General features: G+C 46.8%; 1 protein-coding gene across 2 annotated transcripts; it reads right to left on the reverse strand.

Moving 5' to 3' along the window:
- Positions 1-17,288: 17,288 nt before the first annotated feature.
- Positions 17,289-49,430, reverse strand: LOC119373968 (uncharacterized). Of its 2 annotated transcripts, none has more exons than XM_037644027.1 (6): positions 49,034-49,430; positions 43,602-43,738; positions 43,450-43,541; positions 36,633-36,722; positions 25,856-26,002; positions 17,289-17,364 (listed from the first exon to the last, which is right to left on the reverse strand). In XM_037644027.1, the coding sequence occupies exons 1-6, from the start codon at positions 49,172-49,174 to the stop codon at positions 17,354-17,356; spliced, it is 618 nt and encodes a 205-aa protein (XP_037499955.1). In that variant the 5' UTR covers positions 49,175-49,430; the 3' UTR covers positions 17,289-17,353. The 2 variants fall into 2 exon arrangements, with proteins under 2 accessions (XP_037499955.1, XP_037499957.1); XM_037644029.1 differs by having other exon boundaries at positions 17,318-17,364; positions 25,840-26,002.
- Positions 49,431-72,089: the final 22,659 nt, after the last annotated feature.

Raw genomic sequence — 72,089 nt, forward strand, 5'->3', positions numbered from 1 at the left:
TTCTGGCTATCACACCTCGTTCTCTGATTACGATTTCACCGTTAACTACTACAGCTACCACAAGGCACTGTGTAATCATTTAACATGGGCGTTGGTCGTCGGGATGGAGATGTACCACCAAGCATAAAAGTGGGTGTATCCACGTTAAACGGTGCCATAGCTGCCAAACATCAATATACATTGTGCAAACTCTCCTATATCAATGTATAGTAAAAATTTAGTTACTTCTGTAAGGGCACGCTTTACTTTCGTGTTATTCCGATTCCTATGACGGAGGGATCAACCATCTTTTTTGTTTGTCTGCATGCTTTTGCAGCTTGTCGCCGTACATGAGAATAAAATAAGATCAGCTGGTAGTGTGGCGGCACCTATCGGAGCAGATATCAACCACTCCGCGAGCTTTGTCTTTGTTGCCAGACGGCGTGCTGCCGGGCACACTGGGCCTCCGAGATTGCGCGCAACCTCTCGGCGCGCAATATCGGAGTCTATGACCGTCGAATGCTCTCATGAGCCTCATGAGAGCGCTGCGATCACCGGCGATGCCAGCGTGTCTGTGAGTAGAGGGGGTAAGGCAGGGTGAGGAGGACGGTATAGATATAATTTTCCGCAGTGGCCTGGGTACACGGTGCGTTGCGTAATTTCTGGTGCGAATGATTTAGGGATGCTCTTGCCTAAACGCTGACAAAACTTCAAAAACCCGTTCAGGGTCCCTTTAATATCTCCCGACACTACGGCCCATCCACCCTGCGTTATTTCTCACACAGTTGTATCTCACGTACACCAAGTGTGCATGACTGACTGGTGGCGCTAGCATACGTCTGCATGTGCATATAGCTTTATTGCAATAGCATTTATATGGGCACTCGAGGCGCAGTTTTGCGTCGCCGTTATGTTCCGTATAATGTCCGAAAAGACCCGCACGTCGTATACTTCATGTGCGAGCGAAAGCTTGCGAATGCTGCCAACGGGCGTGCCTCAAGGAAAGATGAAATGCGGTGGCCCGCTCCTGTCGGGCGAAGAAGCATGAAGGGGTGCCGGTAGGGAAGAAGAATCTGCGTCGCTCCAGCAGCTACTGCAAATGTAAACTTCAATCAAAACGCTGCGGTCGTGCGCGCTGGCGCGCGCGTAGTCTCGACTAAGATCAGTAGACGGCTCCTAACCGTGTGAATGCTGAGCACTCACCGCTTATTTCACGTTGAAGCGACAAACAGCATGTAAAGCGCATTCCCCTGAGCCAGCGTTTTGTGGGGTTAGCCGAAATCGGATCCTAAAAAGGTCAGCTTGTAGCCTTACTTCAATAACATTCCACTCCGTTGCTATCCCATTCATTTCTTTGCCCTTGTGGCGAAACTGTGGCTTATTTTGCGTCTTGTTTTCCGCCACAGTGCGCCCTTGCAGTTTATAGTCGGCATTTGCACTGCCTTGCTTTCTTTTCTTGTGCCCGTGTTTGCAGGCATCTATGACGTCACAGATCGCACTGGATGTAGAAGTCCTCTAAATACGAAACGCAATGGTCAGGTTATTAACGTCGTTTAGGTCAACTGCAGTCACTTGAACTAAAACAATACCTTCTGATTTAGAGGGGCGAACATGGACGCGCGTTCTAGCTGGCACTGCTTTTCCTTGAGTACAGGTTCAGTATTCAGCATGCTCCATGCAATAAACTGTACGCTGATGCCACAACTCTCGATAACACTTTGCACTCTCTTACAGCTACCTCCAACCGACAGAAGTTTAACTGAGTTATCTGTTTTTAAAAAAAAAAAACGTATGCCAGCTCCACAACCGCGAAACGTGAGGAAGTGCGGCGCCCGGGAACCCAGTGATTCCCATTCGTAGAGTTCCCGCTGCTCCGTTTATCAGAGCGTCAGTGACGCCAATGTTTGAGGTAAGCATGTGGGGTTTCCCGGGCACGAATAGAATCTTGCTAGGCAGATTCACATACTCGGTGTGCGACGTGTCAGCTACTATTTGCTGCAATTTATCGACTTCCTGCTTGTTACGGCTGTTGCGACACGCGTCGTATGCAGAGAGTTCCGCCATATTTACTTAATGTAGTCGCGTAGCGACTCAGCACCGCGCCAGCACAGCGCCGACGCAGAGGCGGCGCAGGGGAAGGGGCATTCGCTCGCTCGGCGATGCTGTGGCGCCCTCTCTCGCGACCCGCTAAAGTCTACCCTATGTTTGCGAAACGTTTTAGCTATTTAAGCTTAATTAATGCGATTGCTTCATGGCTATTTCGGTTAAATATATTATTTTAGAACCGGGTTTGAGGACTTCTGTGCTGGTTATGACCTGTAGTGAGCGTTTTACTGTGAGCGTGATCACGCTACATGAGATGCATGGATGGACGACAAGCCGGTCCCCTAATTTCTAAAGTGCTCCGCACTTAAAACGCAAACACCAAATCGGGCCTGGTGGCCCGCACTCTGTGACGCTCTGCATGCTTACCTGTTGTGCACAAGTACCAAGGAGGGCACGTTCTTCAGCACGTATTTGGCAGTCTCCAGGAGTGGCCTCAAAGATGAGAACGCTCTGCACCCGGCGAACAGGGCACCCGAATACCGCAGGTTGCCCAAGAGTGCTCGATGAGTTATGAAGGCCCGTTGACCCATGCTCAAACGTCTCGCATCGCCGCTGAGCTTAATGTCATCGGGTAGAGTCCACTTATTTGTAAATGCCGGCTCCAGTTTAAGAATGATAAGGTCTTCACTGTTGGCAAGTTTGTCAGGATCCCCGAGCTCCTCGATCGCTTTCCTCATTAATTCTTGAGGGCTCATGGTATTCAGGGAAGCCGAGAATGTGTTCGTCGTAGTTGATCCTCGCCTGCAATGCATAGAGAACACCGCGGCATAACAAGTAAAAGGCCACACGGTTCCATATGCATTTTCCTAAGACGACTCTAAGGCGAAAACCATCTCTTTCTGAATGCGAAGCATTTCTTAGCGAACCCAAGGCACTTTGAGCGTTTCTATCTATCTATCTATCTATCTATCTATCTATCTATCTATCTATCTATCTATCTATCTATCTATCTATCTATCTATCTAGCCGCCTACGTCTGGGTGCTCTCGTGATCGCCTCCTTAACTTGGTGTAGACCAAAATTGGTATAGGAGGGTAAGATGGTTTGGCGAATATGACTGTCTGGTCACGACATGAAAAAAATTGGCCGCGTATCTGCGTGCTTCGCTGCAAATGTCGTCTGAAGACGATAGAAGATGCGCTGCATGAGACATGGACGCCATCTGGCAATACGTCGGGAAACATGAGTGCTGTGTTGCGGGCTGGTAGTCCCGGCGCAGCAGCAGGCTAAGACCGGCGGTGACCAACGCGACCGGCGGGGGCGCCAGGCAGCCCGAACACGCGGTTTGGCGCGAAGCGCTGAAGCAGAGGAAACGTCCTTACTCAACGAGTACTCTCCACACACTCTTATATTTAAACGTCGCCTGAGTAAAACAGGAATGCCAGAGCGGCGCCCCATGGCATTCGTGCAGTGCAATACAGAACCGAAACCGAAACACAAAAATGAGCTCGTGCAGAGGGCACGGAGGAAGGCAGGATTCAGCGCAGTCGCATTTTCAGCGCAGCTTAAGAAACTAGGGTCTTTAGAATTACGTATGTATGCATTTTCTATTAAAGGAACACACCACGTAATACTTACCTAGTGATGTTGCGCCTCAGATATGCGTAATGTTTGCTTTTTGATCGACAATGTACACAAGTATGAACCTAGTCGGCCGTTCAAGATGACTGGCCCTTGGGCAAGTGGTTCAACTTTGGCCGAGTGGCTGAATCGAGGGACGTGCCGACAAACAGAAAGACAGACAGACAGAAAGACAGACCAAAATTTCTCCGTTTAAGTGTCCCAAGAAAGACTATCGTCTTTAATAACGTGAAAATCACGTCGTGTACCTCGTCCAACCCTGTCCCCTAGACATGTTTGGCACATACCCGTATACCACGGGCCGTGGTATGCGGGTATTCGACACAGGCCTACAGGTGAAGGACAATTGATATCTAAACAGGAACAGCGAGAACGGACATTGGTAATTTAAATGCGAGAGCGTTACGAAATACCGACACCGGCAGCGTAGACCCGACGAATGCAAAGAATAAAAGTTAGGACCCCAGCAGATATCGAACCCAAGCATTCTGCGTCTCAGTCAGTTATTCTACCACGGAGCCACGCCTGGTCCAGAAACTGCCTTGAAAAAGACCGTACGCAGGCGTAACGTCGGCTGAAGTCATTTGTAGTTGTAGTGCTGGCTATCTAATTCTATAACAAAGCAATAAACACTGCATATGTACAGCCGCGATCATAAATTTGGAGACCACGCGATCGCGTGCCGGTGTGCGTGCGCGCGCCGTCTAAAGGCTCGTTGCCTGCTGTCAAGCGCCTCGGAATGCGCATGCGCGACTATTCTATCTCGCTGGCCTGCTTGCTCGCTTGGTGCACGCCCGCACGCTGGCCGATTTTCGAAATTCGTTGCTGCCGCCACCAGTAGTGATTTATCACGAAGCAGCGGCGCAGCAGCCTGGGACTCCTTGGTCCGATCTTGGCGCTGTTTCCGAACTACATAATCTTGAAACGCTTCCGGCGCAGATCGCTATCGCTGGCAGAAAATCACGTTCGAAAATATTCGGCAGGTTCCACGTACCGTGGAAGTCGATGTTATGCGAAGCATGTGGCGAGAAGGTGACCGAGGCGTATTTTTTTTTTACTGAACGAAACGTTACGAAATGATGCTAAAGATCTGTATAAACATTACACGCACACATATATGCTGAAGAGCCGCATATGTGTTATAAACCAGCTGTTTACAGATGGGTAACGCTTCCAACGGCAACGTGGGTATAACCAACGCCAGAAGCGGTAAGCTGATATGTAGTGCCTATGTAGTCCATTATCGAGGAGTAAGTACGCACGTTTCACGAACCAGTGTTCATGTGTGGAAGAGGTTCCTAACAGTTCTTGACCAAGGTCATCATCACCGTGATCAGTGAGCACTAGACGCTGGTCATGACTTATCGGATCCGGTCGCGATCGCGGTGGCGAGGTGTCCATGTGTTGTGAAGTATGAGTTATAGTACAGCTCTTAGAAATCGCGGATGCCTTGGTCATTTCGTCGACAAATTGTCTGTATATAGAGCCGGCGACATGTCGGAATCTGAAGTCACCCATCGCGTTGTGGAGGTTTAGGCCGTTGAGGCTGGTAGGCCTGGATAGGGCTACGTAGACCAACATCAGTGGATGGCGCTTGTCGTATTCGTAGACTTCCTGGGCGCGCGTGGTCTACGTAGCCTAGTCTACAAAGCGGCTGTCAGTCAATCTGTCATCATCCTCGGTCAGCATGAGGCCATCACCCAGCCTCGTAAGAAATGAAGATGACACTGCATCGTTCTGGCGGACTAACTGCACTTTACGCTGCGATGAAGTGAATACCATACGTAACTTTCATTATTGTATTCCTCCGGGGTCGAGCAGTGCTTCAATATAGCTTGCTGAATCATAGGAATACAAATGTAATGCTTATTAGACTGCTATAAAAGCGGAGTCAACACTGGAATCACGGACGTTAATTTGATATGACGCCTGTATTGTAGGACTACCTATGTAGTGTTTATTGCTTTCTTGTAAAATTAAATACCCAGCGCCACAACCACAACTGACGTTGCACCGCCATTACGCCTGCATAGGCTGTTTTTACAAACAGTTTATAGACCTGTGCCCGTATTCTCAAACGATCGCAAAAGGCGATAGTATCGCGTTTGGTGACGTAGAATTTGATGCGTTCAATAATAAAAAAAAACACTTGCCTGTGACGTCATTGTTGCAACTGGCCGTTGGTAATACGAATGTCTCACAACACAGGAGTGAGCGCACCGTGTGAGAGCAGAACAACCCGAGTGCGGCGTTTTCGAGCGTGTGCTGCTGCTTCTACGCAGTGGCCAGGCTTGGCCGGCTTGGCTGTGGCTACTTGAAGTATAAGACGTGTTGAAAGTGCTTTCAACGTTTTTTTTGTTCGATTATTTAATGCACAGTATAATATTTAAACAATGCAACTTTGCGTGAAACGTATTTTCGTTGAGAGTTTAACACGGCGTACTCGGAGAGTTCAGCTGTAGCGTGCCGCCGCAGCGACATCGTCTCAAGTTCTCAACATGTTGCCGGCTCGCGATAAGCCACGCGAGCAACGCACGGTTCATGTTCCTGGGGCGTTCAAACCACGAAAAAACACGCGCAGGCAAAGAACGAGTGCTGATAACACCCCAAGGTAATGCTCGATGAAAGCTTCAGCGTAAAAAATGCTGCGTATATCCACCGAGGATCGAATAGTAGAAGCTACCGCCTACGCCACTGAAATGCTAGACTTCACCACGAACCGACGGTTAACGGTGCCTTCGTTTATTGCAAGTATGTCGAGAATACCGTCGAGCACCATGACGCAAAATTGACGTCGGCGGAATTACCAGATGGCGCCCTAACTTTTCCGGTTTGCTCAATAGCCAATCAGCGCGCACCAAAGGCGATACATTTGCGATTGTCGCCTTTTGAGAATACGGGCCCTGGCGTGGCTTTGGGGTAGAATATCTGATTGCCACGCAGAATGCTTGAGTTCGATTCCTGCTTGCATCATGATTTTTATTCTTTCCATTCGTCGGGTCAGCGCTGCCTATGTCGGTTTTTCTTAACGCTCTCGCATTTAAATTACCAATGTCTGTTCTCGCCGCTCCTGGATAGATATAAACTGTCGATCACCTGTGGCGCATATCCGAACACCGCGGCCGGTGGTAAACGGGTATGTGCCACACGTGTCTGGAGGAAAGGGTTTGACGACGCACGCGACAAGATTTTCACGTTATTCATGTCATGACCACACAGTCATATTCGTCAAGTCCTCTTACCCTCCCATGCTAATTTTGGTTTACACCAAGTTAAGGAGGCGATCACGAGAGCCCCCAGACGTAGGCGGCTAGATAGATAGATAGATAGATAGATAGATAGATAGATAGATAGATACGCAGATAGAAACGCTCAAAGTGCCAGAGGTGCGCTAAGAAATGCTTCGCATTTAAAAGCGTTAGCCGTTCAGTCGAACATGTTCATGTATTTTTACTGTGTCATCACGTGTCCCTTGTGGCGAACAAACACGCTCTTTCTAAAGTCTTACTCAGCGAAAGGTAAATAATAAGTTTGGCGTATTGCCGGTTCGCCTTCCACAAGCGTGCCGCCACGAGTGCTGTTCGAGGAAAGGAAGCGAATAGCAGAGTTTTTGAGGGCCTACCACAGCGCCATATCTGCAATCTGTTCAACGAATCTCGGTCAGCAACAAACAGATCTCAGGGAGCGCTTGTAGCAACAAATATAACGCACTCCCTTTAACACAAGCACGGCGAAATATTGCCTGCTGGGCAGACACCTCAACCCCCATTGCTAGGAGACACTTCCATTCAACGCGAAAGGGCCGTGGCTGCTGTGCCGTCAGCATTACTGGCGGCTGCGATCGCGAATTCCGTTAACCGGCCCGCGAGCCGGCGTGCAGCAAGCGAGTAAGTAGGCAAGCGTGACAGAATGGCTGCGCATGCGCAATCCGACGCTCTCGACAGCAGGCAACGAGCCGTTAGTCGGCGCGCGCATGCGCCCCGCCAGGCGATCACGTGGTCTCCAAAATTATGAGCGTGACTGTACAATTGAGGCAGTAGAGACGTCACAGGAAAGCGGTACTAGCGCGGATGAGAAGGGGGATCGGTGTGTCGGCGGCAACAAAAACTTTTGCAGGGGAAAGTGGCGAGTCGACTGCAGCAGTGATGGTCAGAGTCACATGACGACGAGAACCCGCCTTCGGCAAGGGCACAGTCGATGGCAGCATGGTGAGTGCAGAGAAACTCCCAGCCCCGTATAATGTGTAGCATCGACATTAGACGGCGAAAAACAAGGTCATGTAGAGTTCGAAAGCTGCGCAGCTCTTGCCTCCGGAACTGCGGCTTCTAGTTTTCTTCAGGGACAGGGCGAGGGCGTCGTAGCAAAGGGGAAAGGAAACGGTGCCGAGGTGAAGGCCACCGGCTTCTGTTGAAGCTGGCGAGTAGAAAATGTGTCCCATGGATACATGTGCGCGCGCGCGCGCGCGCGCGCGCGTGTGTGTGTGTGTGTGTGTGTGTGTGTGTGTGTGTGTGTGTGTGTGTGTGTGTGTGTGTGTGTGTGTGTGTGTGTGTGTGTGTGTGTGTGTGTGGCGCGCGTGCGTGCGCGCAACGTCAAGCGGCATAATTTTATCGGGCACAGTGTACAAATCTGCTATCTAGGAGAGAAGAGAGGTCGAGGAGTAGAAATGGCGTCTCTTCTTCTCAGTCACTCTTCCTCTAAAATAGCTCTAAAATTGGTCATAACACTTGTACCACAATGTCCACTAATATTTAAAGTAACACCCTGCAGCGTTTTGCGTCCACATGAAAATAGAAGCACGTGAGCACCGCAGCGGAAGAGTCGACACACCAGGACTTTCTGGATTTGGTGAATGCGACGCAGCTGCAGCGTGCCAAATAGGATTACAGAAACGCGTTCCTGCCGCCGCGCTCGAGCTCCGTAGACGCACAGCAGTGTTTCAAGAAGCAGGCAGTAGGCATAGACAAGTCGCGGCATGGAGGAAAGAAAAAAAAATTACAGCATATCCACGGGTGAATGATGAAGAGCTTGGGCGAAGCTCCTGAAGCAATCATGTTTACACCGTGAAATGTTCAGTGATTTCGCCCAGCAGTAATCAAAGCGATACGCCGCTTTGATTACTGCTGCGCTTGCTTGGCGGCAGCCTCTCGAGCTCGCACCTCGGGATCCTGCCGACGAGCACGAGACGAAGCGGCCATCCGCACCCGGCGCTCTTCGTCGTCTATGGTCCGCCAAGCAGCACCATCCGGCAAGCGCACTCCTCCACGTACGGCGGCGATCAAGGAGAATGAGAGATAACGGGCGCAGCAGCCAATCTGAGAGCAGCGGCACCTATAACGCCATCTAGCGTGCAGGGTGCCGCTGCTTTTTTTTTTGCACACATATTGCACACATCTCTATGGGACAGCGCCATCTAGTATATCGTCACCCAACTGCAGTTTGCATGCATCTCTATGGGACAGCGCCATCTATTGAATGATACGGGAGACGCGACGGCGGGGTAACGCCGGACGGAGCGACGACCGACCAGATGATGCTATAAGGAGCTTCGCCCCTAAAAAAATAGGAGGGAGCACGCCTAGCGTTCACAAGCCAAGCTCCTCTGAATCCGCTTGCTCCTCACGTTCGTGGCTCATTTCCCATGATGCACCTGTTTCATTTCCTTTCTTGACGGGCTCATGAACAAAAAAATCACAGCATATCCACGGAGTGAATGATGATGAGTGGGCGAAGCTGCGGAGGTTCATCGGTAAACCGTGAATCTTCCGTGAATTCTGCCCAGTACATCATCACCGACGTGAGATCGGGCGAGTTTATACTAAATGTTCGATGAGTTATGACTACTTGCAGCTCACTTTAATTTAACATGTACGCTGTGAATTTTCATTGTTTTGAAAACCGTTGCTTTAGAAAACATCTGGCATCTTTTGTTAAGCAGCTGGCGTCTTTTCGTTTTGCTTTAGAAACATCTGGCATTCTTTCGTTTTGCTTTTAGAAAACATCTGGCGTCTTTCGTTGGTTTATTTCATCAATCAACGGCGTTTTGAGCAAAATATTTATTGTTTAATCACGCACAGGAGAAATCTCACCAGGCACTACCTCGGAGGTAAACAATGGCTGCTAATGGGAATGAGAGACAGAAGTCGGCTTTTAGCTAACACTTACACTTCTACTTCTACTAACGTTTCCTACTGGAACATGCCAATGACTGCTAATGGGGAATGAGAGACAGAAGAATTCGGCTTTTAGTTAACGCGCACGCTGCGAATTTTTTATTGTTCAACAACGCACAGGAAAAATCTCCCACCGGCACCACCTTGGAGGTCAAGATCTGGTACTAGCGTTACGACTGGTTACCACTACTACGACTACGAGGGACGAACGGGTGCCGCCTTAAGGAGCTTCGCCCCTAAAAAATTACACAATCTCCCGCTAAAGGGGACCATGAGGCGATGCGAAGCCGGAGCACTTCCACGATCGCGTTCCGTTGGCGTTCGTTGGGCATGCTACCGACCTCGCGTCGTGGAACGCGAAGAGGGACGCTACGCACGTCGTATCTTCCATCTAGCCTGGCCGTTAATTGTCACAGGGCGAGCGGGGAACGCGGTCGACAGGCGGGCGAGAGGGGGGCAGCGTAGGAGAGGAAAGAGAAGGGGAGGGGACGCTCATGCGCTCGAGCTCATCGCGGCGTTGCGCAGGAGAGGATTTCGGCATGCCTAGCCCGTGTTTCAGAGGAAGAGTGGAAAGGGAAGTGGAGAGGGGAAGAGGAGAGGGGTAGAGGACAAGGGGAATGGTGAGGGGGAATGGAGAGAAGGTGTGTGGAGAGGGTATGCGCATGAGCAGTAAGGGTGGTCACGCCGCATACCACCACCGGATTGAGCTCCGCCTTAAGATACTTCGCGTCTAACAAAATTTGACTCGCGCGCGCCTAGCGTCGACAAGCCAACCCCCTCGTACGCCGCTCCCCCATCGTAATCCAAAACTCACCGCTTGCCTATCACGTGAGGGTGCTCATTTCCCAGCATGCCCCTGTTTCATTTTTTTTGCTGTGCTTCAAAAATGTCACCTGACGCTCCCTCCTAGTTTTTTTTTAATTCCTGCATGAGTCGCGGTAGCAGTGCCAGTAGTAAGAAGCACGACTTGTGTTCCGAAAAGTGACCTTAGTAGTCAGCTTCACAGTTCATATGCGAAAGTCTGTCAAACGGTTCGCCTAATACCATTAGCCTTTCGGGGCAATAATGATGTACGTACTACGATGCACAAGAATCTCATAAAAGTATGTTCCAAAATGAGAACACGCCTCACAACATTGCCTCGCAAAGGCAATGTTGACGGAATCGTCCTCTTCTTCCAAGAGGTGAGGCCCACTTTATCGCTCACTTCAATATCGTGTGGAGCATTTGCACCACTGCTTTTATTATTGCGCGACAGTCTGGATATTTTGCAGACGGTGCTCGCTGGGCCCTGCCACTCTGAGGTACAGGAATTATACAACGGCCAATAAAGAAACGGCGTAGAACCAGAAGCGGTGCACGCGCCGGAGTACCGTGAAACAAAAATAACACAGCTCATGTTAGCAAACCATTCAAACTGCAGATGGTTGTCTGAAGTTGCTTGCTCACCAAGTGAGCTTACGCACGAGGCTTGCGTCTTACGAACGCAAGCTGTTACAAGCAGTCGATACTTACCTGCTAATCAACGCTGGAAGAGCAAGCCGCGGCAAAGGCGTCCCGCTGAAAACAAAGGTGTGGCCTGCCGAACGCGTCTCTGCGTCGGCGATCACGATAGCCATTGCTCCCTCCGGCACGTAAGCGATAGTGGCGCTGCACGTCTCTGAAAAACCCGTTGATCTTGGTGGCTCGAAGGTCAACGCTCGGTTTCTAAGGGAACCGTCATGAAATTCATCCATCGATTCATCCAACTGGCTCGCATGGTCCTCTAGCCAGCCTGTGCATTCGATTTAGCCAAGGAGGATTTAAAAAAATTGTCACTTAGCTCGGCTATGACAGGATATACTTAGCGTGAGCTAAGGTTCAGTTGATTATTCTTAGCCCTCCTGGTTGTCTAGAATTACCTTGATTATCATGCTTACTGCTACTTCAATGACAAACACATGGTGCACACCTTATATGACACATCTATAGGCACCCTGCAATGCAGTTTCCGAGATACGATGATAGCGCCAAAAAACACAGCCTAGCGAGTGGACGCAGCAAAATCGAGTGTCTATCCTCCGCATCCTCTATGTTCAGAAACGCTCCTTGACTTGAACGTGACTTGCCATCGCCTCAATGCAGTGAGTTTGAAACGCGTTTGTAGCGTTTCTGCTGCCTTGGCACAGCCTGAAAAGAGCGCGTTCTAAACGCGTTTGTGCTGCATTGAAGGCGGTGGCAACATCCCTGAGATGATTACGAACGCACGTAGGAAGCGTTCGTTGAAAGAGGCGCCCAGAAGGGAGACACTTGAGCGCGTCGATGTGTCCAGCGAGCGTTTCATTTTCTTGGTATCCCTGGCGGCTGGTGCCCTCAACACTCAGGCGTTCGATAAGAGCTCCATCGCGCCCTCTGGTCAGTGACGTTTGCTCAACGCCATTTCGCTATTGCCACAAATGTCAGTGTAGTAACACGCTGCCGTCTCTATGGCCCCAACGCCCGGCGCAGCGTCGGCGTTAGGGGCACAGAGACGGCAGCGTCTCGTGCGCGATCAACACGTCACAGACCTTGCTCGACGGAGAGGGACGCTATCGCCCGTGGAGCAGTTTGCGCGTTCATGCAGTGGCAGCAGTGGACGCACGCGGCCAGTCGACGCTGCACACGCGACAGGGACGCGATTAGCCCGCCCGCAACCACAGGCTCATAGCGTTAGTGTTCCAGCGTTCCGGTGCGCCAGCTGTGTGACATCACTGCTCCTGGCGCATGCGCAGCACGGCTCTTCTACATGCGCGCGAAACCGCTCCGGCTCGACCAGTGTAGCTAACGCTACAAAAATGTTCGAGTGGAAGCTGTCGCAACCCACGGTTTGCTACCTGGTTTGTCTCAGAATCATGCTCTTTTCGTGTGGTGCCCGCTCAGAAAAAAAGTGGTTTTCCTCTGTCAATGTAAACGCTAGGCTAATTATGATATAAGAGATCGTTGTTCCCGACAAAGGTAATCCATCGAGATAACTATTGATGGCTTGATCTCCAACGAAGTTTGCCCTGACTGCCGGGCTTCTTAAAGAAACATGTAACCCAAAGGCACACGTCGAGCACTATGCGTCCCAAATAGCGTCTGTGAGGAAAACGCTGCTTTTTCTTCGCTACACGCTAACTTTTTACTGGGGTAGTGTGTCGTCTGGCGCTGGAAACGTGGCTCTTTTTGCGATGACAGCCTGCGGTACTAGAGCTATTCTAGTACACTATAACTAGAGCACACCGTACTACTTTGTCGCCACCTGGCACCGTCCCATGAAGTAATTTATGGTTATCTGAGATACGAAGCCTCCGAGATCGGTAGTCGTAGTTGCCGCGCTGGTCGTGCGTGCACGTTGGAAACTTGTTGATTGTTCCCTTCTGTTTCTCATGACACGTGTTAGCGAATTTTTTCGCGTGCGTGGCAGCACAGTGTTTCAGGAAGCCTGATGCATTCACGTTTTTGCAGACCGATTGGAATTGCGGACTTATTCACATAGGATAAATGCAACACCCCGAATACATCGCGGTGCATTTAGCTGCATTCCTGCGCTTTGGCGCCCCTTTGAGGAGTAAAATCTCTAAAGAAATTGAGCAGCATTCGTCATTGAGCGTTGTATTTTTTTGTCCACAACCTTGCGACTGCTCTTCTGGCTGATGCAGGTGACGGGTGGTCGTGCAGCTCACCTGATGCTGTTAATGTTGGCCTTCCGGACCTCCTCGTGTGTTTCGACGCATAACTTCACGTTACTGTGACAGCTAGACAAGCGTACATATGCATGGCATGAACAGCGATTGTGTTTCGACGCATAACTTCACGTTACTGTGACAGCTAGACAAGCGTACATATGCAAGGCATGAACAGCGATGTGCTTTTTTATGCCTTTGCAATCAAAACAGTAAGCATGCAGACGATCCGGGACGCTGCTCTGCGATAGGAATTGTGCAAGCTCAGACGATGCAGCAGCATCTTTATTTATTGCAATAATGCAACCAAATGTGTTTAAATGTTTGAATCTTGCAAATATATTTAGCTTCAATCGCCTTACGTGACCATTTGACTCAAGAACGGCAGAAATTTCCGCAATTCCAATTTAAATTTCGCGCGCCAGGCACACCGTTCGATCGTGGAGCCCTGCTGGTGGCGTCATCACAAAAGTGACCACCGTTCTCCCATTGGTTAGCTGCGAAGACGGCACACTACCCCATCTAGTCACCATATTTTTACCTTGCCACTGGTGGCGGATTCCTGGCTTCACGTTGGAGGCCTAACTTCCAATCCAGCATTTTTTTCCTCCTTGGATTTAGCGACCTTGCCTCGCGGTGATATTTCCGATGCATTTCTCTGCAACGACGCGTTGAATAAAATTATACGCACTGGTATAGTTCCTCTATCTTTTTGTGGTCTTATTGACAAGTCCTTATATTCTGAACGCGGCCCATTCACATACGGGACGCTGTGAGCATTTCCCATATTACAAGCGGGAGGAACGCAGCCCTTAGGCGGCTGTTCTCGTTTTTCGGGTCCGCGTTATTCGAGAATTTGAAAATTGGGGCCCCAAGGAGCTTGAGCACCCAAAAACAAAACGTTTGCAAGCCACCAGGGCGCATGTGCAGAATCCAAGCCACTCTTCGGTTCTGCCCAAAAATTGTAAACTAGCGTGGCTCCCCAAGGCGTCTAGGGTCGCCAGCGAGACGACGCAGACGCAGCGCGGGCCACGACCAACACCAACTATAGCCGGTGACAGCCTAAGAATAAATATAAGCTCTGCGCACGAGGCCGCATTGCTCATATTTTGCACGCGTTCCTGCTACAAATGAAATAGTTCCTAAGCAATGGCAATAATTTTCAAGCATACAAACATTATCTTGCAATACTCCATTGATGTTGAAATAGAGAAAGCAAATTTAGATAAAAAGAATTGTGAATGCACGGAGTTCAGCGTCAGCTTCACAATATAACTGTTCTTTAACCCCCCCCCCCCCCCTCTGTGGTCATCTCGGAGTCTACGAAGAGTAATGTGCATCTCAAAGGCGCTGTTTCTGCGCAGTACCTATTTACGTATTAAAAGAAAAAGTGACAGATTTAACGTAACATATGAAATAAAGGAATCGTTTTTTTACCATTTTACAAAGCAAAACAGCGACATTAATCACATTTAATAAGGTCATTTGTACTTTTTTTACGAAACCTTTGCTTCCTATTTTCTCACTGTATGCTAGAGCCATGGCAACTGTGACTCAAGACGAAGTATGGCGAAGTGGTCCGAGATTGCATTCGTGAATTTTGACTCTTGTGTTGCCGTAAATACCGCATTTGCGTCTCTAGTCGTCGTGCTTGTCATCGCGTTTGAGGTAAACGCCAAGGCTTCCTTTGACGTCTTGTTTCACAGAAATAAATGCGTGTAGCACACATGGTTTTTTAACACTGGTGGTCATTGAATGCGTTGCCGTTACGTTCACGCCAAGCAGATGTACGTGGCATACAATTGCGCCGCATGGTTGACTAAACGCCAAGCAGATGTACGTGGCTAAATTGGCGTTGACTAAAAGCTTTACATGGGATTGCACCGCCGCAGTGGGCATTACAGCAGGGGGCCCCTACCTTATATATATGTGTATGTCTGTGCGAAGGTATATATAAATATATATATATATATATATATATATATATATATATATATATATATATATACTTAAAAAAAATCAAGCACGTAGGAAAAATTGTTCAGTAAAGGACTGACGTTTCGGCCGCGGGACCGGCCTTCGTCGGAGTGATGCGAACATGCGACGGTACCGTTTTTTTTTCATATGGCGGTACCGTCGCATGTTCGCATCACTCCGACGAAGGCCGGTCCCGCGGCCGAAACGTCAGTCCTTTACTGAACAATTTTTCCTACATGCTTAATTTTTTTGAACTTTTACTTCCGGGTCCTTTGTTAGCACTTTATTGTTTATATATATATATATATATATATATATATATATATATATATATATATATATATGTATATATACACGTTGATTGTGAAGAGGCTGTCTTTTGTTGCCGTAAGACAAATAGGAGTAGTATATGCACTTCTACAACAACCGTTTACTTGTTAACGTTTTCATCGGAGACCGATCTTCATTACGGCAAAATTTACGAGGCTTCAATGCGCTTTTATAGCATCGTCCTCCGAGCAGGTAGAGAGAGAAAAAATAGAAAAATCGTACAAATGTAAAAGTGAAAAAGTGAAAAAATGAGCAGCCAAAAGACCACGCGTATACTCTCGGACATAAAAAAAGACGTGCATCCTCGTGGGAAAAAAAAGGAAAACATATAAAGGTATACATAAATAATCCCTGTGGACACAATGAGTAAGTGCACTTTTCTCGTCCATTGCCAAGCCCCAACTCTCCGACTCCCCCCTCCTCATTTGTTCCTGAAGCGTTATGAGGGGGTGAGGCTTCACAGAAGGGATGAGTGTTCAAAAAAGGGTCTACGAACTATAAGCTTCACGAGAGTCTATATACTGGAGTTTAATATAAAAAAATTATCACTGCGTAATACCTGTGCACAATACACGCGAAATGCAAAAAAAAGGTCAGTTTCACCGCAAGGTCGAAGCAATGAATGCGACAGCAACAAATTGTAGTGTTATACGAAGTGAGGCAGGCAACTAGCTGGTTTGTATCCGATCTCGCGTAACTACAAAACACTGGTGTAAGAGAAGACGGCCGCTCCAGGGAGAGATGCTCTGTCCGCATAGTCACTTCGCGTTGAGAGCGCAGCACGTAGAAGGGTATCGCCAGCTGTGATGGCTGTCGAGATAGCGCGCGCTCCAGCGATCGTGACCTTTGTTAGGTTCAAAGTTCAATGTTGCTGCTCGCGCGACCCCCCCCCCCAACCCTATCGCGTCTTTTCATGCTCGTTAAAGGCGGGCGGGCGTTTCTTGTCTGCTTCGACGGCAGGCCTCCCAAGCGGGGTGATGTTATCGCATGCACCCTCCGAGCGACGGAAATGGGCCGGCTCGTTTGATCTCTGCTTCTGCCGCGTTCGTCGCCCCCGCTCGCGCGCTTTTACCCGCTGTAGAACATACGATGCGCGGGGGGTTCTTATCAATTTGGACTTCATACGGGAGGGACATGACAGCGATGGCAGCAACCCGTCGAGACTCTCCATATAATTGCTATCGCAATAATATTACAACTCAGCAATGCAGCCATTCGTCCTTAGTTTCCTTCTTTCAGGGGCCGGAACATAGAAAAAGAAGTTTGACAAAAAAAAGAGGAATTACGGAACGACAGTTTACCAACCTCTCACAATGGGAAAATTTACTCTCACTGCCCCTTTCGTCGTTCAGTTCTCGGCAGCCTCGTTCACAGTAGCAGAAATGTTCACGACGAATGTAAGAGTGTTGATAACCTCCATAACGAGCGCCGGTGTTACAAGCTTACCAGGATTTGAGAGGGAGACAGCATTGTATGCGGTACAGTTGTTCTTCTGTACTTCCGAGTTTGTGAACTTCCCATAATGCGTCACACTTGCCCTGCGAAGGAAGTGACAGTTGCCATGATCATGTGTGGCCGTTAAGCACGAAATTTACCTGAAACGTTCCAGTGCAACACCAGTATGAAACTCCACGAAAGTTTTGTTCATACTGAGCATCACATAAACTTCGCATTGGATATCAGAATTCTCCGTCGTGAAAAAGGTCAGCGTCGGTTCATGAGTGCTAAAAAACTGCAACAAGAAGCTCACATATTCGTTCATACTAGACGTGTGCGAATATTCAAAAATTTCGAATAACGAAACGAATAGCGTTCTATTCGATTCGGTACTCGAATCTAACAGCTCATATTCGAACTACCAAATATTTTAACAGCGAAGCTGTTTGGCAGTTCGTTCCTTGTACAGCGAACCAAAACACTATCATCATCAAAAATGGGTATGTGCCACAGAAATGGGGTTAATCGCACCACTCACCACTCCATTCTCATAAACGGGCATGGGCTACTGAAATTTAGTAAATCCTACTACCCACCACTGGTCCACTAAACATGAAGAAGGCAACAGTTAGCCCAACAAATGGCTGTGAAGCGACGGCGGCGAGCCGAGGAGCCCGAGTACGTACAGCGAGAGAATACTAGGTAACGGAAAAAACAACGGCGGCTGCGAGAAGACCGCGAAGAGATGGAAGGTCTACGCCAACGACGACGTGCCCGTAAATTTATGAAAGATGCGAACGCATGTTTTCAGCGCGAGGTTCTGTCTCTGCAGTTTGGACATCTGTGTCGTAACTTTGACTGTCTGTGGTTTAACTCGAACGTATTTACGCTGACAATCAACGTAAAAACAACCTAGCATCACCTAGCTGAAGCCCAGCGACGACCTAAAAGCAACGTAGAGACAACCTGCATCACCTAGCAAAGGCCTAGAAACAACCTAGAAGCAACCATATTAACCTTCAGAATTGTCCAGTTTCGCTGTTTCAAGCCTTGCGCGGCTTAGTGCAAGCTTCGCCAGTCTTTTTTCGAATACTTTTCGAATAATCAGCAGCGATGGGAAAACCCCAAAGGCACAACACATTGGAAGAGCAACAGATCATTTCTCTTGTTTTAATTAGTGAATCACCAACATGCATGCAGTTCAAGCTTTCACGGCACTATCGAAGCTTTACTCCCCACCAAACCAAAGATTTTTGCTTTAAACTCCGGTGTTGCCGAAGCGAATGTGTCCTCAGTGCACTATCGTTAAATGAGATTCAAGATGTTCATTCTTGAAATATTATTAAATGCGAAGCATTTCTTAGCGAACCTTAGGCACTTTGATCGTTTCTATTTACGTATCTATCTATCTATCTATCTATCTATCTATCTATCTATCTATCTATCTATCTATCTATCTATCTATCTATCTGTCTGTCTGTCTGTCTGTCTGTCTGTCTGTCTGTCTATCTAGCCGCCTACGTCTGGGTTCTCTCATGATCGCCTCCTTAACTTGGGGTAGACCAAAATTGGCATGGGAGGGTAAGAGGATTTGACGAATATGACTGTCGGGTCATGACATGAATAACATGAAAATCCTGCCGTGTACGTCTTCAAACCCTTTCCTTCAGAGAGTTGATGGACAGTTGATATCTACCTAGGAATGGCGAGAACAGAGATAGGGAATTTAGATGCGAGAGCGTTAAGAAAAACCGACATCGGCCGCGTTGACGCGGTGATGCAAAGAATAAAAATTAGGATCCCAACAGGAATCGAACCCAAGCATTCTGCGTGGCAGTCAGCTGTACTACCACAAAGCCACACCAGGTCTAGAAACAGCTTTAGAAAAAATACCCTGCGCAGGCGTAATGTCGGTGCAGCGTCAGTTTTGTTTGTGGTGCTGGCTATCTAATTTTATAACAAAGCAATAACACTACATATGTGCTCCTCCGATACAGGCGTCATGTCAGGTTAGGTTGTATGGTTCCGATGTTGGCTCCGCTTTTATAGCAGTCTAATAAACATTACAGTGGCATTCCTATGATTCAGCAAGCTACATTCAAGCGTTGCTCGAGCCCGGAGGAATGCAATAACGAAAGTTACGTATTATATTCACATCATTGCACCGTAAAGTGCACTTGATTTCGATAATACTGACGTATGTTCTCTAACGTGAGGGCTCACATTACGTCGCACTCCAGTGTTGTCGACGTGCCTAGTAAGCCTACGATGTGCACAGAGCTACTACAATTACAAAACACCTCGATCCACGTCGTAACGCTTGGCTCAAAGCGATAAAGTACAGCATAGAAGTACGCGCTGACTGCTTCGCATGAAACCGATTCCCACAAGGAGTGGGATCTGCCGAATTTTCTAACCTCTAGGTATTAGTGTTATAAAAAAGCTGGTGGCAAAGTGCCAACTAGAATACTGAAGTAACTACTGTACTCACCCTACAGTTAAAAAATACACCGAAGGCTCTAGTCGCTACTTGTACGAATACGAGCTTACCTCAGTTTACATAGTTGTGGTATCTTTTTTTCTGTTAATTGTAATGCTAATGTTACTTCGTTAAAGTTTGTGAATATTTTTCTGAAATAAAAATTTGCAGAATTCTATGCCTGTATTGAAAACGGTTGCCTTGCTATTCGAAAACCGTTCGAATAGTATTCGATTTGTATTCGTATTCGATTCGGAAAGATCACTATTCGATTTGTATTCGATTCGGTTCTAAATTTCACTATTCGCACACCCCTAGTTCATAGTGATCGAATGCCTATTCCGCAAGTTCGCGAAACCCGAACTGTAATGAATGCCGCAAGATGAACAAGGAAGGAAACAAGTAACAAAACTGTGAGAAAAACTAATTCCGGCAGATCCCACGCATTGCGGGAATCGATTTCATGCTGTGCATGAAGTGGCTAGCTTCCACGATGCAAGAAGCAAGTAAGAATTTTTCCACAATGCAACCAAGAATTTGGTGCATAGCCAGTGGTGCCTATGCAGCTTTTTTTTTTTTTTTTTGCTTTTAGCCAAGCGGTACGAGGTGGATCGACGAGTTTCTTGCAAATTGTGTGCTCACCAGGCACGCGGGCTATAATCTGTAGCTTATGTTCCGACGTAACGTCAGCGTTCACGTTAGTGCACGTGAGTGCTGGCGTTAACGCACAGCCATCAGTTTTATCGAAACGAAGTGTACGCTACGTTGCAATGGTGCCCATAACACAACTAGCGATCGTTGGCGTAATATTCCACCGGGAATCAAACAACGCTTGACTATTGCTTACAGCACATATGTAATGCTTATTAGATTACCATAAACGTTGTGGCCAACACTGCAACCGTAATGAACGCAGCCGCGACATGACGTCCGCATAGGGTGTCTTCCTAAGCAGTTTCATGCGCTGGCGTGGCTCTGCTGGTAGAATACCCGTGTGCCACGCAGAAGGCTTGCTTTCTTTTCGGGAGCTTGAATTGCGATTTTTATTGCTTGCTTCTATCGCGATTTCTAGCTCACCGACAACGTCGCCGACGCCGGCACAGGTATTTTCTGTGACACTGGCTCTTAAGGCTATCGCGTTACGAGTTATAATGTCTATTCTTGTCGTTCCTGGGTTGATGGAGACAGTAAATCACCTCTTGGCGCACATCCGCGTTCCACAGGCCAGTGGTTTGCGGCTATGCGTTACACGTAAATATGGCAAACGGCTTCATGAGGTACACGGTAGGTATGTCAGTAGAATGCATGTCATAACTTCTCAGCCATGTTCGGCGCACACCAATACCCACTTGCACCAATTTTCGTATGTAACAAGGTAAAGGAGCCAGGACACCCTAATTTTCGATCATAATCTGTGTTATGTGGGTTAATCTTTGTGCGTTAACAAACGAGCCGGAGAAAGCCCAGCAAATTTGGTCGAGCACTTAAGTTATAACTTGAATATTTTTTAAAAACATGCGAGCGGCCTTGGAATTAGGCAAAACTGGCGCATTCGCGAGCCGTGACGTAACAAGCTGCTTGCTGCGCGAGCGTCTGCATTACGGAGAGCAATTATTGTTCCGTGGTCAGCTGAGCGTAGAATCGAGGTATTTCGGCTTTAATCCGCTTGGCATTGAAATTGAACGATCTGCAGCAGCTGCAACTTTTGCAGAAGACGACAGCTCCGCTCCATGCGTAATATAACAATTTGATGGGTTTAACGTCCCAAAACCACGATATAATTATGAGGGACGCCACAGAGGATGGCCCTGAAAATTTTGACCACCTGGGGTTCTTTAACGTGCACCTAAACCTGAGCACACAGGCCTCAATCCTTTTCGCTTCCATCTAAAATGCGGCCGCCGCGGCCCGCATTCCATCCCGCGACCTTCGGGTCAACAGTCGAGCACCACAAGCACTAGACTACCGTGACCAGTCACCGCTCCAGGCAGCATATGACGTCACACACGTCATGGCAATATGACGGTTGCTGGCGGTGGGCGGCGTTTATAGCCAGTGACTTCTAGGGCTTATTTTGCAAAGAAATACTTTTCCTATATGTGTAGGCACTGTAGACCCTCTGCTTGCATTTTTCGCTGAAAGCTACTGTTGGGTGACCATGTCATCGCCCTTTTAAGGAGGTGACGATGAAAGCACCCAAACGTACGCGGCTAGATTAGATAGATAGATAGATAGATAGATAGATAGATAGATAGATAGATAGATAGATAGATAGATAGATAGATAGATAGATAGATAGATAGATAGATAGATAGATAGATAGATAGATAGATAGATAGATAGATAGATAGATAGATAGATACGCCATGAAAGTCTTGGTGGACCCGGGCATAAAACGCTTGTGTGTTAAAAACGAAACGCCACCCTAAATTCCTAAATGTGATACAGACATCTTTGAGATAGTCTACGTTCAATTTGTAAACAACTATTTCGCTCTGCAAGAAGAATCAGGGTGTACATATCCATACTTTCTCTTGTTATATTAGGTGTAGCGCCTCGACGCCGCCCTAATACAATGGCATCGCGCGTCAGTCCCACCGTCGTCGGGAGCAGCAGAAAGAACGTAATGATTATGGGTGAGACTCCTCACATCCCCTTCCTCATTGAAATCATAGCTGCAGCTTTCTTCATTTCGAAGTAAAGGTTCTACACAGCGGGTGAACTCTGTTACCATAAATTCAGCAGAAAAACACCGTTTCAATTTCTGAGCTAGCTTTCCCCGAGAACGTACTATATTCACGATGCGAACTTGTTTTGCACCACGGCTGTCTCACAGCATCTGTGGTCTATAAGCAGCCAGACGAATACAAGCTTTTCTCGGAGCAGCATTGCCTGCCAAAGCATATTTCTGCTTTGTTATTCCACAATATCACGAAATTCAGGCCGTTCCAAATTGTAATTCTCTATGTATTCTCTATCTAAATCAGTTGCCGAAGACGCGCGAATCGCGAAACTCGGCGAACGCGATTGTTTTCCATGCCTCAGCTGTTGGTATTCTCCACAGCGTTGGGCAGTGAAACGAAACTGCCACTGGGCTTCTAAGGCGATTTCAGCCACATAATCGGAGCCACACGTTCGAATATAGCACCGTTCCCAACACACCTACAAAACGTGAGGCGCTTGTTTGGAATGCTTATCACGTCCCCAACAAGTGCACGTTATGCATGTCACAGTCAAATCTGCTTCTCAACAGCTGGTATTGCACGTAGGCAAGTGCATCTGTGCATGCATGCACATCATGCTATTAATTGAACCGTAATGCAATCACCGTGAAGGCATCGATACGTAGATAGATAGATAGATAGATAGATAGATAGATTAGATAGATAGATAGATAGATAGATAGATAGATAGATAGATAGATAGATAGATAATAGATAGATAGATAGATAGATAGATAGATAATAGATAGACAGATAGAAATAGATAGATAGATATAGATAGAAGATAGATAGATAGATAGATAGATAGATAGATAGATAGATAGATAGATAGATAGATAGATAGATAGATAGATAGATAATGTTCCTTTAATATGCTAACTTGCTGAATGCCGTCAGTGTTCAGTTAAAATTCAAAATTACATTATTCTGGCTAATCTGGTTCAGACGCGCATGCTCTTTGGCACACAACGTCAGATCCCGCACCGCCGCAAGGTGTCGCCCCACAGAGCAAAACCAGAGCAAAGGCGTCGCCCCGCAGAGCAAAAAAAAAATGACAGTCCGCCGTAAAGGGCGGAGAACTGGGCTGAGAATTACATTTTTTTTTCCTTTAGAAGATACATTTTATCAAAGTAGAGGCATTAGGCCAACATTTAAAAAAAAAGAAAAAAAGAAATAGAATTTTTTTTGTCAAGCCTGGTGGCGCACTTGTCACCACCCCGTTATAAAGGGGTGGTGACAAGTGTCATAGCATCCATCCATCCATCCATCCATCCATCCTCATCTGTGTAGAGCGCACGAGCTCTACACAGAGGACGAGAGAGATATATAATATTTAATGAAAATCCCAGAGAGGTGAGCTTGGTTTGTCGCCTTGCTTGCTACTCCAGGTGTCGGGTGATGACTATGATATATACAATAATCACATATACACACAAATAGTGCGTACAGTCACAAACGCACATATATGCATAAAGAGTCATTCACAAACTTCAAGTCGAGTGTTCCTCATGAACACCAACAGCGCTGTTGTGTTGCGCATCGCAAAACCGCTGTCTTGCCACGGGCCGAGAAGGTGCCGCAGCTCCAAGCTCGAGCCGCGTTGCAAATGAAGTGCTGCCTTCAGAATCTCTCGTTCGGCGTCGTAACGGGAACAGTCGCAGAGTACGTGCTTTTAAGTCCGAGTATTACATGTGGTGCACGTGGCTGAGTCCGACTGCCTGATCTTGTGCTTGAAGCTTTTCTTATAGCCGACGTTGAGTCTCAGCCGGTGAACGCATGTTTCGTCTTGCGTGGTTAGTCCCTGAGGCATATAAAAGCTACTCTTCGGGTATATTCTGTGCAGCGGTCTGTATTGGTTATTTGCATCGCACCGTATTGTTAGCTGCAGATTCCGCGCTAACGCAGATACCAAAGTCGCTGCGAGGAGGACGAGGCTGTACAAGTAGTTTACCTGGTATAGATGAATCTGTATGGCGACTCAACAAAATAATTTATGTAGATGTTAATGCTAATATATGTGTCGATATCCCAGTGTTCACGCCAATATCCTGGTAACGCTAATATAGCCGTGTCTCCCATCTAGTTTAGTTGTTACGGGCCGGAAACGGTTCTATGCAAATGAACGGTTTCCAGCCAGTGAACTCCAGCCAATGCTAAATAGAACACTACAAGGGTTAACGCTTATAATACTGCGCTGCCAATATTGCTGCAGTTGATACGACATGTTCTGGCAACGGCGCGATTACTTGACGGGCTGTGACTGGATCGAAAACCCGACCGTACTTTGATAGAGTTCGACTAAAGTGAATAGTTAAATTCGAATGGCAATACAGTAAATATTCGGAAGAAAAATGTCTGTCCTTTCGCTTTACCCAAATGGACACTGTCCACATCAAGAACCAAGATGGCATCCGGCGCCAGCTGTAATGAGGCATATTTAAACAATGAGCTGCCGCACAGTGTTCGGAATGAAATTGGTACAGTTCTCTTTTACTTGATGTAACAAGCACACGGGCCACCGTAAACTTTTTTTATGCTTGAACAACCACCTGGAAGAGGGCGCGCAGATTTTCCAGAATGAAGCCCCTGACTCCTGGGATTAACTCCTGATATATAACAAATTTCAGTGAGAGGTCTCCGCATTACTGACGCAGCGGCAAATTATAATTGCGCAAGAATTTAAATCGTGAGTATTAAGTTATAAAATGAACATCGTTGTAAGCTTGATACGAAGTAGGCTTTCCTGAAATTTTTAAACAGCCTAATTTATTTCACATGGCCAGACACAATGTATGCAAACGGAAAATGTTCTGGAAAAGTGGCAACGGCATGCTCACATGGTTGAGAGTCGTAGGTTGTTTGACGAAGAGGTACAATACACCGCCTCTCCAAAAAGGTTAAGCCCGCTGCATTTCACATACTTTAGAACAGGCAACACACTATAGGGTTGCCTTAAATGTAGTGAATAGATTCACATAGACCTTAAGCTTCATTAGTTGTGGAAAAGGAATTATTAATGCAGCCCCAAAGGAGACAGCTCCGATACGAATCCGACTGCGGCGTTATAATAAATGTAGCACAAGTCTGCTGTATCTTGATTTCCGTGCTTCATTGGCGAACATATTCACACTATGGTAAGTAGTACGAGAAGAAAAACCTCATTCAGCAATGTTTTTTTCTGCAAATTTACTGACTGGTTCAGAAACGTAGAGAAAGTCACTTATTCACAATGTGACTCCCACACCTACTACGACACAGCAAGACAGAGCAGTCTATTTAAATTCGAGATTGTGGCATTATGTGACGAATGGCCCACGCGTCGTCGACGTTGCAGTCAGTAACGACATACGATGCGAAACTCTTGCTTCGAGTACCTCGTATTTCACTCACGCCTGGGATAACAAATTTGCTGACATTCCTTAACGTAGACTTGTCTTTTCTTGCCTTTTCCACGTATCGTTTTTATGAAGTATAGCGCACACGTCCGATGTACTCTTCTTAAAGATGAGTTCCTTGCACGTATTTCATACCAGTGATCTGCAAACAGAAAAATGGTCACAGTTTCGCCGCAACAGTGAAGCAATGATTGCGATGGCAGCATATTGGAACGTCACGCGAAGAACAGCAAACAGCTCTACACTTGCAGCGCGCTTCTCAACACAAAGGAGGAGGCACGAAAACAACGCATACATATGCACAGGACGAGCGCGAACTAACAACTGTCGCAGTTGTTACTTCCTTGTGTTTGAGCAGCGCGCTGCAAATGTCGACTGTGCGCAACCAACTAGTTCCTACTTTGGCTATTCTAGCTAGCAGCTCTCTTCTTTCTCAAACGCGGTCGCTGTAGTGACCTTCGTGCGGTCTATAGCTTCAACTCAAACATTGCGGTGAAAGCACTAGACGCGTACACCTTCATCTCACGAGATAAGTGCACGAGCACAGGAGTCCACGTCCTGTAGGTCAACGTACAGGTAGGAGGTCCGCGTGCAACAAAACTCCGGCGAAACACGAGTGGGGCTACGACCTTGAAAGCGCGCCTTTCCGCGCCATCTCGCAAGTGATAATGAGCACGTTGAAGTGCCTTCGAGCTCTGCGTAACGCCAGCGTTAAAGGGTCTTTATGCTAAACATCTCGCCGTTAGTACGATGAAGGACGTATGCTGCGTGGCGCAGTTGTCTAACATGAGTCTGCTGCGGAGCAAGCAGTTTCGAATGCGCATATATATATATATATATATATATATATATATATATATATATATATATATATATATATAGGCATGGCACTGTCTATAAAGCAACCCCATGTCCTTTTCCATTGCTTTATAGACAGTACCATGTTTGTCGTCTGCATCCCAGGTCAGTGGGCATGGACTGAAGATTGCCGTTGTGAGTGCTTCATGCCGCTTGAGTTACGTCGGCGAAAAGCTGGTGGAGATACAAAATTTCAAAAAAAAATATTTCTCCACAGAGAAAGAACTAGAAGACCAGTGGGAGGCTCTGCTGGTGACGCAAGACCCTGACAACCAGCTACGATTGGTGAACAGGGCTCGGGCGGCGGCAGCGAGCCATGGCTACCTGGACTGAGGAGGCCACCCACCTTAGGGCTCAAGTACCAAGAGCCTGGTCAAAAATAAAGTTCATTTCTCTCTCTCTCCAGTTAAAAAAACCCTTTCGCAACTTTGCCTATGTTCAGCTAATACATACAACTTTCAAATGAAGTATAGTGCATATTGTTAGTCCGACCACCAAGGCAAGTTTTTTGATGCTGAATACAGAGCTTTTCTAAAAAAAACTAAATTCGCAATTTTTTTTCAGACGATCTGCTACACCTTCAGCGACTGAATTATTTTTCTTTTGTAGTACGTCGAACAGGCCACCAGTACATAATTCATTTCTACCCTTTGAGTGTGCCTTGTTCCTGGAAAAAAATATCAAACTTTGCAACTTTATTCAATTTTGCTCGTGCGAAAAGCCCTCGAAGAATCGATATACATTAATAAGTCATTATTTTTACAGTTACACCACTTCATTAGCTCACCGGAAATACCATTTTATTGAGTGCATCCCATAAACGTCCTTTGAAAAAAATTGTTGCTTGATGCCCTTTAGCTCAGTCGGTGCAAAACTACACAGCCTCACAAATAGGCGGGAAATTTTTTGGCAACAGAAATAAACGAGCCGAACGAGTTTCGAACTTCAAGAAAAACGTGGAAATTTTTTCAGCCATATTTGTGATGGTCGGAAAAACGCTGGAAGATTTGGCATGAAACGACTCTCTCTCTCTCTCTCTCTATATATATATATATATATGTATATATATATATATATATAAATCATGAAAGAAACGCCGTTCTCGCGCTTGGGGATGATCCCTAATAAAGATAGGAAGTGAGGTGACGTTGCAGCCACGTGCAATCTTTGAGATCGTGAGCCTACGCGCTCCCTTGTTGCAAGAACTATGCAGTAAGAACTTAAGAAGAAATGAATGGTGGGAGCTTTGTAGCCGACATTCCCTAAAGTGCTCGCTCATGAGGGCTGCGGGCACTTGAAACAGATAGGTGAAACACTTATACTGCGTGCTCATGATCGTGCCTACCGATAACCCATACCATGCTAATCAAAGTTGCGGAAACAGCTGAAGTGTCACTGGGACATTTCAGCTGACCCAGTGGCTCATGATCACTTCAGGGTTATGGTCATGATTTTCGTTAAATCGCGTGAGAGGTAAGTGCAATGCGCGTGAATGTGATCAGAAGCTATGCTTTTGTATGGCTAGTAGTCTTTGTGGCTTTTTTGGTTTCCTTGTTTAGGTAACCATGCGTGGTTATGTGAATGGGCACAAGTGGGAACGCTGTTTTGACAGTTTCGTCCTCGTTGGCGGCAGTGGGCGTACAGCAACGCGCCCTTAGACCCAAAAAAAAGAGACAAAAAACGAGGGCTGTGGCGTGCGCGAGACGCTGTGTCCCGTCATATATGAGCATGCCGAGGAGCTGCTGCGTTTTGTCGCGCCTTTGAACGACAAAAATTTGGCAGACCCCACGCCTTGTGGGAATTGGTTTCACGCGAAGCAGTCAGCCAGTAGTTCTATGCTGCTTTTTTTTGTCATTGAGCCAAGCGTTACGACGTGGATCGACGTGTTTGTTAAGTGCGAAGCATTCCTTAGCAAATCCAAGGCACTTTGAGGGTTTCTATCTACCTGTCTATTTATCTATCTACCTATCTAGCCGCCTCCGTCTGGGTGCTCTCGTGGTCGCCTCCTTAACTTGATGTAGGCCAAAATTGGCATGGGAGGGTAAGAGGATTTGACAAATACGACGGTCTAGTCATGACATGAATAACGAGGAAATCCTGTCGCGTACGCCGTCGATCCCTTTCCTCAACACACGTGTGACTCATATCGGTTTACCATGGTCTGTGGTGTACGGGTATGTGCCACTGGTGATAGACAGTTTATATCTATCCAGGAACGGCGAGAACACACATTGGTAATTTAAATGCGAGAGCGTTAAGGAAAACGACGTCGGCAGCGTTCACCCGACGAGTGCAAAGTATAAAAATTAGGATCCCAGCAGGAATCGAACCCAAGAATTCCGCGTGGAAATCACGTATTCTACCACAGAGCCACGCCAGATATGGAAACTGCTTTTGAAAAAATGCCCTATGCAGGCGTAATGTCGCTGCAACGTCAATTGCGGTTCTGGTGCTGGCTACCTAATTTTATAACAAAGCAATAAACACTACATACATACTCCTACGATAGAGGCGTCACGCCCGATTAACGTCTGTGGCTGCAGTGTTGGCTCCGCTTTTATAGCAGTCTAATAATATTACGTTTGCGTTCCTATGATTCAGCAAGCTATCTTCAAGCGCTTCTCGACCCCGGAGAAATACGCTGACGAAATTTGCATATGATCTTCTCATCATCGACCGTGAAGTCGACTTCGTTTCGATAATACCGACGTATGTGCTGTAACGTGAGTGCTGACGTTACGTCAGACGATAAGTTACCATTTAAACGCCAGTGTTGTCGACGTGCCTGGTAAGCCCACGATGGGCACACAACTACTATACGAGATTTTCTTTTTCAAACAAAAAATCACAGCATATCCACGGAGTGAATGATGATGAGTGGGCGAAGCTGCGGAGGTTCATCGGTAAACCGTGAGTCTTCCGTGAATTCTGCCCAGTACATCATCACCGACGTGAGATCGGGCGCGTTTATACTAAAGGTTCGATGACATATGACGACTTGCAGCTCACTTTAATTTTACATGTACGCTGTGAATTTTCATTGTTTAGAAAGCCATTGCTTTAGAAAACATCTGGCGTCTTTCGTTAAGCAGCTGGCGTCTTTTCGTTTTGCTTTAGAAACATCTGGCGTTCTTTCGTATTGCTTTTACAAAACATCTGGCGTCTTTCGTTGGTTTATTTCATCAATCAACGGCGTTTTGAACAAAATTTTTATTGTTTAATCACGCACAGGAGAAATCTCATCAGGCACTACCTTGGAGGTAAAGAATGGCTGCTAATGGGAATGAGAGACAGAAGAAGTCGGCTTTTAGCTAATGTTGCGAATTTTTTATTGTTCAACAACGCACAGGAAAAATCTCCCACCGGCACCACCTTGGAGGTCAAAGCGTAAGACTGGTTACGCACTACGACTACAACTACGAGGGACGAACGGGTGCCGCCTTAAGGAGCTTCGCCCCTAAAAGTAGACATTCATGCGCGGAAAAGTAAAGCGCGCGATCCATACGGGTCTCGGGTAGTCGGTGGCCCCCGTTCGCGTAGCGCCATCTACAAGCGCACGCGTGAATCCTAGCAAAATTTTATCAAGCTCGCTGGCCGCGTTGTGTCAACTCTTTTTCCTACACCGTGGTCGCCTACAACAGGAGCTAAAGCATTTCACGCCTTAGAAAGCTATATAGGCGTCATGTAGAGCGAGCAGGCCCGCTAACACAGGTATAGTATTGCCTGCCAGAATGGTAAAATTGTGCCAGGCGTCACACCATGTGGAATGCGCAACGATGGTGTCGTTTAAAGGCGCACCCATTACAAAGCACTCAGGAGTAATTAATCAGCAACAGCATCAACAAAGTGTACGGCGGCACATATGGCCTTACGTATGCGTGGTGGACACTTCGCAACTGCGCTTGCACTAGGCACTCATCCTAGATTTTCAAACAGCCAATGTGGTGCGCGCAGACCTTCCTTTCCAGTAGGCACAGTTGGGGTGTCCACTGAAAAGAGAAGCCTGGCAAGCGAGTGAGAAGACGATGCGAACGGGGCCCGATCACGCTATCGCGTTCTGCTTTTGAAGGCGAAGCTCAAGCGTCCTCAAGTTCTTTCACTGTTTTAACGCGATACTGTTAAATAACACGTTGCGCAGAAATTCCGGTTAGAGCACTGCACGGGCCGTGATTTTCGGCCCGGGCCCGGCCCGGGCCCGGAACTCGTTCAAGTTTACCCGCCCGAGCCCAGCCCGGTGATTCAATGCGCCACCCGGGCCCGGCCCGAACCCGAGAAAAAATTTCGCCTACCCGGCCCGGCCCGGCCCGACGGAAGATCAGGCCCGACAGAGGCCCGATACAAAAATTGGCCGCGTATCTGCGTGCTTCGCTGCAAATGTCGTGTAAAGACGATAGAAGAGGCGCTGTGTGAGATATGGACGCCATCTGGCAATACGTCGGGAAACATGAGTGCTGTGTTGCGTGCTGGTAGTCCCGGCGCAGCAGCAGGCGAAGACCGGCGGTGACCAACGCGACCGGCGGGGACGCCAGCCAGCCCGAAAACGCGGTTTGGCGCGAAGCGCTGAAGCAGAGAGACGTCCGCACTCAACGAGTACTCTCCACACACTCTTTTATTTACACGTCGCCTGGGTAAAACAGGAACGCCAGAGCGGCGCCCACAACCGGCAGCCTGAAGGCCGCCCACAACGCTGCTTTTTCATTTTTTAAATATTTTTTTCACCTTCTTGGCCTTCTCAAAACTAAAGTTTTTCAACACCAACCCATGGCATTCGTACAGTGCAATACAGAACCGAAACCGAAACACAACAATGAGCTCGTGCGAAGGGCACGGAGGAAGGCAAATTTCAGCGCAGTCGCATTTTCAGCTTTGTTGAAACAGCGCTCACTAGACGACGACGAAGTAAAAGAAGGCACACGACAGGCAGCGCCTGTCCTGTGCCTTCTTTTACTTCGTCGTCGTCTAGTGAGCGCTGTTTCAACAAAGATGAACGCATACCAACTCGCTCAAGCTTCCATTCTTATGCATTTTCAGCGCAGCTTAAGAAACTAGGGTCCTTAAAATTACGTATGTATGCATTTTCTATTAAAGGAACACGCCACCTAATACTTGCCTAGTGATGTTGCACCTCAGATATGCATGGTATTTACTTTTTGATCGACAACGTTCACAAGTATGAACAGCCGTACCAGTTCAAGACGGCTGGCCCTTGAGCAAGTGGTTCAACTATGGCCGAGTGGCTGAATCGAGGGACGTGCCGACAAACAGAAAGACAGACAGACAGAAAGACAGACCAAAATTTCTGCGTTTAAGTTCCCCAAGAAAGACTATCGTCTTTAATAATATAGGTGGTGTTGCCAGAACATAGAATCTGCAACAAAGTGTTAAGTAGCAAAATATCTACGCTTTGGCGGCGAATATTTCGCTAACAGTTGTACTATAAGCTACGGTAATTTCATGTAAAAAGGGGTTCACGGTGGAAACAGTTCAGTGGACATACTGGGTACAATGAATGTTTGCTCGGCAACGGTATGCTATAACTGTTTTTTGTTTTTTTTTATATTGCGAATTCAATGGGATCATCAAGAGCGTTTTTGTAGCAGATATTGCAGCGAGGAAGTGATTTGTAGCATGAGTTCATTTTCGATAGGAAGGGAATAAAAACAGAGGAGACAGAGAACACATCGCTCTCTTCAGTTTGTTTTCATTGCGCTCTTTATTGAAACTTAAAACATGCTCCAACGACAAATGCAATCGTGCACCCGGCTTCTGGATATGTAACACCTGTCTTCAGCATTGTAGCACCTTGCCACAGCAAGATACAGGAAGAAAGCCATGTTTATTATCTTATTGTAAATACATTAACCTAGAAAAAAATATCACGAACCGTGTGCACCAGGTGTACTTTCAGAAATACATATAGGCAGCCGAAAGGACGAAAAAATATTTGTGGTCGAATTATTTTCATATATCACAACACTGCTACTATATACAGTCCATAAGTCTTTTGTGGCATATTTTATAGTTTATTTCTTCACATGTTATTGTGCAAAAAATCAAATTATCTAGTGCCAATGACGTCTGGCTTACACATCTATGTCCTTCTTTTTTGATTTGGAAGGCCTCACAGATCTCCCTTGTAGTCTTGTCTTTGTGACAGAATAAAACTGTGGTGCCTGTGAAATCAGCGGAGCACCCGCAGTCCCTGCAATGCATGCCAAGGTGTGTCGAAAATGTAGGACCTTTAACTGCATTCCTATGTTCATTGAGGCGCAGATTCAGACATCTGCCCTTACAACATCTGCCCTTACAGACATCTGCCCTTACATTAGCGCCTTACAACGGTGAACAGATTGGTTATCAACTACCATGTTGTTAGGCTTTGATATTATGTGTGGCTTATAATTTAGTTATGTTTTCTGCGCAGTGACGCATGCGCGGTATTTTGTGTTATTTTCTTCTCTTCCGTTTTTCCTTGAATAAACTTTAGTTGAAAGTTAGCGCTTGTGTTGTCGTGTTCTTCTCCCTTTGTCCCCGTTGTAAGTGCGCGCTATCCTGTGACGATGAAATACATACCAACTCGCCCAGTTTTCTGCTTTGTTAGATATTCCGGCTTTAAGCACGCCATCCACCGTTGCATCACATATCCTGCCACGCTAAAGTTTCTCGCACCGCATGCGCTTGCCGCAGGGGTGCACATCTGCCTCGCGAATTGTGAAGGTGTCGGCAGTCGTTGTTCTTAACTTCCACCACTGGAGCAAATTTAGGACGTCTTTGTGGACCTCTGCATAATGAACGTAGCTGTAAAGCTGATCCCTTCATTTCTAGCCTTCCCGAACGTCGTGACACTATTCAGTATCACCTATAAAGCTCCTCTTTGAGGGCTTCTCCTGGCAGTTTTCAGCAGTGTATGTTATGCACGGCTTGCACCGCGCTCTTTTTTTTTTCTATGTCAAAATGCTCTATGCCTTCCTAACCATGTTGTACTGGTAGAAGGTGATCACTGGAATACGCGGGTAGGATTGGCAGGAGGTGGACGAAGCGATTTCGATCTATTTTCGGTGTTCGTTACAGTTTGGTAATAAAGGCTTGAATAAGCTTCTCGGCGCTTTCTCATTGGATGCATGTTTCGAGGTAAAATGACATCACCCGGCACGGAATTCGTAATTGGCTTTTTTCAAGCGTGATATTTCGTCATGCAAATATATTTTGCTTCGTGCCTTATGCTGTTTGGAACCTATATGCTATTCCTGCACCTTCCAACGGTGTCGCGGCGGTATCATGTAGCTCTGCACACTATACCTGTGTAGCGCAGGGGACCCAAACACGCGGCCCGTGGGCCTCTCCCTAGTGGCCCGTGGCCCGCACATGACTGTCTTCGTCCCATTTTTTTTTCATTTTCTTGATAAGTATGTTTTTAAAGGTATACTGACACGAATATTTTCATTTGTTCTTTTTTTTTTGTCAAATGGAAGGTCAAGCCCTCAAGAGCCTAGAAAAGGTAGTGCTAAGAGCGAGTGCACCCTCAAAAATTAATTACAGTATGTTTTTAAAAGCTAGTTTCGGTTCCTACTGTACACTAATGTTACAACACAGTACGAGGTTCTCGTCACGTGCTCGCACAATATATGGTAACGTTTCCACGGCCGCGCGCTCCGCACCGTGGCTCCGTTGGTGACGCACAAGAGTCCACCTTGGAAGTTTTGGTACCTAACGTCATCACAACTAGCCAGACTGCTGCGTGAAGTCACCAGAATTTGTACTGTTGCCTGACGTCAAGCTGTTGTCGGTGTCTGTAGGTGCACCATGGAAAAATTGACTTTATTATGAAAATAGAATATCTTATCAGCATTTGCTGAGCTTCAGACTTGCTCAGAGCCGTCTCTGCACACAGGAGATTTGTATGGCAGAGTAAATTTGCCTTCGAAAAATGGTTTCAGTACCCCTTTAGGCTACACAGGCATCACAGATCTAAAGCTTTGCTGTCGTGAGGAATCCCCTGCGGCTACCATGTGTTGATACCTAACCGTGAAACAAAACTCTATATTTCAAAATCGGCGTCCAGCTTTTAGTCATGTTGAAGATAGGTATCGATATGTTGTTGGAATCCTGCCGCCAAATACCCTTGAGAAACGAACCATATGTGATATATCGGAAAGCTCTCCTTTTAAATGGCAACGTTAGCTGACATTTGATACGACCTAGCCCCTCCCCCCATTAGTATTTTGGATCTAAAATGATAACGAATGCAAATAAAACACAGAATAACGGCATGTTAACTATATAAGCACCTGGTATACCTACTTTTAGCTCACCCGTTTAGGATAAATCAAGTAGTCCCATATGCAAGGAGCAAAACAAGTTCAGTACTTTTCCCTAACTAAATTTCTCCAAATAGCTTGCCCCACATAAAAAAAGCGTTTTTTTTTTCGAGAGAGAAAATGTGAACCATATATGTATGCACAACGTTGTGGAACAAGGGGCACTAGAAAGAAAAACAATTTTTCGATTATCAGTAAATTACTATTTTGCAGTTTCTAAACCACCACGCTCGCCGGGACAAGACTCTTGGTAAGCGAGAAAACGCGCAAAAAGATAAATGTGGGTGGCGAAGCCCCCTCGAAATTCGCGCAGCAGACGCCATGACAACTAAAATTCTGACGGCGTCTGATGAGGCCTACGTAGTTCCTAGAAATGAAGTACACTAGAAATGAAGTACATTGACCCAATGGCCCCCATTGACTTAACATGCCCAGTGTAAGGAAAATTTGTAGAGCCAATATCCCCCATATACGACAAGTACAGTTTGAAATCCGTGAAGTCATGCTTGGAGTTTCGGCGCGAAATTGAAAAAAAATGAAATTTTGACCTTCATTTTCTCGTCTGGCAATAAAGATATGACGGCGAAATGAATGACATTCGAGTTCTTATAGTACATTTTATCAGTCTGAAACAATTCAGTGCCTCACTATAGTGTCCATTTAAGAACCGAACAAAGTCCAAGCCCTGCCCGACTCGAACCCGCCCCCTCAAACCCGGCCCTAAGACCGGAACTTAAGGCCCGAGCCCGGCCCGGGCCCGCCGTGAAAGCTACTTTACCTGGGCCGGCCCGGCACACGGGTCGGGCCGGGCCCGGGTTTTCGGGTAGGCCCGAGCGCGTGCAGTGCTCTAAAATTTCCGGTGTCAGCGGCGAGGGCGACGGCGGCGTCTTTGATTGAGAGCGAAAAATCAGCGTCGTTCGTGTGCGCAAATTCGAGGTAGATGCAAATAAAGAAATAATGAATCTTCGGTTCTCGTGGTACCGGGAATCCGAACCTGCGAACCCTCGCTCCGTGGCGCGATGCGTTTTGCCGCTCGGCCACCACGAATACATCCTCTGGCAAGTTAACGGCGAGCTATTTATATACACCATTTAGCGTTGGTGGTACATATATCTCGGAGGTTCTTCACCGGCTTGACAGAAATCCCGCGAGATAGTGCAGAGCGTCCACAAGCGCGCTTTCCGTGTTCCGTCGCGCCGCATGCGTGGATATTGGAGCCGGAGGGCGTCCGCACTTTGGCTTCCCTTGCGTCACGGCTTGGGTCTCCTCCGAGAAGCGAAGCGAGGCTAGCGATTGGGAAGCGATACGAGCACAGTCTCATTACGCTATCGCATTCTACTCTTGAAAGCGAAGCTCGAGCGTCCTGCAATTTTTTTCCTTTCTAAGCTTTTCTACCTATCTCTCTTCCCAGCAGAGTAACAGATATACAGGTGAGCACATTTAAATAAGGAGCTCCATTTTCTTTCTTCGGAGATTTAGTAAAACGCTCTCTTTCACTATTCCTCTAGTCTCCCTGCCTCCTTTCCGCCACACATCGCCACAACAGTTTGCTTCTCCATTCCAAGCACGTAGTGAAGATGAAAATTTTATACGTACAATGGGGATTATTTATGACCACCGAAAAGACGCCACAGCTGTTATCCCGTGTTTGGAACAAAAGACGCTCTTGCCCGTAAGGTTTCCGACCTGAAAGCAAAACACAACTTAAGAGCCAGCTAAATTGCTGTTATTGTACTGCGTCATCTTATTTACTACATGTGCCCCTAATCAATGTTGAGCATTTTGCTAGTTATTCCTGTGCGATTGGCATTTTCCTACATTCGTTTGTTCCCATTCCGCGGCCAGGTTTCATACGCTGAGAACGCTTCATTTGTCCCCTTTCTGCACATCGTACTTTTTCCTATTTCATATTTAATCAACTGCAGGCACTCGCTCTGAACCGAAATACGATAAATTGACAACTTTCCGCGTATTCCTCGATCAAATATTTTTTTATTAATGATTGATTTTAGCGCTACAAAGCAGCAAGTTGTTGCCAAGGTGGCAGATCCTTACTAGACTGATAAAAAATTGGCCATTATTCCGGCCCTGCGAATGTCAATGTCCATCGAAGCTGTATAAAACACCACACATACTGATGAAAGGGGGGGGGGGTAGTATTACCTTAGAGTAATGGTAGTGATAATTGCTTTGTGGTCGCTTCGGCAGACCGTGATTGGCTCCACGAACAGTCTCAGCAATACGAATGTGTTCCTTTGGTCCAGAATAGCATTCGCGCTCTTTTTCGCGTGTCTTTAGTTCCTGTTGTCTACCCATGGCAGTCTTAAAACGAGCTGAATGAGTTGTTAGACGGATCTCCCTTTTATATATGAAAGCGGAAAACACACGCGTGGAGAAGGAAGGGCCGTTTGGCGTCATTCGAAGCCCTCGTGTGAAGTGCAAAGCAGCTGCAACCTAATTTTTACCAGGAACGCGTGGGAGGGCGCTCTCATTGTTCACAGGCGCCTTATCATCCAGCATGAGGTCTTGATGCTTGTTTTGTGGTTTTCTTTATTGAAACGAATGCTGAGCTCTATCGATGGCTCTATGCTCTATGCCTGCTTGCAAAGAAAGATATGCCGTTTGCTATCAATTGTTGAACGGCCCCAAAACCACCCAGAGGAGGAGGAGAGGTTGAGGAAAGGAAAAGGCGCAACTTCTGCAACCCTAATTGGGAGCACGGCTCAGCGCCTAACCACCCAGAGGTCGAAATTTAGTTGTGACATTGCAATTGTCCACGAGTCTACAGCGAACGCGTTGGTCAGCTCGTCTCTCCACCTCTCCGAATGCCCGTCCTCAGCGTCCGAGGTGAAAACGTAAAGAACGCTCGCATTTGCTAGCAGAGGAGCGCGCGAGCGCGAGCGTCTGTTGGTGGTTTAAGAGCCTGGCGTTTTGTTTTAAATGCGAAGCATTTCTTAGCGAACCTCTGGCACTTTGGGCGTTTCTATCTACGTATCTATCTATCTATCTATCTATCTATCTATCTATCTATCTATCTATCTATCTATCTATCTATCTATCTATCTATCTATCTATCTATCTATCTATCTATCTATCTAGCCGCCTACGTCTGGGTGTTTTCATGATCGCCTCCTTAAGTTGGTGTAGACCAAAATTTGCATGGGAGGCTAAGAGGATTTGACGAATATGACTGCCGGGTCATGACATGATTAACGTTAAAATCTTGCCGTGTACATGTCAAACCCTTTCCACTAGACACGTGTGGCACATACCCGTTTACTACGGGCCGCGGTGTACGGGTATGCGCCACAGGTGATTGACAGTTTATATCTACCCAGGAACGGCGAGAACAGACATTTTTAACTGAAATGCTAGAGCGTTAAGGAAAGTCAACATCGGCAGCGTTGACTCAACGAATGGAAAGAATCAAAATTAGGATCCCAGCAGTAATCGAACCCAAGCATTCTGCGCGGCAATCGGGTATTCTGCCGCTGAGCCACGACAGGTCTATAAATTGGTTTGGAAAAACAGCCTACGCAGGCGTAATATCGGTGCAACGTCAATTGTGGTTGTGGTGCTGGCTGTCTAATTTTACAAGAAAGCAATAAACACTACATGATACTCCTACGATGTCTACTCCTACGATACATGCGTCATATCAGATTAAAATCTGTAGTTCCAGTGTTGGCTCCGCTTTTATAGCAGTCTAATAAACATTACGTTTGTATTCCTATGATTCAGCAAGCTATATTGAAGCATTGCTCGATCCCGGAGGAATACATTCACGAAAGTTACATATGATATCCACATCACAGCACCGTAAAGTGCACTTAGACCGCCAGAACGACGTAGTGTCCTCTTCATTTCTTACGAGGATGGGCGATGGCCTCATGCTGACCGAGGACGATGCCCGATTGATGGACAGCCGCTTTGTAAACTAGGCTACGTAGGCCACATACGCCCAGGTAGTCTACAAATACGACAAACACCATCCACTGATGTTGGTCTACGTAGCACTATCCAGGCCTACCAGCCTCGACGGCCTATACCTCACCAACACGAAGTGTGGCTTCAGGTTCCGACATATCGCCGGCTCTGTCGGCAGACAATTTGTCGACGAAATGACCGAGGCATCCACGAATTCCAACAGCTCTACTATACCACATACTTCACTACACATGGACCCCTCGTCACCACGATCACGACCGGATGCTATAACAATTCATGACCAGCTGCTGGGGCTCACTGATCACGGTGATGATGCCCTTGTTCAAGAACTGTCAAGAACTTCTTGCACACATGCACACGGGTTCGTGAAACGTGCGTGCGTTCTCGGGACACGTATAAGCACTACATATCAGTTTACCGCTTCTGGTGTTGGTAATACCCACGTTGCCATTGGCAGCGTTACCCAATCGTAAACAAGTGGTTATATAAAACATATGCGGCTCTTCAACATTTATAAGTCTATGTATAAAATTTATACAATTGTTTAGAGTCATTTTGTAACGTGTCGCTCAGTAAAAAAAGGTTACGCCACAGTCACCTACCCGCCGCATGCTTCGCATAACATCGACTCCCACGTTAAGTGGGATCTGCCGAATTTTTTAGTCCACGGAGACGTAACTGTCGCGTGGTAGAGGTATAGAGCTTCGCTGTATATATTATAGGTGCCGTTCGTATTGAAAAGATGGCACAGACTGCCATACATATCGTCGGACAAATTTTCGAGCGCTTAATTATGTGTTGCATGCCCCCCTTGGCTTAATTTTGCTACAATTGGTTGATTGTTCAAGTACAGCAGACTTCCGGTTTCAGTACTGTAACTTCCGTATCGCCACCTAGTCACAGTCTAAATACAACACGCATTCTTTAAAAACGCATGCAGATGTACTCAACCTGAAAGCTGTATAATGTGCGGAGCAGTGATTTGCCTGCCCTTCAGCAGCGCTCGCGTTCACGGGCAAGCGCGTGATGGCGTTCAAAACGTACAGCAGGCTCGGCGTCCATGCCCCCTCACACTCTCTCAGTTATCACGTGATGGCACAGCTACGCGTGCAGCAACGCTCCTTCGTCAGACACCTCACTGCAGCACTCGAGTTAGGATGGCTGCCAAGCGGCCCGGTGACGATTCAACGGCAAGCGGTTTAGAGAAGCGCCCAAAGAATAGGATTCCCCTGATACCAAACGCCAGAAGAAGAATGAGCTGTAGTGAAGAGAGGACGACGAAGAAACACACGAGCAAGCTAGCAAGCAAGCAAGCCGCAGTGTCAAGAGTAGCAGGGGACTCCAGCTCGCGCTTGCCCGGATTTTGGCTGCTTGACGCCCGCCGCTCACCGACGCCCTACTCGAGACGCTTGTTGATATTCCCTGAAGACGCGTCAATATACCACGTCACAGAGCGAATGCTCATGCGGCGGCCTTACATATCACCGGGCACCAAGGCCAGGGAAGTGGTTGTAGGTGGCACTCCCAATGGAATGGGCGAGGAGGGAGGGGCGCGGAGGGGGAGGGGAGGAGGAGAGGAGAGACCTGCTGTCGGCACGAGACGAGCGGAGCATGCGAGGGAGGGAGCTGGAGAGGCTTGCTGCCGGCACGAGACGAGCCGAGCATGCGCCGAGCATGGACGGCGCCGACGCCGCAGGTGCGACTAAGAAATGATCCGCATTTAAAAATTAAAGGGTCTCTTGTGCATTCACCTAAAGTGACTCGAAGGCGAAAGCCATCTTCTTTTAAATGCGGAGCATTTCTTAGTCGCACCTGAGGCGTTGGCGGCGGCGTCCACACCCCCCACTGCGCATGCTCGGCTCGTTTCGTGCCGGCAGCAAGCCTCTCCGCTCCCTCCCTTCCTCCTCTCCCTCTCCTCCCCCTCTCCCTCCTCTCAGTCCCTCCCTTCTCTCCCTGGAACGCCGGCGGTGTGTATATAAGCGGCGGAGCGCTCGTTCGGAATTCAGTCAAGGGCGTCTTTACTTGGCTTTCACTTGACTTGACGCTTTGCTTGACTGGAGTAGATGCGATGGAAGCAACAGTACCTTCAATCAGCGTCCCACCACTCGTTGAAGGCAACGTTACCCTTCCCTCACCGTCGTTGGCGTCAACAACAGCAAGCAACGCAGAAGACAAGGCTGCGAAGTAACGGGAAGCAACTTTACCATCGAAGACAAGAGACGAGCATATGACGCTGAACGCAAGCGTTTGAAGCGAGCTGCGAACCCGGAACTTCGTGCACGCTGGAGCCGTTCAAGTTGAACTTGGTGTGCACATCGTGTAACAATTAAGCATTCCCAAACCATACCCAACTACGCAACATTCACGTGATACACCCCCCCCCCCCCCGCTCTGCGACGCACTTACTCGAGTTCCCCCCGTGGGAAGATGCGGGCGATTTTTTTCTTCTCACTTTATGTATTAGGAAGCCTATATGAACGGCCTGCCATGTATGCTCCCTAGATATATTTAGAGTTACTGTATATGGTACCTTTAGGTAGCAGAGTAGCGCATCTGTCTTCCAACGCCGCTAGCAACCATGCATTGCGGAGAAGCTGCCGCTTGGGCCAATTTTTTTATTTCTCGACGCCTCCGCTGCAGCGAACTGAATTAACACTAGCCATCGTCTTCGACACGCCAGACAGGTTAATCGGCGACACGGTAGGCATGTCGCCCGCAAAAACGAAGTGCGACTTCACCGCATAGCTGTGGTTGCTAGCCGGGCCTATTCGCTACTCTGCTACCTAAAGGCAGCATATACAGTGACTCTAGATGTATTTATTCTGCCCCGCCACCCTGCGAAACCTTTCTGCACTTAGCGTGGTTTTGCACTGCCTCCATGATCAGCCCACCTCTGACCAAGCCACGGTGTCATGTGATGACGGTGTATGCATATGCCACAGGAACGAAGGCACGAGACAGCTGGACCACAATCGACGCCAGCAGGAAACACGAGCCATGGCTCCACGTGCCACTGCAAAGCGCTGTCTTTATTTTCTTCTCTTGAGGTCGCGCGCTCTCCGGTTTTGTTCGCCGCCCAAAGGAGGGCGCCACAACGGCATTATGTGGCGTTACGTCACATGACGTCACGACAGAATTTGCGACGGCATGATGACGTCACATTATTGCGATCTGTGGCGTAATGATGACGTCATATGGTGACGTCATCGCGCGATGATTATTTTTTGCACCACTCGTCCCCGACACCGCAGGGCGCGAGACGCCGACGGCCAAATTTCGTCTTTAGTGAGGCATATAAGGCTCCCGCCTTAAGAACACAAAGCATCGTGCAGAAAACTATGTTCCCTACACAATTGTTCAGCAGTTTCCCGAACCCTTCTATCTCTTCCTTGAAAGTGCGCTAGGCACTATTATTTCAATGTTGGGGCATCCTGTTGAGCTTCGGCAATCACCTGCCCAAACTACGGTGTCGCCGGTAAAATTCCCTTTATGGCGTTTCTTGTGCCGCGCATTCTTTTTCCGCATCTAGTGATGTTTTTGGGAAACATGGTCTGGACTGCAGTCGGAAGCAGAAGCCTTACCTTCGTGTCGTTTTCTTTTTTCTTTGCTTTTTTTTTGTCATTTTCTGCCAATTGTAAAGAACATGCCAGAGACCTGTCGCTTGGCTCCCACTCGCATTCTTTTCCTACAAAACTTGCCAACATACATTTTTCAGCCACACTTTTCCACGCTGTAGGTTGCAGTACAAATCATGATATCTCACAGTCGCGTCTTTTCTGGCATTTGCGTCGCAGAGCAGCGCACAAGAGTTCCGCGACATAGCACCGCATGAAAGAGAGTACTAGCTCCCACAGACGCGCATGCCGCATAGCCCTAGCCAAGCACTGGAAACACAAGTGCAAACTCACTCTCACACACACGCGTGCGAGAGAAAGCGGGAGGCGAATGAGTAAATCAAGAGAAAAACACGCCCTGGCAAAAACCGATGTCCGCCTTGTGTCTCCGAACAGTGGCGTCCTCATCAGAAACAGCGGTCGCCATTGTAAACTCAGCCGAGACGCCCTCGTGAAACCTTTTTCCGCTATTATATATCGCTGTCTTTTGCGACCTGCTTGTAAGTCAATATGAACACAAACATCCGCCTCTAAAAACAGGAAAACCTGTATCATTAAAGTACCTCAGGGACGCTGCCATTCGTCTTTCTTTTTCGTCTTTGAGTGGGGCTGGGACACAGGAAACGTGAATAACTGAATCACGTTTTCTTACCTAATACACTGAGGTGCAGTAATTGTCAATGCCCTTCTGTCCTTCGCTTCTTACCAGCTTCACCCAAGCAAAAAAGAAGTTCAGGAGAAGATGCGAACCCTTCAACTTAAAGCAGCAGAAGTGCTGAGCACGGATGCCCAATGCAGTATCATTGTTAACCTGCATAACAGTTTTCACGCAGCGTAGGTTTCTAGCTTACCTGGGTTTGACAGTATGATGGCGTTAAATTTGGTTGTGTTTTCCTCCTTGACGTCCAACTTTTCAAAGTGCCCAAAATTCGTCACGTTTGCCCTGCGAAAGAAATTTCAGTTGCTATAGACATACGTCGCAGATCGTGATCTTCAAATTTACCTGAAGCCTTTTATCGAAAAGGCTGTTTGAAACTCCACGAAAGTGTCGTTCATACTGAGCGTCACGTCCATCTTGCACTCTATCTGAGAGCGCTCGGTCGTGCTAAAGGTCCACGTCGTTTCAGAAGTGTTGAAGAACTGCAACAAAAAGGCAACACATACCTTATTCGCAATTTAATTCACACTGACGAAGTTTCTTAAAGGGGTCATGAACCACGCATCCCTCGGACTTTGTGAGAAACGGAAAGCAGACGCTGCTATGAACAGCTCGCTCAAATCTTGCAGTCGTGTGTGGCAAGAAGAGTTTAGAAGTGGTGCTCGAAGTTACCAATTTCTAAAGCACGCTCTCTACATACAGAGGCCCGTCCTCACTCTCTTCGGTGAGTGGGGAGCCTGCTTCTTGACGTCGAACAACAGATGGCTCGCTATTGGCCAATAGCCGGCATAAATCAGCAGCGGCATTTGGTTCAGGTGCTCTTCTTGCCACGGGGTGCCACCACGTGGCTGCGCCGCGCTCCGCATGGTGTGCTAACATTACACAGTAGCCGCACTTGCGCACAGGAATCACAGTGGGAGAAAGCGAGCGCGTTTCATCTCGCGCGCTCAAGGTCATGTCGCGCGCTGACGTAACTTCTTTGCCCCGTGCCATCTCTCCCTGTGTAGCTTCGAGCGCGCTCGTTGAGACGAGAGCAGAGAGAAAGCGCATCGGTGATGCCACAAATCTTTGTAACTCCGCTCGCTCTAGACGGATTCTAGCAAGTTTTGCGGCAATCCATTCGTGAGACAATTAACTCCGCTAGTGAGGTCATTCGATGATTACTTGGAAACGTGGTTTCAGGGCCCTTTTAAACTGGAGCTGTAGTAAAGAACTAACCAGGTATTTATCGGTAAAAATATTTACATAAGGGGTTGACATTGTATTTATAAAGGCATAGAGGATCCGATTTCGCTCTGATTGTTTGTGCAGTATCCCGACACCAGGTCAATACACCCGACCGACTAGCCCGAATGCGTTTAATGCGTGACGCTTCAAAGGCTTCGCTGCTCAGAAAATAATGAGCCTCTCCATCCACAACGCGAAAAGGGGTCTGCTTTTGGAGCTAGTGCAACACTGAAATTTCAATGACCTGGGAAAAGAGGCCCCACAACAATTCTGTTACGTACACTACAGTTAATGCAACAATAAGGCGTATGATACAGTTTGTCCAAAGATAAAGCAGTAGGGCACTGTTGCAACAGTACGTAACAACAAGCATATCTACTTGTACATTGTGTATGTAGTCGTATATACAGCTTATAATGTTTATCTGTTATTTATATGTCCTCGTATTTCGGTTATATATAGTGTAGCGTAAACTGCATATGCATAAAGAGCAAAGTTGATGTTACTCTTTTTTAACACGAAAGTGTTTTATGCCGGGATCCACCAAGACTTCAGTGAGGTGTTTCCGTCACGGAAATGACGTTGAAAAAATATACACGATGAGATGGCAAAGAAAAAATGTTCCGTCAACGGGCATCGAACCCACGACCGCTCGGTCCGCAACAGCAGATGCCGGGCACGCTACCCACTGCGCCACGGTCACAGACTCTAGGCGCTTTACAAACGCGCCTTTTATATCTACCACTTTCCCGGTCGGCGGGGTGGTGTTGCCCTTTGGGAGCGGTAAAGTAGACTAATTGGTCATTTCTGTGGCCTCCGCGATTAGCACCTGCAACGCGTTACACATCCCTCCCATTCGGTGCGTTTTCAATAGACGTTCAGTTTTGTCAATGCCTTAACACACCGCGAGGTGTCGACCTTTGCCAAGCGTCGTAAAAGCGTCGTCCTCGCTCATAGCTTTGCGACGCGCGCCTGCCTCACGTGGCTGTAACACCGCGTTCCCCGCTAACGCGCTCGCTCCTAGAAAAATCGCAGCCGGGCTACCGGGGCGGCACGACGCGCATTGCGTTTTCCCCGAGTCCGGTCGTGGTGTTCAATCACATTTTAACATGCCGCGGGATGGCGAACAAGTTCTGCGTCCAATATGCGACACCCTTCTGCCTATCACCCCTAGTTTTCTGATTACGCTTTCACCGTTAACTACCACAGCTACCACAAGGGTTTGTTTAATCACTTAGCAGGGACGTTAGTCGTCGGGATGGAGATGTACCACCAATCATGAACGTGAGCACATGCACGTTAAACGGTGCTATAGCTGCCAGACATTAATATACATTGTGCAAACTCTGCTATATAAATGTACAGTAAACATTCAGTTACTTCTGTAAGGGCACGCTTTACTTTCGTGTTATTGCGATTCCTATGACGGAGGGATCAACCATGTTTTTTTTTCCTGTATTGTTGATTGGTTGATATGATGAATATTGATAGTATCTGTACATGGTGCCTCTCTGCTATGCTCTCCGTAGAGACTGGCAGTGTTGTAAATAAAAATAAACATCACCATCTGTGCGGCACCTAGTGTAATTTGCATAGCAATACACCAACCTTTTTCTGTTCCTGATCACTCATATACAGATATGGCCCTAGTCTTCTTTGTTAAGGACTGGGGTGGCCTATTGCCGAATTCGATATGCTAGTTATATATGCTAACCCGGTCCGGTGTTAAATAATTAGCGCAGGACAGGGTTAATTCAAGATACACGGGAGAGGCCTTTGCCCTGAAGTGATCAGAATCAGGCTGCTGCTGCTGCTACGTATGGTGATAATGATGATGATGGTCACGACGGTGATATGAAAGGTTGAATTGGTTTTAGTCAGTTTGTCAACACTTCGTATCTGTACGTTCAATTATCCTAGCTATGCATGTGCAAATACAATCTGACAGTGAAGGCTGGCGCAAAGATCGTCCCTGATATGCCGCGGCAGTGGTGTGCGGCGTTTAATTTGACAACGGGCCGAAGGAATAGGTGAACATGGTAACGGTTACCCTCCACTACTGGCTGCCGATAGCAAGGGATCACTGCTCGTCACATCACGAAAGAATACTGCGTCAATCCTCACCGCCTCGCATGCGTAATCATGCAAACCTCAATTAAACTTTGCAGCTGGATATCCTGGAGCGCAGACGTGCTTGAGGAATTCTTCCAAGTGGAACTGTGTATAAACTGGACTGCCTCCAACTTTTCAAAACAGACATGCCTGCTTATCTGCAGTCACTAAAACGTTTAATATTCAACCTTAGTTAGTTTGGTTGCTGCCAGCGATAATGGTTTTCCCGATAATGGTTGCTGCCAGCAAAGGTGGTTTTCCCGTACCGCACAGTGCTGAATTTTTAGAAAACCATAAAGATGAATTTTGAACACCCAGTATTAACCTGTCCACACTAATTAAATGTCGCATTTTTAGCATCAAGTGTAATCGAAGTACATTTTTTATGCAAAAAATTTTATTCATATTTAGTTATTTTTTAAGGTCTTCATGCACCAGATCGCCGAGACTGTTTAGAAACACTACTTTTGTCCTTGAAATCACGATTACCATAAAATTGCAGTTTTGCGAATAATATTACATACGTTACAAGTGCCCACGCTTCATTTCCCTGTGAGCTGTCTTGCGTCACGTAACGTCGAGCACACTGGCAGAGCGTGGGGAACGCTCTTTTGGGTGTGACATGAAAAACCTAAATGTGTTTTATTTTACCCCGTTTATATAAAATGATGTGCAAAACAAGCTTTCAGCCGCCTCCGCTACGCCAATGTAGCAATTAAACTGTGAGTTCAACGCTAAGTAGTATAAATAGCACATATTAGTGTCCATACCCACAAGCGTCTTCTACTGAAATCTGTCTTGAGACTCGAGTACACATACTGCGAGTTAAAGTTCCTTGGCAATAATATGTGTATTCTCCGTGCTAATGTAAAATTTCGTCGTGCGTTCGCCAATGATAATAGAGAGGTTTAGAATGGGACTCGTAGCGTTTGCGTCGCTTGTGCAGGTGTGCGTAGCCAAGACGTTAACGTACGACGCATACGCAGTGGCAACGAACGCTAATGCAAAGCTTTGCGCACCCTATTCTAAAAGTGCCTATTGTCCGCGCCAGCCACACTACTCAAAGAGTTCTATGCACAATGACCCACGCAACCACTGGAAGTTCGTCCGCCGCTCTCGCTAAAATAGCTGCCCGAGAAGACAGTTAGCGACGTCGATACCATAACCTAGAAATCCGTGCCACCGTTGTCGTGCCATTTTTAGGCAGAATATTAATGAGAACTAACAGACAATAATGCCAAGGAAAGTATAGGAGATGTCATTTGTAATAATTGGGACATAAATGTGAAGAAAGTAAAGTGGACGAAAAGATAACTTGCCGCCGGCAGGGACCGAACCCCCGAACTTCGAATAAAGCGTCCGATGCTCTACCACTGAGCTACGGCGGCGGTCATCCCCCCGTCCACTGTATAGGGTATATATGTGCATTTAAACCTAGAAGTGTTAGCCAGTGCCGATCGCAGCCGTGGCGGCGAGTGTGGAACACTCTTTCTGCCTTTTGGCGTCACGTATCACGTGATCTTTTTACGAGCTTGCAGCTGACCAATAATCCCTCGCATACTACCTGTAGGCATGAAGTCTGCCAGAACGAGACCCTTGCTATGAATAAAGGAAAGAGATGGCTTTTAAGGGTTCGTTCTTTTTTTTGCTAGACACAGTATTATTGAGAACCAACAGACAATAATGCCCAGGAAAGTATAGGAGATGTTATTTGTTATAATTTGGATATAAATGTGAAGAAAGTAAAGTGGGTGAAAATATAACTTGCTGTGGGGCAACAGCAACAAATATTATGAATTTTATTAATTATTTTCTTAAATGTACTTGTCATATGGAACAGTGAACCTTCAGAAAAGTCAAGTCAGTTAGTTCCGATAGCATGTACTTTAGCTTTTTTTATGCTTCAAATAATACGGTCTCCATACGTGACATGCGGTGTTTGTGTTTTAGCCAAGAGGCACACATAAAATATATATGGAACATAGGAGAAAAACATTACCTAGAACAGCTACATATATCGTCGCAAATATGAGGGCCTTCACTGAACTTTTATAGAGCTCTTCCATTGACTGCAAAGTACCAGCTCTCATGCTCCGTAATACTATTCGAAACGCTGCAGCGGGGTCCAAAAAAGAAAGCAATGTTTATCTTTATACGGCCAGCAGAGGCACTGCTGATGCCGCTGCCCACATCTCGTAGCACCAACATGCTGTTTTGAACCGCTTGATAAAACAAAAACTTTTTGCTTCAAGTACTTATCGTCTCGATGATCTTGTATCTCCGCACAGTCGCAAAGTATCTTTGCCCAGCCCTGCTAGCATCATAAAAAGTAGTACGCCACCCGTAATTTAATAGTCATCTTGCGGATAATCTACAAAAATTTCCAAAGAATCGTTTCCTTTTGCAATAAATATGGCATAGTAAGTATTCGCACTTACCTTTTTTATGTCGGGCTGTGCGCCTCGTGTCCCCTTTATTACAACTGCATTGTCTTTTAGTAACACCGTCGTTGGGAGCAGTAGAAGTAATGTGATGGTTATGGGTGATACTTCTAATATCTCCTTTCGTGTTGAAATCATAGATGCAGCTTTCTTCCTCTTGACGGAAGTGTTCTACAGAGTGGGCAATGGCTGTCGCCTTATACTGAGTAGGAAAACCCCGTCCCAGTTTGTAAGCTACATTTCCATGAGAATATTCATATCCACGATGCGAATTTATTTCGCACCACGACTAGCATCTGTGATGTGAGCAGCGAAACAAATGCAAGCTTGCCCAGTACATCTGCCACAAACCGTTTCTGTTTCTTTCTCGCAACATTACGAAATTCGTACCTTCGACAATTGTTATTCTGTGCGTTCTCCATCTGAATCACTTGCCAAGGACGTGCGATTCTCGAAACGCGGCGAATGCGATTGTTTTCAATGCCTCTGCTGTTGCTAGCCTTCATCGCGATGGGCAGTGCAATAATAATGCGACTAGGCTTCTCGAACAATTGCGGTCACAAATCGAAGCCACAAGTTCCCACCTAGAAGAGTCCTCCACGCGCCTACAGAAGCACCTGCTTCGAAAATTTTGTGCGCGTTCTCAACAAGTACGTGTTACGCATTTCACGATGAAACCTGTTTCTCGACATAATGTTACGTAACTGGGCAGGTACTTCGTGAACGGAAAAACGGATATATTTGGCTCCATTGGTACCATACGGTCATATGGACATTCAGAGTTATGAAGCATGTCGTAATTACCAGCATTTGTGTACCGACGAATGGTACCTTTGATAATAAGGAGTCATTCCTCCGGTGTGTTCCGGAGGCCCTACAGTCTTCCCACTGACCCCGGTACATTAGGAAGTTTTCGTCGGTTACTACAGACATATCATACTTGCACAAGCCCAATATTCAAATCATGTCATCGCCATTGCACAAGTGAAAGTGGCGTGGATCTCGCATCATTGGTTTTGTTTTCAGTTCGCATTCTCTTGTGCGGGATAATGATGAAGGGTATACGTGTACGGGTTCCTTATGCAAGCAATGTTGCTCAACCACTTTCCGACCCTCACTCGTCCTCACCATCAGATTTTTTTTGTTTACGAACTGCGGCGCGCACACATGACACAGTGCTCCACGAAAAGAAGAGGCAAAATAAGAGACAGACAGTGATGGGCGATGTCAAACGGCCAAAACAGTCTTGTTCTTATTCGTCTTGCAGAATTAACGTCACCGCTTAAAAAAAATTGCCAGGCCTGCGCTGAAACCGCAGCACAGTCACAGCGAAAGCTGGAAGAGCGGCGTTCCTAGAGCCCGTTGTAAGCTCTCTTGCCGCTACTAATAAAAGTACACTAGCAAGGTACCCACCACGCCATAAATCACAATTTTTGTGAAGTTGCGAAGCACCTACTAAGCCATTATTCGTCATTCTGCGGAGAAGCGAGGCACCAGCTACACGTCTGTAAGGCATTATGTGCACTTTGTTGAAGCGACGACTTGCGCAAATGGATCATGCGCTTATGGGCTTCCTTGGCAACCAATACAAGTGCACTTGCGAGGAACCCACTACGCTATAAATCATTGTAATTTTACTGAGACCACGAGGAAGCGGATCATGCGCTGATGGGCTTCCTTGGCAACCAATACAAGTGCACTTGCGAGGAACCCACTACGCTATAAATCATTGTAATTTTACTGAGACCACGAGGAAGCGGATTATGCGCTTATGGGCTTCCTTGGCAACCAATACAAGTGCACTTGCGAGGAACCCACATCGCTATAAATCATTGTAATTTTTGAGAAGTAGGGCAGCAGGCACTGTGCCATTTTTCGTCATTCTACAGAGAGCGTTGGTAGCTGCTAACGCATGTAACGCATTATGCGCACTTTGTTGATGCTGTGCCTGATGACGATGAAGCATTATGGCAGAGCCCTTTGTAATGGGTTGGAAGCATTCAACAACCTACTCGTTGCGCAATTCGCATTGTGTGACGACTGGTTACAGAATTCGCGTTGTGCGACGCTTGGCCTTATTTTACTCTTCTGCCACGCTGTATTGCATATGCTAATGTGGTTCCTTCCCGACTTGAAGCCTGTATAGGACCTTTTTCCAAAGCAGTTTCAAGCACCGGCATGGCTCAGAGGTTGAATACTGGGCTCCCCCGCAGAGGGCCCAGGTTCGAACCTCGTTCCATCCTGGAATTTCTTTCTTATTTCGTTTTTTTTTTCTTATTTCGAGCGATATTGGTTACGGACAGCGGCGGCGGCGGCGGACAACTACGGCGCCAAAAACGGCCGGTGAAATGATCTCATAACAGCTTTCGCTGTAAAAACTGATTCCTTGTTCAATGCTATTTTTAAGCGTGAGATGGTCGAAGCTGCTACGTGGATAGAACACTCTTATCTGAACGAAGCGGGCTGGCGCCATGGTATCAAGAAAGCTGCTTTCGAGGGTATTCGCTCGTATTTCAAACATTTTGTGGGCCCAGGGCTACTCATTTACATCTCCTACCAAATTATAATTAATTTTTATTTATTAGGGCAATTCTGCGGACTCTTATGAAAACATCTGCAGGGAACGATGACACACAGAGAGAGAAGGGAAAGGCAGGGAGGTTAGCCAGAAGGTGTGCTACCATGCACTGGTATTGGGGAATAGGGGGTTAGGGGGTTGAACGAGAGAGAGAGATAAAATAAATAATAAGGAAAAGACAATCACAATCACACACACACACACGAGAGCGTTCCACTCAGAGGCGTTCTGACAGGCCAGTAGATCTCAGGAAGCCTAGTAGCGCTTGTAAGGCCTTCTTCTGCGACATTATGCCAGGACGATGGCGTAGTAGCCTTTCTTCTGATAGAGGCTGGTCGTCCAACTTGTTGAAAGCATGTCAAAGAGATTGTCTCTGTGTGCTATACTCCGGACATTCACACAGAACATGTCGAATTGTTTCTTCGTCGCCGCAGTGTTCACAGGCGGCTGTGTCGGCCATCCCTATGCGGAACGCATACGCATGGGTAAACGCGACGCCCACCCATAATCGACGCAATGCCACAAAGAATTCATATAAACGTTTTGATGTAACAAAGAATTCATTAAAACGTTTATTTGGAACAATGTATATTGCTTTTGACAGCGCTTTAGAAGCGAAAAATCAAACTATTCCCGGTCAAAAAAGAATTTCGTTGTTTTTTTACCAGTTCATGTAAAGCTACTACACTCGCCACTACACATTAGGTAAAGCCCCATGTTTCTGCTGCTACATTACACATTCTTCTTATAACGCGAACTCTTTAGCCGAAACCGTGGCCGAACCAACCAGCGCGTCGTTTGCGTGATGAAATTTTTTAATGTTTCCTGATGTTTTCGTAGACGTAGTCCGAATCGTCAGTGAGGACGACTTGTGCATTACTGTGATAGCGTTCGTTAAAAAAAAAGGTCAGTTGTCTAGAGAACAGCTTGTATATTCTCCTATCGCACGAATTCACGCTGGAAACAGTTTTGTAAGTGCGAATGCATTTCTTAGTCGGGCTATGTCAGGCGTTCGGCGTTGTCCGCGCACCTCTCCGCTCTCATTCCCTCTCCCACAGCAACAGCTGCGGGCGCGCGCGCTTATCCTCGCCCTAGCAACCGGAGCACGTGGTGCGGGCGGAGTAGCGGAGAGTGAGGGGAGAGGAGGAGCGCGCTCGCATCGCGCGAGCTCGGCGGAGCTCCCGCGTGTGTAGAGAGAGTGTGGGAGAGGGCAGGTGCAGTGCTTCGCCGCTCCTTCTCTCGCCGTTCTCTCTCTCTCCTCCCTGCGCCACCGCCTCAATGCAGTGCGTTTGAAACGCGTTTGTAGCGTTTGTGCTGCCTTGGCAGAGCCTGAAAACAGCGCGTTCTAAACGCGTTTGTGCTGCATTGAAGGCGGTGGCAACATCCGTGAGGTGATTACGAAGGCACGTAGGAAGCTTTCGTTGAAAGAGGCACCCAAAAGGGAGACACTTGAGCGCGTCGATGTGTCCAGCTTTACGCCATTAAAATTACTACGCCGTGTACTCTCGGTGCAAGAAATGCATTCGCATTTCCTCACGATTCCCTTCGGGGAGGTGGGGGCATTTTTTTTTCATTTCGTGAATCTGACTACGCAGGTACTCAGATACGAGTAATTGCCGTGACTTTTCTGCCACCATGAAACATATAAGAGGTATTTCTGGCTGAACATCTCTGCATTAAATATAAATGTTCTACGTCTTTTTTTTTAAGAGTACGTGGCGGCAGTTGCCAATACAGCATGATTTTCTAACCAATATAATAACATACAAGGAAAAAGCTGTAGAGATTCACCGCAAAAGAAGCTAAGGCGCGCAAACACGGACACAAGCGAAGAGAACAAGTCAACATAAACGCCTGTCTCTGAAGTCTCTGAATACCTTAGCACATCTTACCATCTTTTATGACGCATCCTTACCAACTGGTTCAACGCAGTGCGTTGGCGGGCAAGTTGGCGTGAATCCGTAGTGCGTTTTTTTGTCAACTGACATCATTTATTGCGTCACTCCAATCTTTATACGCAACATACACCAGAAGGTCATGCATAGCGTAAACCAGAGATTCTCAAGCTTTCTGGCCCCGGGGAACACCAACGGCTTTTCCAGAGTGCCGCGGAACCCCTAGCTTTTTATTGATCATGAAGACAATCGTAGGAGGGCGCGGGGGGGGGGGGGGGTGATAACGTCTCTCGACGCGCGCAACCACAGTATTAACACGGCCCGCGTTGGTCTGTTCTCTTTTCTTTCTTTCGTTCTTTCTTTCTTTCTTTATTTGTTTTCATTGTAAACATCGTTACACAATATCTATGGCCATCGCCGTTGATGTAGAACTCCCGATAATGCATAGACTTGCGATTCCCCCCACACTCCCCGCGTGCCGCTCCGCGAGTCGCATAGAGCGGCCGTCGACCATACACTGCATGCTTCAGCCACCGGGTAGCGTAAGCAATTTCTTCACGCAAACGAGGCGCCGGACGTACAGAGGTCTGCTTTATTTTTTCGCAAAACAAAACAGGAGGCATGCCAGTCGCACAGCGAACGGCCGTCGACCGATACACCGGTCGTAAAGCTAAGCCGTAAAGCTCGTGCAGCCCACAGCCGACACGAAGCGAGGCATCTTGCGCGTATCAAAGCGCTCGTTGCACGTTTTCATAACAAATCGACATAGAGCAGTGGCAAATCGCCGTGTATGAAAGCTGTGCCACGTGATCGCTGACGCGCCATCAGTCACGAATAAAGCGCCGAGGCGCCCGTTAATGTCGTTTGAACTGATTTGACCGCCCACGAGCATGAATTGCCAGCGCTCCGCGCGTTCTATCGTCACGGGTCCGCTAATTGGGTAAGTTTCGTGGCGCGCACTAGACGACGAGTCTTTAGTGCTGCTTCCACGTGGGTCTCTCGCTCCCCGTAGACACCCGATGTGCGGATGCGGCGTGAGATGGCTTCGTTAAATGCAAAGTGCAAAGCAGATTTGCTTGTATAAATAAATAAATTAGTTGTAAGGGGGAGGGGGGTAAAGCGGGAGCGGGTTGCATTCGTTCTGGCTGCTCGCGGAACCCTAAGATGCCCTTCACGGAACCCAGTTTGAGAACCCATGGTGTGAACCGTGCGCAGCAACCGTCACAAACTCTATCAACAGAGCGCACTCATGGTACAGAATTCAAAAACGAAAATTCAGTCCTATATACAATATTAAAGAAGAAACACTAATCTTCTGCGATCCCAATGACTATGAAAAAAGCCTCCGACATTTCGCGGGTGGTGGTATCGTGGCTCTTTCTTTTAAGTGATGGTCTCTCTAAGTAAAGCCTGATCATTTCACCTTCTGTAATGTTGAGTTACACATTACATTTTGTAATGTTGAGTTAACCTGCACCTGTCGGCAGGGATCGCTCATGTTCGTGCTTTGCCCTGTCTTCTGTCACGTGTTGTCGTTCTGCGCTAAAAAAGCGATGTGCTTACCAACTATAGCTTAGTTTGTGTCCTGAGCTGTAGAGCTAGTGTTATCCTAAGGCCGTAATTTTCGTTTTATGAAGAAGGCACATTTACGTGCGGAAGACACAACGTTATTTGGCTTAGAGTTTAAGTTCATGCTTAGCCATTAGAGATACTACATGAGTATCAAAATTTATTTGACGCTAGCGGCGCAACATACTTGTTACAGAGCGTTCGGAATAAGTGACAAGCGTTATTTACAGGATGGGGGTTTCGCCACCATATTCGGGCCGACTAGAAGTTAAAAACGTGGATGGTTCGTGGTCCGTGTGATTCTTTGAGTGCTGCTGTCGACGTTTCCGGTCCATTTTGTCATTTTGCGAGGAATGTACCTGTGCGTAAGCTTTCCCTAACGGAGGCTGCAAGTCAGCCTCAGTGAGTGCGGATATTCTGCAAAGAAAAAGCGCGAAAGCGAATTAGCATATACCTGATAAAATCGAATCAAATCAAATAAAAAAATCGCAGTTGCTTAGCTCGGCTATGCCAGGACTTACGTAGCGTTAGCAAAGGTTCAACTGATTAATATTAGCTTTCCAGATTGTCTAGGATTATTAGCCTTCCTCTGTTCATTCTTCGTACGCTGAACCGCTAATTGCCAGGCAACTACTTCAGAATACGATGAGATAAGCTTCTCGGCTCATCTGCGCCGTTGAGCAGCATTTGCGCTCTCCTTCTCCATGGCGTTACCCACGTGCAATCCCCTGTCAGAGGCGCTATCAAGCGGCTCCAGCACCGCGTCAGAGAGCGATTGCACAGCGAAGGCGAATAGCTGCGCGCACGCAGGCGCCAATACGTCTGCCAAGGCTACGATGTCACTCCTCTGGAAAGCGCAGACCGGCGGCGGTGAGTAGCGCGCGGCGGTGGCGGAGTCTGCGCGCGCGCCGGCGCCAGTTTGTCTGCCGCGGCTACGACGCCACTCCCCCCGAACGCGCAGACATGCAGCGGCGAGCAGCGCGCGGCGGTGGCGGAGAGCGCGTGAGATGCCGGCTCCGGTGAGCCCAACGTTACTAGAACAAACTCAGTTTCAAAGCTCCGTATCTCCGCCAGCGGAGGAGGGTGGTCCGAACGGCGGTCGCGAGAACTATCGGCGCTGCGGTTCCGTCTTGCGCCACTATCGGCGCGTCGTCTGCTGCCACGGCATAACGCTGCGGTCCGCCGCGCAGTTGCCGCGAGCAACTGCGCGGCGGACCGCAGCGTTATGCCGTGGCAGCAGACTTTCTTATTGTACTAGTTAGGTGGATATGCATAAGGTCGTCTGTATGCATTGGCCCACGTGCGTTGTTCATTGATTGGCTAAGAATCGATGTTCGGTCTATATTGCCACACCCACTGCTTGTTTTATTTTGATGTATTCGGGTTTGACCAGCAAGGACGATTACCAACGCTCGACGCTGTCCGCGAAGCAGTGTTCGAGAAGCTTCGCGATTGTAGTAGATCGTTTTGTTAAGATTGCGCGCCGCACGCGAATGTTCTAGCTTTGTCGAGAGATAACGCCGCCACCAGCGATATCGCTGGAAAGTTCGATAGCGCCTGTATAAAAGCCGACGCGCTTAACCACTTGTCAGTTGATCGACGGTCGACGCTCTGTTCGCTGCTATCAGTGTATTGCTGTAGTTTGACTTTCAGTTTCCCGGCCACAAGTTCGGCCAAATAGAGAGTTTCATCTCGGACCTGCTGACTGCTGCCTTCGTCGACGTCACGACCCTGTGACAATATTTGAGCTGTCTACATTGCGCTTAACTTCCAAGCATATGAGTTTCTAAGCGAATGAGGGTTTTCAGCGTAATATTTATAACTACCACCACAATTTTAGCCGCTGTCGTCTTATCTAGACCAAGAACACCCCAACACGTTTGTGAAAGCCTTTATAGTGTACAAAGAAGCGTACTTACACGAGATACAAAAACGTTCTAGAAAAAACAGTACTCATGTTTCTACAATTTATTTAAAAAACTTTCTCGGAAAACATCACCAATGCATCGCAATGTTTACAAGACACGTTTTCGCGACGGTTAAAGGGATACTGACCCAAAATAAGAAAATTTTACGAGAACTCCTTGAATGAAATCTCAGTGTGCGATTACATCGAATAGATGTCGTCTCTGGGCAATTTTTTTCAGCGGATAGTTGTATTTTCGGTGTCTCATCTTTCTACGTCGCATCCTTCTACGGTGCCTTAAACAATTCGAAATGATCGGCCGTGATGTGAGCACCGAGCAGTTATTCGCGCGTACTCTGTCGCTAGAAGAGTCGTCAGTATTCAACTTCAGTTTTTCAACTTCACCGAGCAGAGGTTCCATGCCCGCAGCACTTCTTACACTGTACGACAGCCGTTTGCGTTTCGTGCTGTAGCCGTTCACTACGCAGTAAAATGCTCGTCAATTACAACTATCTTTTGCACAAGTAAGTCTCCGTTCCCGAAGCAAAGTGTGGGATTGGGCTAGTTGGTATTCCATTAATAAACTGCTCAGCGCAAAAAATTTGACACGGTACACATAGAAAACACGAGGACCAGCGCTGGTCCTCGTCTTTTCTATGTGTACCATGCATGTCAAATTTTTGCGCTGAGCAGCCCGTTCCCGTGCCGGCGAGTGTAAAATATTCCGCACATCTTGTTCGATACCTCGTCGTAAAATCTTTCGAAAATCCACTGCTTTTAAGGCATAGCGACAGCTGACAACTGATCGAATGTCAGTGTCGTGCAATTCTCAGTCTCGGTAGCGTATATAAGTAATCGTCTGCCTTTCGTTTTTCTATTTCTGGCGGCTCCTCCAAACTGGGCACTGGGCTTTCGTGGGACGCCGTGCGTTTTGGGGGGGGATTTGCGCCTAAACCCCGAACATTTTGGCTTTGAAATGTGGGGTGGAAGTGGTGGGAACAAGCGCGGCACGGCACCGGGCGCGAGTTCCCACTTTCCACGTGGGATCAAAACTTCTTGTCCCGCAACGACACGACGATAGTGCTTTACAATGTCGTCACTCTCAAAATGAACGTCACAGACCTTGCATTTCGCAGTAAGCTTTCTATCTTTGCGATGCAAAGCTTGAATGGCGTAGGGTCTTTTGGAGGTCCGAAGAAGTGTCATGAAGCGGAGTCGTCGTTGCGGTAGCCGCTCTTGCAGCCCGGCGCAAAGCAAGTCGGCGTACCGCACTGTGAATCTGTTCGCCCTCGTTACGCTTCGTACATCATGCACGTGTCTTCGTACAAGACGCTAAGCCTGGTCAAGAACAGTCGCAAAAATGACGAGCTAACAAAGCGCAGACGACGCTGTAACCCACGTGCGCTCGTACATCGGCGGCGCAGATCACAAGCGCCAGCCGCGGGAGCTAGACGTGACTGCAGCGCCACTAGTTCTCACGACCGCCACGCGGACCGCCTCCTCGGCGGAGCTTTTAAACTGAGTTTGTTCTAGTAACGTTGGGTGAGCCAGCTGTGTGACATCACTGATCCTCGCGCATGCGCAGCACGGCTCATGACGATTCATGCGAAATCGGCTCCGGCTAGGCAAATGTAGCTAACGCTACAAAAGTTTATTTCACCAGAATATTCTGGATGGTCTTCAGGGCTAAAAGCTACTTTAGGCACCTTGACTGGGTCCCTGAAGACCCTTACATTGGCAGCATACGACGTTCACAGCACGAAATATGCACATCAGATTATAATTACAACATACGTGAGTAATACTGTAAGAGTTTCAGTAAGGACCACATCAAGCAGTAAACATCGCCTACAGAGAGTTATTGTAGGATTCGCGGCAAATATTTATCACAGCATAAACAACTTCATGATATAAAGAAATAAACTCTAACTGCAAAAACAAACAAAAATGACAATAACATTCTGTGAACCTGAAAGTTATCAGGTTTCGCATACAGTTAGAAGTATAAAAATTTTACAGAGGAAGGCATCGCATGCAAGTAGAAGTATAAAAATTTCACAGAATAAGACGTCGCATAAAGATGATAAAACAGAATTAAAATGCAAATAGAACAAGGTAGGCTAAAATTGGCACAACCAAGATATATGTACGCCATTTCCAAGGACTCCTACGCGAGAGCTACAACATAGATGCAAAACATTGACATGACTTCCCGTGTGTAGGAGCAGAAAATTCATTTAGAATGTATCGTAAATTATAGTGGATTGCTCGTAAGTCGCAGGTGGTGCGGTAACGGGGGAAAAACCACGTTAAAGTATGTGGCGTACGCGTAGAAGTGCTATTACATTTTAAGTGTCATATAGCTACAAGGAATTCTTTATAGGTGCCAAAAAAGTAGAACAATCGTAAAACCCGCACTTTGTATAAGTGCTGAGCCTGTGTGATATTGTACTGTCGAAAGACCATTCTGGTTGAGGCAAGGTATGGAATGTTTGCAATGTGTCGAAGAATCTTGTTTTGCGGAAGCAAGTTTCGGCTTAGGTTCTGCTTAGTTGTGGTAATCGAGACCAGAGTGCAGTAATTAAGATTGGATGCGAATAGCACGCAATATATTTGAAGTTTTACTTTCGAGGGGAGCAAGCGTTGACATGGTGACAATGCTGCGGTAGTTGACGACAGATTGTTACACAGCTCTTCTACGTGCAAGTTACACCTAAGGCAAGAGGAAAATGTAACGCCGAGTATCTTGTGTTCGCTTTTTATTACAGCAATGTTTTGAACTTCATATAGAATACGTTTTAACAGTTGAACTGGTTTCTTGCATGAAATATAATATTTTAGCTTTTTCAGGGTTAATCTTTATTTCATTAAGGCTGGACCACATGGACAGCGTATAAAGTGTGTTATTACATTTAAATACTAGAACACTCACAATAGGCCCAAAAAACAGTGTGGTGCTGCCGTCGGCATATATGACAAATTTTGCCGATTTATTAATATTTACGAGGTCATTGATATATAAACTCATTTTTCGCGGGTATTTATTGGTCCCAATTTATAATACTACAAAAGATATCTGACCCGGAACTGCACGTTCCTTCATAGTGTAATAGACGTCCTAAACATCCTGTGGGGCACGCAAGCAAAATTAACATTTCATTGAAAGAAGCTACTCTACTTTACAGACCACCTAGTGAAGGACTGAGGCATCTAAACTACGTGACACAGCCAAATGAGTTCGTCTTGTGCGAGCCCGATCACAAGAATTATTGTAAAGCCTCAAGAAATGTCTGAATTAAGCGATCTGTCCAAACAGTTTTCGTTGTTACCAATAAAACTTCATTCGTACTCTCACTTTTCATTCTTTAATAAATGTTAAATGATGATTAATATTGATTGAGTTTAGAACACCAAAGGCTCGACTAATGCATCATTCACCAGGTGAAAGGTTGATCTTATTGAAGCCTTTAATACACGGTTAATCTTGAAAAGACAATGAGGAACCAATCGCAGTCGAGAATTTCTAAACTGAACAGGTTTTTCGTGGTCGAAAATGCCCGATGATCGAAGTACGCGCATTTCCGTCGCATTTGTCTGCAGTGGTAAAGGCCGATTTGACCACCAACTTGTCGCGAAAAATGCACATGTCGGCGCAGCACTCAGGCCACGAACGTCCATGCCCCAGTGTTTGGTCCATGCCCGCATAGAACAGACATACATGTCAACCATTACAGCTACCGTAAAGTTCCAGCTATGGAACTAATAGTTACATGCTAATAGATTAGCACCAGTACGTGCATAAATAAAACTCGTCAGAGCGCTCCCTAACGGGGCATTAAACGAACAAAAGGATGGACCGCACACGTCCCACAGTAAAACTCTGTCAACAAAAGCATTTCCAGACATCACAGAGTGATACGTCAACTGCGTTGAAAGAAAAGTACTATCCAAGACAGTTGTGCGGAAACATCAAGCATGAACTGCTTGTTAAAAGAGGCAAGTCAGCAAGTTGTTGCTTCTCCGGCACCGCCGCGGAATAGTCAAAGTGCAGTGTATTCGCGCTAAATCTTCCTTTCACTGGTCTGTAGTGGAGCCATAATTTGCCACGAGTAATGAAAACAGGCATTTCCAGAAACATGAAACTCGCGCCGGAAAATTGAGGACTTTGAGCGAGAATGTGACAGAATAAGTGATGACTGGGCTTGGTACATTTCCTACGCTTTTCAGAGAACATTCATTATATTTTCATTATTTTAAAGCGAAGTGCTCTACTGCGCAATATATCCCGATCACCAGGAGGAGCATTCATCTCGTCGCTATGATCTTGAGCCGCCGAAGAGCAAGCTTCGTAAACGTGACGTCACGCTACGTGATCCGCCCAGGAGAGGCGTCGCAGCTGCGTCCGCTCGGAGCGTCGCCGCTGCGGTACCACGTGACTAGGCGAAGGTAAACCACCAACAGACGCTCGCATGCTCTTATCTGTGCCTTTCCCCTATCCCCAGCAGCCGCCGCGACGTCACCTCTCAGATTAGGCAATGCCACAATCGACAGACGCTAATGAGTGGGCGAAGCAAGAACCTCTTTGCCTGCTAGTAGGTACAGGCGCTCCCTGCTCTTTCTCGTTCCTAGGCGAGGAGGACCATTGGGACAGGTGGGGGGACGAGCCGAGGAACGGAGCGTTGCGAAGGAAAGAGCGAAACGAGCAAGGGCCGCACTTACATTCGATTATCAAATGCGTGATACTCCGCTAGCGTTCGCAGTAGACTCGTGTATAACTGCAACGCTACAACTAAATTTGGACCACTGAGTGGTTTCACCATCAGAGTTATAATGAAACCGAACTGTAATGAAGCACTGTGTGCATTATCTGTGCAAAACCAAAACATGCCTTTCCCTCGTGATAACTAAGTTTACAAGAGCTAAACATCAGCCAATATTTATTATATTATTATATTATTATTATTATTATTATTATTATATTATTATTATTATTAGTAGTAGTAGTAGTAGTAGTAGTAGTAGTAGTAGTAGTACATTTTTTATAGAACCTGGACAAGTCATATGTATGTATACTATAGCTGCTGTAATAGCATATGAATATGCCAGGATAAGTTAGAGCGTTGCTGCATAGTTTAGGAACTTGTGCTCAGTGTGTGTACTGCTGACGCAACAAAAGATACATCGATTCACCGCCCAGAGCTGTGCCTGTCTTAATTGGCATTCCTATAGGTCGCCTTTAGCTCGTGTACCCCTCGACAGAGATCCCTACATCTACCGTGATTTGCTGAGGACATTATTTTATCTGTAATTAAGATCACCGGCATAGCTATCCAAGCAGACGCGTTGTAGTAATAAAAGGCACAGCGACGCACACCCAAAAGGCTTTTCTAAAGTTTAACAAAGTCACAGGTTGCCTTATGCGCTTGCCTAAGACGACTAGAAGGCGAAAGCCATCTTCTTTTTGCTGCTTCATCTTCTTCTCACTCGATTGTGCTGGTCCTCCCCCGCCCCTTCCGGAAGCTTTCTGCCCCTAAAGTGGTTTTGCACTGCGTCCAGGATCGGAGGCATCGCAGCTCCCTGCAACTCAAGTGGTTTTGCAGCACAGCCTTCGCGATCGGCTCACGTTTCACCAATCGACTATATCGCGTGAATGACGTCATCGTGACGTCACTTAATGTTACGTCATGGTGACGTCAGTAATGTCGTTACACATTTCTGCGAGCTGTGGCGTCATGAAGACGTCGTACGATGACGTTATCGCATGATTACAATTTTTTGCATCTCTTCGTGCTGAGGCCCACGCCGGCGGTGGTCAGTTTTCGTGTATGATGGGGGCATCTAAAGCTTACGCCTTAAAAAAAGGTTCATTATAAATTGTTCAGTCGTGCATAGGCGGGGTGAAAGGAACAAAGCTGCAGACGACTCACTTGGCCTCCATCGTGGTGGCCACGCTGGCGGCGTTCTTGTCTCGGTAGCCGACCACCAGGAGAAGCAGCAGGGCAATGAGGAGACTGCCCAGCATGAGACCTCCGCCGACCATCGCGGTCAGCATGCGGTCCCTGTGGCAGAACACCGTGTCCTCCACCAGTTGACGGTGACCACATGCCTGCGCAACCTTATCAAGAGCAGCGCGGGTGGCGCCTCCACGATCCACGCGGTTGACCGGTGACTCGACTGCGGCGCGCTCCGGCTTCCCTGCAAAGAGTGGCAATAGACGCAGTGCGGTCGACTCTTAAGTGAATCAGTTTAGATTCACTAACTAGTCTTTTCGAACTAGAAAGTGAATATCAGAGTTTAATATTACCCGAATTTAATAGACAGTAGAGAGTTTTAGTGAAGGCGTCCCAAACCGGCTTACGTACGTAACCACTTGCGTTCATTTGTATTCTCCTTGGAAGCGGCTAAATGTACAAAGGAACATGGGAGCGTGCGTAGGCAAGCGCCTTGGGGTCGCCTACACTAAAGCTCTCAAATAAGTCCCTGTGGCGTCGAACGTTGTAAAACGCTATCGTTTGTTCTCTTATGTTCTTTTAATTTACTCCCCTAAGTTCGGTAAGAAAAACTAACATCGGACGTTCTTTAAGTTCGGAAATCAGTATCATAATGCCTGCCCTGTAGCACTGAACCAAGCCCTATTCGGACGCCATTAATACTCATGCCGCTGCGGCGAGATAGTACACACGGGCGCATCAAGACGGCGTCGCCACCACTTTTCATTTTAGCAGTGAAAGCTCTACTATTCCATGTTTCCCACGGTCATTCAGCGCGTCAGAAGACCTTGAGCCACCGGAGAGCGAGTGTTCCAGGCGTGAAATCACGCCACGTGATCCGCTGCGCAGAGGCGTCAGCAGCTGCTCTCGCTCGGAGCCGCGCCGCTGCAGAACCACGTGACAGTTATCGTGCACTCCACACCCAATTTTCATTTTCATTTCCTTCTTCTTTTAAGAATCACCCCCCCCCCCATTCCCCCAGTCGAATGTTGAACGGCTGCTTCGCCGGCGCATGGTCGCTCACTGGTCAGTCTTGCCATTCATAGCCCGCAGGATGGGCCCTCTGTGCGTGAGATTCAGCGCAAACGACAGGCTGAATCCAGTAATCCAGTAGATATACATATACACGGCAGGCTGCGAAATCTCAAGCAAAGGCAGAGTTCATGTTGAAACACGGAGCAAAGGAAGGCCAGATTAGCGCGTTATAGAGAAGCTTACCAAGCGTGAAAGCGTGCCAAGATCGAAGCTACGGCAGCCACGGCCATCGTTCAGCAACGCGAAGAACAACAAGGAGAAGAAGCCTAACTTTATGAAACACTGAGTGTATTTGCAAAACCAAGCGAAACATACATTTCGCTTGTGACAAGTAGGTGTACAGGAGTGAAACCTCAGCCATTCTTTTTTTGCACTCTCGTACTTCCTAGTCTATCAAGACTCTTCTCAGCAGTAATTATGGTATTCCTGATGCAGCAAAATAATGTAATGCATTCATGCATACCTCAAGTGATATTTTGTTTAGTGTCCCGTGCAAGCGAAAGGACTAACATGTAGCGCCTCTATGGACGCCCGCTTTAGCAATGACGTAATACGTGACATTTCTGTTCGGGTCACATCACTGTCCCGTATGTGAAGGCGAGTGAAAGTTCCACTACTGCGTTTTTTTTAGGATATGGAAACGCGCTGGCCTAATTTCGTTTGTTTATCCGAGAGCCTTCCTTTGTCAAGCCAGTGAATCTTCCGTACGCGTTGGCCGATACTTACTGACAGGCGGCTCCGCAAACAGACCGGAAGCGGCCGCTTGTTTGTCCACCGGGCCAGCTTCGCAGGTGCAAACACGCGAATCCTCCCGCGTCAACTCTGCCTGGTCTGTCTCCGTGTCAGGTTCCGGTGGAAGTGGTCGGCTTCGCTCGTCGCTCCCGGTAAGCGCATCGGCGGCAGGTTGTATCGACTGTTAAACAAACACCAACTGTACGAGTCATCAATCAATCAATCAATCAATCAATCAATCAATCAATCAATCAATCAATCAATCAATCAATCAATCAATCAATCAATCAAATTTTATTCACAACCAAATATATATGCACGTGGGGGTACGTATACAGAAGGAGGTCGCATAGCACATCGCTAAAAGGGGACCTCCTGTCATAAAATTGTATGCTGATAAGTACAAAAAATAGCAACAAAACAACATGGAGTAATTAGTCATAACTATGGAAACGAAACAAACGTGTATGAGTATCAAATATCATAATCAAATACAGAGGAATAATTCGAAAACTGCGCACTAAATAAAGAAACGATAGAAATGCAGATTGAATATGAGTGCAGCATAAAATGCACAAGCTTTTTTTGTTAAACGCTCTTAATGGTAATTATTTAGCTTAACGTATAGTTTAGCTTAACTATATAGCATTCGAAAACTGAATAGCTGCAATAGTGGCTGTATGTTTGCCATAACTAGTACGTACATACCATAATAAAAAGTTGTTATAGGACTGCAGATGCATTCAGAGCCAAAGCCCTAAGAAACAGGTATAGCCACCACGTTACGTCATGCCATCATCTTCACGCATGTCCCCGCGCACCAGTCATCAACAGCAAGTTACCCGTCTTCAAACAGTAACCGCTACATGTCAGGCCTCTTTTTTTTTTTTCTGGCTCACAGAGACTCCTGCCATTGCAAGTCACTTGTAATTTCTGGACACTGCGCAAACTCGTATCTCATGATAACACATGCTTGTTATTATGTAAACATACTAATCACCCCTATGTAATACCTCAAACGAGATCTTTAAGGTGTTGAAATGAAATAAGCAAACGCATGTAATCATCGAGAGTACAAGCGTGATGTTTTGAACGTGAGGCATGAACATTAACCACGGCTAGTCTGCGGTCGTTGAAACCGTCGGGATTCTCAAATGCGCTCTTTATATACGGTACGGAAACAACTGGCTTTGCTGGTGCCTTTGTACTCGTCCGGGTCCTTGTATCAGTGAAAAGATCAGTAACGTCATCAATGAAAAATCAGTGCCGTCTATATAACGAAGTGTACCATTTGTACCACTCGGCCAAGGTATATATATATATACACCCGATGTTGCTTCTCGTGGGATAGGGCGTGAGGAGCCGCGGCACTTTACACTAGCGAATCTCAGGAAAGTAAGTAATCGGACAGGTAATCTTAGTTAAAGTACAATTTAGAGAAAGTAAATGACCATAACAGGAATGAAAAACAGTCCGTCTTCCGGATCGACCACTCCTGTTTAGTGACAAACATGTAATTTCGTTTACATGTGAAATGATTGGCTCCTATTTTCTGTAAACTTATTTTTGCTCCTACTTCCCGTACAAGCTTACTTCACAGCGAGGTGCCGCGGCCGCGGCCGAGGAGGACGCCAAGCGCACGTCTCCACAAATCGGAGTCATCTTTATAAACTCGAGAGGAGGATAGAAACGTGTGATATTCAAGTTATTTTTTTTTTCTCAGTATTGTTAAGCGTGCACCACATTGCATCAACACATATCACACTCACCTTGTTTCTTCCTCCTTTTACCTGCAGTGGTGGCGAGGCGACTCTTCCCTGTGACCGGAAACAACCGGATCACAAACGGGTCAGCGACTCGAGGCGGGGTTGTTCTCTCAGGACCGGTGAAGACGACTGCCTGGGATAAAGAACAATGCAAAAAGCTGTTTTTCTGTGAAATACAACATGGCTTTTTCACTCTCCGCATGCCGTTTTGTAATCAACCCACATATTGAAGCTATCTATGGCTGTAAAACAATGTCCCTATCTTGTAAAAGCTCTTGTTCGTAATACTTCTTTTGATGTCTACGCACAAGGGGGGCGGCCGCAACCTCTAATTCCTCGTCTTTACACTGCCCTCTGGTCTTAACAGCCTCTGTGGGATAGGATCAAGAAAATGGGGGTGGGGGGTCTATCGTGAAACTTCGCTACACCCTCCCCCCCCCCCCCCCTAACGGGAGCAGCCTGCGCACGCCTGTGGATGCCATGGCATATATCGGTCAAAATTATTACATGGTCCCCTAATACGACGTGCCTCGTATTCATACCATGTTTCTTCCTTTCTCTCTCTCTTTTTTATTTTTAGGGCGTAAAACCGAAGAAGTTCACTCATGCTGTTCGGCCACACGCCAAATCACGGCAGCGCTAATCCGGGGCATAATTCGCCGCTCGAAGTTGAAATTTCTGTTCTATCGTGCCTGTATTCGCTGCTGTCCCGTAAAAAGGCAGCGATATCGTCAAGCTGCTCGCTGCAGCGGCTTTTACGCGACTACCTTTTATTTCTTCTCCTGAAAGGGAAACGCACTATTGATCTCATCTAATCTAAGCGCCTGGTGGCATCGCTCGCTCATCTGCGCACCGCCTTTGAAATATTTCCTAGTAGCCCTTAGATTAGTGCAATGCTATGGAGACGTTCGTGCTCTCTAAGAAAAAAAGAAGAGTACGTGTTACTCTCTTTTTGGAGTTCTAACTTGTCATTTATATGACTCCCTTTAAAGAGACACGTGACATGTCTTTGCAGATCACTATACTTTCGTCGGGGAGTCGTAGGACCCAGAAGAGAGTTAACGTGTTTCTTCAAACAGAGTCATATACACTCTAAGAAAAAATTGAGTATTTGGGTAGTATTTCTGCCACACAACAATAATCATCATCCGGCTTGCTCGCGTTTCCTTTCTTGAAAACCTGGCTCTCGTCACTTTCCTATCAAGAATGCTATGTCACGCTGATAACGCGCGCGCCGTTCGTGACAGGGAAGTGCCGGGACCGCGGTGATAACGCGAGGAAAGTACGCGAGGTGGATGCCGATTGTTGTTGTGTGGCAGAAATACTCCCCAAATACTCGATTTTTTTTTAAAGTGTACGTGGCAATGTCAGGACTCCCAAAAAGGAGTAACGCGTACTCCTTTTTTTTTTTTTAATTTGGCGCAGAAACACCTTAAAGTACCTCGAAAGGTCTAGCGTTCACTTTTGGACCGCTTTCTTCTGACGCCCTTGCTAGCAGCCTCGTTCTCATGGCAGTGCTCGACGCCGGCTGTCCAGGGCTGTTCAGCTGACGCACCACCAGGCTTTCCTGCGAGTAGGTGCGGGTTTTCTCGGGATCCCTAGACTCTTGTTCAAGTCGACTCGGCATCTTCACCGCCACTGGCGCCGGAACAACAGGGGCGACCGCTTCGACAGGGACGACAGGGACGACCACGTCGTAAGGGGTTGAAGCCTGCTGCTTGAAAATGCTGTACATGGCGAGATTTTTTTCCCCAGGATTTAGCGAAGAACTCGCTGGCCTGCGTCTTCTCGCCGGATTTGTGAACGTTCTGTAATGACGAATAATTCACGCTGTAGAAATTTACCGGTGAAATTTAGTTCGCCGATAAGCGAAGTCGGCGTCAGAAGTTTAGAGACCACTAGGTGTGTGAAAACTTTGAAGTTCCCTGCAATTTGTTACTCTATTCAGTAGAACTACACATTACGTGCTGTTAGTGCGGTTTATAACAGACCAGAAACCTAAATGCAAGGCTGCCTGCCGAAACAGCGAGAATATAAAGCGTTTTTATGCGACCTGCAGTCCTTGAACTTTTGACGCTGAATCTGCATGGTAAAAAAATAAAGGAGAGATTACAAGACGTGCGTAAATATAAAAATGTTACATCCTTAAAAAGAAGTTTCAACGAAATAAGCACCAGGGCACTGTCCGCCTAAAGTGATAAAATGAAATATATTTTTAAAAACGTTAAGGGGACGCCATTACATTAAGCTTACGAAGCGCGCAGCTTTGTATATTGAAATATAATGGTACGCCCCCTCGTGAGGCAAGCTGTACTTCAAGTAGGTCATTCTCCTTCGGGCGATATTTAGGAGATATGCTCAGGTATTGGTTGCCGGCGACTTATATTTGTGTGCGCTACAAAAGAAGGGGTACATTTGAGACGTGAAGCGAAAATTTCTCAATATTTACCTCGCATATATATTCCGCTCTTATTACTGATATGATTATGGTACTTACGCGAACGCTGCGGAAATATGAAACCACCCAGCTCGCTCGCCCAATATAGCCTCGGATGGTTTTCTATTGTCGGGAAAAGTTGCCCGCGCACGCGACCTTCATGTAAGTAGATCACAAGCAGACCCAGTTCTCCAAGAACCTGCCTTCGCTGCATTATTTGTTTCTTTCTGCAACTCCAAAAGCATTGTTTCGACGGAGATTACTGAATACATCCCTGCCCTTCACTAATCTTTATAGTTTACATGGCCAATATAGCTTACATTTAAGATTCATCTGGTGGCGTAGTAGAGAATGAAACCTAGGGTTCTCTTTAATAGGCGCATAAACTGCTGTGCATAGGTTACGGAAATATTTCCCCTTAGCTGTAGAAAAAAATTATTATTATATGTTACGCAAAATGAAGGCTACTGCACCTCCTCGAAGCAATAAATTATACTTTACCGAAATAACTATTTGTTAATTCTAGCTCAAATTTGTTATTGAAAATTACTCATGAAATTTAATTTAGTTTGTATAACTATCTCACCTGCTCTACTTTGCTGAGCATTGGTTCAGGTCTATTTTTCTTGTTTTATCAAGCGCCGAACCACGTGGCTCACTTTGGAGTACGAGCCACATTCGTACACGGATACATTCACGACAATAAAGTTGCATCGACCAACGCTGTAAGGCGCTAATTTTGGTATATTTGTCTGTGTATAGCAAAAGTCGCAGTCGTCTTTCAAATAATGTTTTTTATAACTTTCTACGTAATATATTCGCTGAGAGCGACCTTAGAGTAACATATGCAGTTGCTTTATGGTTCACGACAAAGTTACTCTTCGCTGCCACTTAAGTGGTACATAAAGGGTTGCAAAATACTCGCACATTTTCAGTATTCTTTCAGTCAATGTTTCGTTGCTAGGGCCAAAAAAAGTGAATGGGTCCAACTGGTCATACCAGTTCCCAGCAATTGGTCCCAAATGGAATGAATTGGAAACCAACTGGAACGCTACACTTCAATAGGGAGGACCAATTGGACCTCACATTTCCAAGTGGTCGTTCCAATTGGTCTACCTTTTGCCATTTGGTCTCCCAAGTAGAATGCTTCTTAGTCCAATTGGTGTCACAAATTCCAATTGGAAAACCATTGGAACACTGCGTTCCAATTGGCCTCCCAGTTGGAATGCTTGTTGGCCCAATTGGTTCTCCACATTCGAATTGGAAAAGCACTACCAATCGTAGTAGACACATGGTTTGAAATATTTAGCTGCAATATGTTTGTAACTAACATGGCAGCCCTAAAAAGGTAGGTCAGGCTCACACACACACACACACACACACACACACACACACACACACACACACACATATATATATATATATATATATATATATATATATATATATATATATATATATATATATATATATATATATATATATATATATATATATATATATATATATAATTGGATGACCATATGCATTCAGCCGGTTATCCAGTTGACAGACAGTTTAATTGAACTGGGTCACCAGTTAGCTTTAATTGGATGACCAATTGTGACCAACGGGTTAACCATTTGGGAACCCGTTAGCTTCAACTGGATGATCACATCTGTTCAATTGGTCAACCAATTGAATACCACCTGCAAGCTTAGCCACTTTACAACAATGCGAAGTTTGCGAGCTCCTTGTTTGCGAACAGCCGCCGCCGCCGCACTTCGCTGACACGAGAACACGGAGATAAAACGGCTGAGCAAGCGTTGGTTTCGTACTAACAACCCTTCCAAAAAAGTTGTACTTGAAGCGGTAAGAGAAGATGAAAATTAGCTCTAAAATAAAAAACAATTCTAGCTTACAAAATTTTGCACTGTTTGTTGACAAATGCAATAATCTTAAAATTTAATTTTCTTATAAGTGCGTGCAGTGCGTGCGTTGCGGCAAGTGCCATCAGCATGGGCATCCCGATCGGACCGCGATTTTTTGTGGACGCATCATGCCACAGGTCACCGGCGTATCTTATATCCGGCGTCTTTGAAATGTTCATGTTGGCACGGTCCGTGGATTCAGCCCCATTTCATTACATTCGAGGTAAGTATTTTACTTTTGAACTTCTGCAATCGTTGCATTATTAGCAGCTTTCGCACATATCGTTCGTTACCCTAACTAGTGTTTGCTCGCGACTGCAGCGGACACGGTACACGGGCGCAACAAGCATGACGTGTGGCACCTACTGTACGCGGTAAGTTTTGTTACATCGCTATCATTTTCATATTGTAAATTGTATGAGCGAAAAACAGCAGGAATAGAAGGAAAGAACTTGACAGGACAGACGCTCAACTTACTACTGCAGTTTATTGGAAATTTTTCTCACACGAGAGCACGGAATCGTGCATGTGCAGCCACCTTACCACAAGAAAGACAAGGCCAACAGGAAAGTTACTTATCCGAACTGCCGCCCTTTAACTATTCAGAAAGCATATTTCTTTATCATTCAGCGCTTCCGAGGGAACACTCATGCACGTGGTTGAGTTCGCTTTAATCTGCACAGCTTCCATGATCTCGGTGGTCAGTCTGTGTTTTGATTACCTAAGAACATTAGTGCTCGTAAACTGCGGATTGCACCCGCAATCTCTGCAGTGCAGAGAGAGGTGTGTTCCACCTGCGAGAACCTTCCATGATGATGCATGTTCTCTGAGTCTGTCATTTAGACATCGGCCTGTCTGGGCGATGTACACTTTTCCGCAGCTCAACGAAACTCTGTACACGACCTCATCGATACAAGGAAGAAAGTGCATGGCACGTGTTTTGTGAACCCTTTCTGGTTCACATTTCTCTTCCCATGATTTTTAGCCCTGGAGCACAGCTTGGCCAGCTTGCAGGGGGCTGTGAGCACGACGCCAACCCCGTGCTTGCGACCAATCTTCTTCAAATTGTGCGACACAGAATGCACGTACAACACGACCACAATCTTTTCTGTTTTCCTTCTATCCTGGGTGTTGGTAGCATTTCTCCTCCTTAACTTCTATGACAACGTGTCACCCACTGCAACTAGCAGACTGTCAGGGTAACCCGAGCTTAGCAGGTGACTTGCTTGCGGAAG

Source organism: Rhipicephalus sanguineus, chromosome 11, assembly GCF_013339695.2.
Source record: "Rhipicephalus sanguineus isolate Rsan-2018 chromosome 11, BIME_Rsan_1.4, whole genome shotgun sequence".
NCBI classification, from domain to species: domain Eukaryota; kingdom Metazoa; phylum Arthropoda; class Arachnida; order Ixodida; family Ixodidae; genus Rhipicephalus; species Rhipicephalus sanguineus.

Bases quoted from the DNA above. Each gene is read 5' to 3' on its own strand.
- LOC119373968 (XM_037644027.1), bottom strand. From the start codon at position 49,174: ATGATTTCAACACGAAAGGAGATATTAGAAGTATCACCCATAACCATC. The intron at 43,739-49,033 runs GTAAGTGCGAAT...TTTTTGTTGCAG, and splicing joins CACAGCCCGACATAAAAAAG to TTCTTCAACACTTCTGAAAC. The intron at 43,542-43,601 runs GTAAATTTGAAG...TTTCTTTCGCAG, and splicing joins TTTTCGATAAAAGGCTTCAG to GGCAAACGTGACGAATTTTG.